We start from the raw sequence: 72089 nt of genomic DNA, 5'->3' as shown, positions 1-72089 counted from the left end.
TGCTGCTATTTACCTATTAACCCCTTGTGTGCACGCACTTACAGAGATCACTACATCTCCCCCTTTTTAATGTGTTACAGATTTTCTGTATGGTGTAACAAAAATTTAACAAACATAATGAATTAAGTCAACTGGGAACAGATAAAACAAGTAATGCTGTGTACAGTATGTGATGGTAATAATGACTGTACAAAGTCGGTCAATATTTAAAAAGTCCAATCCTAACGAAAAACGTTGTGAGTCCAGACTGTATGAGTTTGATCAGGTGGGTTGATCTCGTTGCCTGTCGTTGAGGTGGCAGTTGTTGTCATCGTGTCATCGTGACCACCATCCGTGTTGATGTGTGTACGTGACGATATCATGAGACATAGAAATGGCCGAATTACTTTGTTGTCTAATTTATACTTGAGGCACGATCAATTTGGCTGGAGGCGAAGTTGAATTCAAACTGAGGCTTTATTAGTATCTGAAGTGTGGCCTCCTACAGCAGCTGACAAAATGGCTGCGAGCTGAAGGTCACGCATATTTATAACCCGGCTCCTGGGTGGAGCTAGCATGCAGGGGCCCAGGTGAACCTGTAGTGCAGGTTCTACCGTACAACCCTTAATATAGGAACACGGTGGTTTACCACATGCACCCCCTATTAAAATTGAGTCCGGCGGGGGTGGTGGATAACTATATACAATTCGCAATCTTTAATATTTACAGAACAGTGAAAAAAAAATGTCTCTAGTCAACCGGTGGGCCGGTCAGAGGTTTAGCCGGTCCGGCGCCTTGATCGTCCTCTGGGATCGGCGAAGTGGAGCGGGCGATGTTGAACATAGAACATAGAACATAGAACATAGCACATACAGTGCAGAAGGAGGCCATTCGGCCCATCGAGTCTGCACCGACCCACTTAAGCCCTCACTTCCACCCTATCCCCATAACCCAATAACCCCTCCTAACCTTTTTGGTCACTAAGGGCAATTTATCATGGCCAATCCGCCTAACCTGCACGTCTTTGGACTGTGGGAGGAAACCGGAGCACCCGGAGGAAACCCACGCAGACACGGGGAGGATGTGCAGACTCCGCACAGACAGTGACCCAAGCCGGAATCGAACCTGGGACCCTGGCGCTGTGAAGCCACAGTGCTAACCACCGTGCTACCGTGCTGCCCTTGGTGCTGTTGTGGTTGAAGTTAACTCCGGGATGGGCAGGGGGAGGACAGACAGTCCTAGGGGGGCTGATGGGGGCGGCGGGGGAAGGGAGGGTGGCGCCGGGGGTGAAGGGGGTGGTGTGGGGGTGGAACCTGCTGGTGCCAGGTCCCTGAGGGAGACGGTATCCTGGCGGCCGCCGGGGAACATGGTTTTGCGTGGAGCAGGTGCACCCTTTCCACCAACGGATCCGCCTTGTGGAGCCGCACATGTTTACGGAGAAGCACATTTCCCGGAGCTGTGAGCCAAGTTGGGAGTGATACCCCGGAGTGGACTTCCTGGGGAAGGCAAAAAGGCGTTCATGCGGTGTACTGTTAGTAGCAGTGCAGAGTAATGAGCGAATGGAATGTAGTGCATCAGGGAGGACCTCCTGCCAGCGGGAAGCCGGGAGATTTCTGGACCGTAGGGCCAGCTGGACGGCCCTCCATGCCATCCCATTCTCCCTTTCTACCTGTCCGTTTCCCCGGGGGTTGTAGCTCGTCGTTCTGCTGGAGGCAATATCCCTGCTGAGCAGGAACTGACGTAGCTCATCACTCATGAATGAGGATCCCCTGTCACTGTGGATGTAGGTGGGGAAGCCGAACAGAGTGAAGATAGAATTAAGGGCTTTAATGACGGTGGCAGACGTCATGTCGGGGCCTGGGATGGCGAAGGGAAAACGGGAGTATTCATCGATCACACTGAGGAAATACGTGTGTTGGTCGGAGGAGGGGAGGGGGTCTTTGAAATCCACGCTGAAGCGTTCAAAGGGGCGGGAGGCCTTCACCAGGTGCGCACGGTCCGGCCGGTAGAAGTGCGGTTTGCATTCCGCACAGACCTGGCCGTCCTTGGTGATCATCCTTACTTCCTCGACGGAGCAGGGCAAATTTTGTGCCTGAATGAAGTGGAACAACCGAGTGACCCCTGGGTGACAAAGGCGGTCATGAAGGGTCCAGAGTCGGTCTACCTGTGCGCTGGCACATGTACCTCGGGATAGGGCATCTGGGGGCTCGTTGAGTTTGCCAGGGCGATACTTAATCTCGTAGTTATAGGTGGAGAGCTCGATTCTCCACTGCAAGATTTTGTCATTTTTGATCTTGCCCCGCTGTGTGTTGTTGAACATGAAGGCTACCGACCGTTGGTCAGTGAGGAGAGTGAATCTCCTGCCGGCCAGGTAATGCCTCCAATGTCGCACAGCCTCAACGATAGCCTCGGCCTCCTTTTCGACGGATGAATGCCGAATTCTGGAGGCATGGAGGGTGCGGGAAAAGAATGCCACGGGCCTACCTGCCTCGTTGAGGGTGGCGGCAAGGGCGACGTCCGATGCGTCGCTTTCTACTTGGAAAGGAAGTGTTTCGTCTACTGCGTGTGGTGTTGGGTGCTCTGGTGCACAGATGAGCCAACACAGTTGTATGTGGTACAACTCTATTTTATTTTAACTCTTATAATACAGTTCGTTCTGGATACTCTGCACGTGCTGTCTCCCTGAGTGTGTTTGGTAACAGATCTGTCCTGGTCCTCCTCTGCAGCTGATACTGACCACTGGGGGTCGTGTCTGTGCTTTTATATCTTTCTGTCATTGGTTGTGGTGTTGTGTGTTCTGATTTGTCTGTTGGTGTGTCTATCATGATGTGTGTGTTTGAATATCATGACATCCCCCCTTTTTTACAAAGATATGTGCCTACGTGGTTATAAATATAATTGTGTCGTGAGTGCATCTAAGAGTGTGTGTGTGTGTTGTGTACAGCGTGTGTATATGACGGAACTATTTACATGGGGCGATGTCGGGTGCGTCACACTAACAAGGTTGTACCATAACAAAACTTGGATGCGAGAGAAAAAAAAACTTGAACATTGGTCTGGTCAGACGATATCTGGAACAATAAACAACAACAGGTTATAATACAGAAGTGTTTGACTTTTTGAACGTATGAACAGCATTATAAGTCCAGTCTAATGGGTGACCGCCTCAAGAATGGGCTGGTCCTCAAGCCGGTTCAGCTGTGGAGATTTGGGGTCACACTGGTTCACCTTGGACTGTTGGAGGTGATGCTGTTGCCGAAGTCTCTACTTTACCATTTGTTGTACTTCGTGCAGTGCTTGGTTTTTTCATTCGTGCAAATATAACATTCAACATCTTTGTTAGTGGTGCCTTGGCTGTGGTTTGGTTCTGGTGGCGATGGAAGGGGCATGATCCGTGGCATCTCCACGAAGTCATCCTTGGGAACCAGTGGAGGATCCAGCGTGTGCGTACGGTTCAGTTGCGAGCGTGGAAGGCGGCGCAAAGCTCGCTGATTGCGCCTACGCACCAATCCATCCGCCCTGCATGCCAGGAACAAGGTGGAGTCTTTTTCTTTTTATGTTTGTGGTGGACGGCATCTTGTAGCCGATGGGTCGTTGCCATCGAAGTAGCACCATCACTAATATCATGCAAGGCGATGACTGTGCCAGATGTGGAAGTTGGCCGAGTCCGTGCACGCTGGTTCCGGCCACCTGCTGTGCCGGAAGGGCGACTCCGCAGAGAAACGTCGAAGCATGTCGCCTTGGAGAGAGAATTGTTGCTCGCATCAACGTCTGGCGATGGCGCGAATTGGTGTGTCCATCTTGGACCGCCGGTGCTGGTTGCCACTGCCGACCCAGTGGGACTGCCACGCGATCCATTCCCTGTCGCCGTGGCATCCGCCGTCACCCTGAGCATGCCATCACCGAGGCCGCGACACCGCCCGTCCGGAGCAAGGTCTGGCGTGCGCAAATCAGAGTCGGCGCTTGGCTGCTCCCCATCTGGAGTCCGGCCTGCCTTCCGTCGATGCCCCCCGTCCGGAGTCCCAACAGGTTCACTGGAGGCAGCCGAGATTCCCTGAAGCTGCACTTCTGGAGTCGGAACATGCAGGAATGCACCAACCAGTGGAGAGGGTCGAGCCATCGAGGGTGGAAGCGGTGCGCCGCCACCGCAGTCGTCAGTGGTCCCACCGTGATCGTCGAGTGCCTCGGTACGCACTAGGCGAGGTCTGTCACCTTGCACCTTTTGCATGGGAAGTGGGATGCTGTCGTCACTCGTCTCACATCCCGTGGATAGATCCTCATTAGCAGCTTGCTGTTCACTAGGGTTGGGTAAATTGTCAGAGTTTTCATCTGGTGGTGCACACCATGTCGGTGGACTGTCATTGTCTTGCCGTTGTCCTTCATTTGGGCTTTTCTTCTTTGGAATTTTAAATCTTCCCCCAGACATTGCAGAACCTTGTTTATTACCCCCAAATTCTCCCATATGTATGGTCTCGAATATAGGATCCAATGTTTCTATCGACATTGTACTATTTTCCAAAGAACATTCCGTTTCACTTTTCTTCTCAGGTACCTCATATGTATCTTTGTCTACTGTACATGCCTTCATGGTCTCTGGGTCTGATTTTGCTGGGACTGGCATGGTCACAGTCTCTCTTTTACTGTTCTCAATTGCCCACATTATACTCCCCATACATAACTGCTTAATCACTGGGGTTAGTGTGGTACAATGGATAATCGGGTCGACCTTACCTGCATCTTCACCATTAGTGGAAAGCACACTTGGTTCACTTGAAACTGCTGTGGGTTTTAAATTCGTTATCTGGCTACTCAATGTCGGTGTCCTCAGGATTCTTGCTCCAATGTTCTGCTCAATAATCAGTGGAGTGTGTGTAGGTTCAATGCAATTAATGTTCCCCTCAAGGTTTGAAGAGTCATTACTGACTAACTGCTGGTCTCCGAAGTTGGGATTTTGCGGCGTTGTGTTGAAGGGAGACATTTGTCCCTGCTGTAGATATGATTCAGGTTGTGTTATTTCCATTACCTGAGGATCAATGTCTTGTCCATTTTTTCGATCCGTACTAAAACACTGGCAATTCTCAGTCTGCTCCTTGCAAGTTAAACATTCAATTAATTTCGTTAGCAAATCCTCAGCATCCTTCTGTGGCCGTGCAGCATTATTAATCTCTGTTCGGCTATAATGATCCTGAAGGTCAGCGCATAAATCTTTTTTCTTCGGGCTTGGACGAGGCGATTCCTTTGGCTTGTCTTCAGTTGGGCTTGAACAGTCTTCAGCGCTGTGCCCTTCATTGTAGCATGAGAGACCGTCATGGTCATGCTGCTGTGTAGTGGAGCATGGTAGGCTGTTATAGCCTTCTTGCTGTTCACGTGAGCATGGCAGACTTGCATCGTCTGCCGCTGGTTGGTCAGGAGAGGTTGCTAGACCCTCATGGTCTTGTTCCTGCAAGGACTGCACATTGGAGTCTTGCGTTGCTTCTATCGTGGAGGCTGTCCACGAGCTCTCTGTGGAGGCTTGTGACACTGGAGTCACTTCTTGTTCGTGCAAGGACTGCGCTCTGGAGTCTTGCGTTGCTTCTATCGTGGAGGCTGTCCACGAGCTCTCTGTGGAGGCTTGTGACACTGGAGTCACTTCTTGTTCGTGCAAGGACTGCGCTCTGGAGTCTTGCGTTGCTTCTATCGTGGAGGCTGTCCACGAGCTCTCTGTGGAGGCTTGTGACACTGGAGTCACTTCTTGTCCGTGCAAGGACTGCGCTCTGGAGTCTTGCATTTCTGCAATTGTGGAGTCTGTCCACGAGCTTGCTGTGGAAGCTTGTGACACTGGAGTCACTTCTGGTTCATGCGAGGACTGCACTCTGGAGTCTTGCATGTCTTCTTTCATAGAGTCGGGAACGTTGAGCGGGACGTGGACCACGCTCTGTGTGGCAGCAGGGCGCTCTCCGTGTGCTTGCACCGCTCCCTGTCTGTTAATGTCAGGCTGCAGCATCATCCGGTACTGATAAGTTGGAACGTCATATCTGCTGGATTGAAGATCCTCAAATCCGAAAAATGAATCCGCATCTGCGTCGGATTCAATGTGGGGGCCGCCAATGTGCAACACGAAAGGTTCGTCCGAGTCATAGTCGTATAGGACCACGGAGCTATCATTGGGCTCGCGAGGTCCGGAAACACTGTAAAGATCGTCATCGAAGTATTCGAGGTCGGAATCATCGGCTTGTGCGTAGGTAACTGCTTGTCGGAGGGTTCTTCGGAGGTCAAATTCATCTCCTGGGTCAATTTGCGGCAATGTGCTGTCATTCCAGGTGAGGGAAGGTTGTTTTACAGCTTTAACAGATTTTTGTTTTTTTGATTTGGGACGTTTCCCTTTTAAATTGGATTTGAGACATTTCCCCTTTAAATTGGTGCAGTCTGGGGCCTCTGACATCCTGACGCTCGGTATGTAGCACGTAGGAAGCGACTGCGCATGCTCAGATCGCTGTTCCTTTACCGATGGCCGTTTTCTTGACTGCGCATGCGCAGCATCTCGCGCATGCGCAAACGAAACTTCCGGTTCTGCGCACTGCTCGTGCAACTGTGCTAGCGTGATACCTTTAGCAAGATGGCCGCCGACCTCGACCCAGCCCTCTCTCAGGCCCGGGATTTCGGCCTCTGGGAATTCGGGCTCCGGGATCCCAGCCACGTGGTGAGTACTGCAGCTTTTCTTACCTTTACTTGCCGATTGGATTGCGTTTTCTTCACAGTACTTGGAGAATTTGTCCAGGACTGCCTGGTAATCGTACCTTTGCTGCCTCCTGAAGAACCTGAACCTTGTGAATATTTCTCTTGCCCTTGCACCGGCGATGGTGAGGAGAAATTCAATTTTATCGCTATCATCCAGGTCTTGGAGTTCAGCTGCCACCAGGAACAATTCGAACACTTGCCGGAATCGCCGCCAGTTTTCGCGGAGGTCGCCGTGGCACTGGAGCGGCTGCGGAACCGGGAGCTCTATCATTTTGCCTGGGCACTGCTGGTTGTCTGTGTACACGGAGGTATGCCGGCAGGTATTGATCCACTCCTGTACCATGTGGTGTTGGGTGCTCTGGTGCACAGATGAGCCAACACAGTTGTATGTGGTACAACTCTATTTTATTTTAACTCTTATAATACAGTTCGTTCTGGATACTCTGCACGTGCTGTCTCCCTGAGTGTGTTTGGTAACAGATCTGTCCTGGTTCTCCTCTGCAGCTAATACTGACCACCGGGGGTCGTGTCTGTGCTTTTATATCTTTCTGTCATTGGTTGTGGTGTTGTGTGTTCTGATTTGTCTGTTGGTGTGTCTATCATGATGTGTGTGTTTGAATATCATGACACTGCGTGCATTCCAGCTTTGGCAATATCAGCTCTGATCCGGGCGAAGGCCTGTTGGGCCTCTGCCGTCAGGGGGAAATGAGTGGACTGTATGAGTGGGCGGGCCTTGTCCGCATAGTTTGGGATCCATTGAGCGTAATACGAGAAGAACCCCAAGCAGCGTTTGGGGGCCTTGGGGCAGTGGGGGAGGGGGAGCTCCATGAGGGAGCGCATGCGGTCGGGATCGGGCCCCAGAATTCCGTTCTGGACCACGTAGCCGAGGATGGCTAGGCTGTTTGTACGGAACACACAGTTCTCCTTGTTATACGTGAGGTTGAGAAGAGTAGCGGTGTGGAGAAATTTAGCGAGGTTGGCGTCGTGGTCCTGCTGATCATGGCCGCAGATGGTCACATTGTCTAGGTATGGAAACGTGGCCCGCAAGCCGTACCTGTCGACCATTCGGTCCATCTCCCTTTGGAAGACCAAAACCCCATTGGTGACGCCGAAGGGGACCCTAAGGAAGTGATATAGCCGGCCGTCTGCCTCGAAGGCGGTGTATGGCCGGTCCGATTTACGGATGGGGAACTGGTGGTAAGCGGATTTCAGGTCCACCGTTGAGAAGACCCGATACTGTGCAATCTGGCTAACCATGTCAGATATGCATGGGAGGGGGTACACATCGAGCTGCGTGTACCTGTTGATGGTCTGGCTGTAGTCCACAACCATTTGATTTTTCTCCACAGACTTAACCACTACCACTTGAGCTCTCCAGGGGCTGTTGCTGACCTCGATGACTCCCTCCTGAAGCAACCGCTGGACATCGGACCTGATGAAGGCCTTATCCTGGGTGCTGTACCGTCTGCTCCTGGTGGCGATGGGTTTGCAGTCTGGAGTTAGATTGGCAAAGAGGGAATGAGGATCGACCTTTAGGGTCGCGAGGCCGCACACAGTGAGGGGTGGTAAGGGTCTGTCTAATTTAAGGGTCAGGTTCTGGAGATTGCACTGAAAATCCAGACCAAGGATAAGTGCAGCGCAGAGGTTAGGGAGGACGTAGAGGCGAAAACTGTGGAACTCTGCGCCTTGGACTGTGAGCATGACTGTGCAGTACCCCCGGATCGCTACGCGATGGGATCCGGAGACCAGGGAGATACTTTGATTGGTAGGGTGTAGGGTGTACCTTAAGGGAGCAGCACCTTACCGTATTTGGATGTGCAAAGCTCTCGGTGCTCCCGGTGTCCAGTAGGCAGGAGGTCACGTGGCCGTTGACTTTCACGCTGGTGGATGCGTGTGTGGTCGGGACTGGCTGATTACCATGGATGCGAGTCGTGGTTGAACGTCGGATAGTGAGGCGGCCGCTGCGTCGGGGTCCGAAACGACGTTGGTCTCCATGTGCTCTGGGGCGGACAAGATGGCAGCGCCCAGAGGTCCTGGGGGTCACAAAAGGGCAGCGCCCATGGAACGCACGTTGCAGGGGTGGAGCAAGATGGCGGCACCCATGAAACGCACGTGTTGTGCGGGGGAGAAGATGGGGGCGGCCGCTGCCGCTGAGCGGGCCTGGCACACCACTGTGTATCATAGAATTTACAGCTTATCATAGAATTTACAGTGCAGAAGGAGGCCATTCGGCCCATCGAGTCTGCACCTGCTCTTGGAAAGAGCACCCTACCCAAGGACAACAGCTCCACCCTATCCCCATAACCCAGTAACCTCACCCAACACTAAGGGCAATTTTGGACACTAAGGGCAATTTAGCATGGCCAATCCACCTAACCTGCACATTTGTGGACTGTGGGAGGAAACCGGAGCACCCGGAGGAAAGCCACGCACACACGGGGAGGATGTGCAGACTCCGCACAGACAGTGAACCAAGCCGGGAATCGAACCTGGGACCCTGGAGCTGTGAAGCAATTGTGCTATCCACAATGCTACCGTGCTGCCCCATAGTGGCGTAGTGGCGCTTCTTCCCACAGGCCTTACAATGGGCAGCGCGGGCCGGGCAGCGTTGGCGGGGGTGTCTTTGTTGGCCGCAAAAATAGCATCGGGGCCCGCCGGAGATCACTGGCTGGCGCGTAGCGCAGGCGTATTGGGTGGGTAGTGCCCCCGCTGTGGCGGCTGCCTGTGAGGCCCATGAAGCGTAGGAGAAGTGGGCCGCGCGGTTGGAAGCGTAGGACTGTACATTGCGCAGGGCGACCGTCATGGAAAGCGCTAGTGTTTCAGTCTCTGGTGTTCTTTAGTTCTATGGAGCCGCTGCCTGATAACATTGGACCCAATCCCAGTTACAAAAACGTCCCTCATAAGGACATCTGAATGCTCCTTAGCAGTAACGTCCTGGCAGTCACAGTCCCGAACTAGTGGGATCAGGGCCCTTCAGAAGTCCTCGATTGACTCACCAGGTAGTTGAGTACGCGTTGAGAGCGCGTGTCTGGCGAAGAGCATGTTCATCTTCTGCTCATAATTCTCTTTGAGTCGAATCATAGCCTCAGCGTAATTGGATCAGCGGGAAGATTTTAGAGCTGAGCCTGGAGGTCAAGATTTGAATCTTCTGAGCCTCTGGAACAGGGGTTGGTGCCGCGTTGATAAACGCTTCAAAACAAGCGAGCCAGTGCTGGAAGTCCTTTCTGGCGTCGCTTGCCTGTGGATCCAGCTGCAGTCGATCTGGTTTAATCCGGAGGTCCATCTTCTGAATCAGATACGAATAAATTGAGGCACGATCAATTTGGCTGGAGATGAAGTTGAATTCAAACTGAGGTTTTATTAGTATCTGAAGTGTGGCCTCCTACAGCAGCTGACAAAATGGCTGCGAGCTGAAGGCCACGCATATTTATAACCCGGCTCCTGGGTGGAGCTAACATGCAGGGGCCCAGGTGAACCTGTAGTGCAGGTTCTACCGTACAACCCTTAATATAGGAACACAGTGGTTTACCACAATACTTTTTTTTATGCTTGTGGTTGCGATTGTGTGTTGCATCTTTCTTGAAAGCTGGTTTATTTGTTTGTTGTGGAGCAAATCTGACTTTGTGAGATTTGTTGCCATGCCATGACATGTTTGTACTCTTGTTGCGCTCAATGTGTGTTCCGTGTGGATAATTTGAGTAATTGTCACAGTTATTGGTGTCAGTTACATTGAGTGTTTCTTTTTGAGAACTGTGAGAATGATCTGATGTCGTATTGATGTTGGTGATATTAGTCATTTGTGGTGGATTTGTTGCTCTTCTTTGCTGCCTTGGTGCTCCTCTGCTGGAGACATTTCCGGTACATTTGGATCACCTGTGATCTCTTTATGCTCCTCTTCAGGAGTTAAAATCTTCAGGATTTCAATTGACGTCGTCTCACTGGACCCAAGAGTAGTCCTACTCTGTGCTTCTGTACAGACGAGCTGAGAACTGTCAGTCTCGCTGTGATCCTGCACAATCGGTATGTCAACTGTGATTGCTTTGTCACTTGTCTCACATACAGTGGGTAGATATTCAGTGTCTTCTTGCTGATTAAATGAGCTGGGTAGACTTTCTTAGTCTCCTTGGTTCACGGCTGTCGCTCCGGAGTCGTTGCTTGCGGCCATTCTGGAGCCTGTCAACGCGCTCGCTATGGAGGCCGGTATCACTCCCTCAGTGGAGTCAATTTGTGCTCTCTGCATGGCGTCACCTTCTGCTAGGATATGTGACATGTGGTTGTTATCCATTTTGTCGACGAGCTGCCATGTCATCATGGTACTGGATTCTCCCACCATGAGACTCGTATGTGACTTGGCACCCATGTTGCCGCCAATAAAAGGTCGGCTATTGTTTTAGAATCTGGCGCAGCGGTTATGTCCTTAATTTCCAGAAATAGATTGAAGTGTTGAAGGAAAATTTTCGAATTATACTGGAGATTACCAGAGGTTCTGAGGGGCTCTAGAGCTGGAAGTGAGTCCATCTTACCGTTTTTTTTAGATGTCCGACTGCTGCGATGCCTTCCCTGGTCGAATATCTATCCGAGTGTTTGTCTTTTTCTTGTCTGTTGTACCTAATCTAGCTAGTTTCTGTTTTTGTTGTTAAGGCCAACACTCCTTGGTACCATGTTGTGTTACCTGCGTGGTCGATAACACGTGTTACTCAATCCTTGGTTGATGGTGAGGTCCTCTGAATCTTGTTGAAGAAGACTCAAACTCGTCCAGTAACAACAAAGATTTATTGAGTAACTATAACTATTAATTCATGAGTGCTTTATCTTAACATGGAAACTAGGAATTGGTTAACAAGATTTAACAATAATAACTAAACGAAACTCCACTAACTATCTATGTGATTCTGATGTAACCCTGTTCACAGTGCAGCTACGAGAGAGAGAGAGGGAGCCAGAGACCCCGTGTGGCTGCTTTTTATACCCCTGTTGGTCCAGCCCTCTAGTGATCATGTGGTGCTGCTATTTACCCATTAACCCCTTGTGTGCACGCACTTACAGAGATCACTACAGATATCTTAACAATTGTAATGAATAGTAGGAGTAAGTACCTACACAACTGTACTCACCCAAACAGTTGTTTAGATTTCCTTAGGAGTTGTAAACTTTCACTCCGCTCTTTCTTGCAAAATTTTAACCACCTGCTTCTGCTCTTAGACTTTATCTTTACTCATTTATCCTCCCAGCTTTGTTCCCTAACTGTTATCCTATTTAGTTATTTAAGTTTCAGCTATTTAAAGACGTTCCCTAATATCAGTTGCTCACCAACCAATCAGCTTACCGCTTTACAGTAATGCCATTCTTGTATTTTGTAAACTAAGCGCACTGTCTGAACAGTGGCTGCAGGTCTGCAGCTCTCCGCTGCCTTTGGTGAGTGAGGGCCCCAAGCTTCGCGCTCTCTTTATCCTCCGCTCCCAGAAGAGTGTCCCTCGCAGGTCTATGCTCTCTGCAGTCTGAAGGTGAGTGAGGGCACCGAGACCTGCGCTCCATTTATCCTTGGTTCCCAGAAGATTATCCCTTGCAGGTCTGATGTTCTGCATTGTCTGAGATGAGTAGTAACTCTTAAAAAGTAGACTCTTATTCATGAGTGTGACAACATGGTCATTTCCTGAAAGTTTAATGTTCTTGCCCTCTCCTGGTCAAAGTTGAATAGCATTATGTACATTAAATAGTATTATATATGGTCTGATGCAACTTGGGTTAACTGTTCTTTGACTTTAACACATGCATTATTGGAAATTCTATACAGTTGTTGTCATTTTCAATGTAAACTACTGGTCTGCAAATATTAGTGTGGATAGACTCAAAGGAATAGAAATTGAAAATTGGGTAAATCCTCCATCCAATTCCTGGGTGCAAAATAATAATAATAATAATAATCTTTATTAGTGTCGCAAGAAGGCTTACATTAACATTGCAAGAAGTAACTGTGAAAAGTCCCTAGTCGCCACACTACGGCGCCTGTTCGGGTACACTAAAGGAGAATTCAGAATGTCCAATTCACCTCATAAGCACGTCTTTCGGGACTTGTGGGAGGAAACCAGAGCACCCGGAGGGAACCCACGCAGGCACAAGGAGAATGTGCAGACTCCGCACAGACAGTGACCCAAGCTAGGAATCGAACCCGGGTCCCTATGGTTGTAAAGTGCTTTGGCACATTCTGAGGACACAAAAGGAAGTGTATAATTGCACTGGGACTATTGTTGTCAGCTACAGCCAGCATGAATTTTTAGAATTTAGGCCCCATCTGAAAAAATAGAGGAGAGGGTTGATGAAGGTAGTTCAGCTGATAATGTCTATGGACTTTCAAATGGCACCTCATCATTCAGTGACATGTAATAGACATGTTCATAAGATCCAAGCCCAGGGGATTAATGAGACAATGGCAACCTGGGTACACAACTTGCTAAGGGCAGAAAACAGTGAGTAGTGATGAATATTTCAACTCAGCACTTGGCTCTCATGCCCACATTTCCATCCTTCACCTGCTGTAATGCACCAGTGAAGCCCAATGCAAACTGGAGGAGCTGCATCTTATCTTCCAACTGGGCACATTACAGCCCTCAGGACTCAACATTGAGTTCAACAACTCACCTGATGAAGAATCTTCGCTCCGAAAGCTAGTGATTCCAAACAAACCTGTTGAATTTTAACCTGGTGTTGTAAGACTTCTTACTGTTCCCACCCTATTCAAATGCCGGCATCTCCATATCATGTTCAACAACTTTAGATCTTAGTGATATTTCGCCTCCATCTTGACCATTTTTAAAATATCCAAAACATTTTTTGTCCCAATGTAAACCACCCCGCTACACCCTCCATCTGTCACTTGTTCTTAAGTTTTACTTTCACTGAGAATGGGCCTTTATTCTCCCCTTAACACCTTCTGATATTTTACCTTTGTGCAAATACTAGCACCTTGGTACTCTGTCTCGTTACCAGCATTTTTGTGGCAACTTCTCTGAGCTCACACAAATCACTGACCTTCTCCTCTGCTGCAGCTGCTCCACCCTTTCTGATACAGCATATACTTTTCTCCTTTTCCTCAACTCTGAAGAAGAATCATGCGGACTCAAAACACTAACTCGATTTTCTCTCTCCACAGCTGCAGAGTTTTTACAGCATTTTCTGGGGGGGTTTTGTGATAATGGTGAGTTGTTTTTCAGACTGGAGGAAAGTAGACAGAGGTACACATCAAAGAATAAAGAACAAAGAAAATTACAGCACAGGAACAGGCCCTTCGGCCCTCCCAGCCTGCGCCGATCCAGATTCTTTATCTAAATCTGTCACCTATTTTCCAAGGATCTACTTCCCTCTGTTCCCCGCCCATTCATATATCTGTCTAGATGCATCGTAAATGATGCTATTGTGCCCGCCTCTACCACCTCCGCTGGCAAAGCGTTCCAGGCACCCACCACCCTCTGCGTAAAAAACTTTCCACGCACATCTCCCTTAAACTTTCCCCCTCTCACCTTGAAATCGTGACCCCTTGTAATTGACACCCTCACTCTTGGAAAAAGCTTGTTGCTATCCACCCTGTCCATACCTCTCATAATTTTGTAGACCTCAATCAGGTCCCCCTTCAACCTTTGTCTTTCCAACGAAAACAATCCTAATCTACTCAACCTTTCTTCATAGCTAGCATCCTCCATACCAGGCAACATCCTGGTGAACCTCCTCTGTACCCTCTCTAAAACATCCACATCCTTCTGGTAATGTGGCGACCAGAACTGCACGCAGTATTCCAAATGTGGCCTAACCAAAGTCCCATACAACTGTAACATGACCTGCCGACTCTTGTACTCAATACCCCGTCCGAGGAAGGCAAGCATGCTGTATGACTTCTTGACCACTCTATCGACCTGCGTTGCCACCTTCAGGGTACAATGGACCTGAACTCCCACATCTCTCTGTACATCAATTTTCCCCAGCACTCTTCCATTGACTGTATAGTCCGCTCTTGAATTAGATCTTCTAAAATGCATCACATCGCATTTGCCTGGATTGAACTCCATTTGCCATTTCTCTGCCCAACTCTCCAATCTATTTATATTTTGCTGTATCCTCTAACAGCCCTCCTCGCTATCTGCAACTCCACCAATCTTAGTATCATCTGCAAACTTGCTAATCAGACCACCTATCCCTTCGTCCAGATCATTTATGTATATCACAAACAACAGTGGTCCGAGCACGGATCCCTGTGGAACACCACTAGTCACCTTTCTCCATTTTGTGAACACTCCCTTCCACCACTACTCTGTCTCCTGTTGCCCAGCCAGTTCTTTATCCATCTAGCTAGTACACCCTGAACCCCATACAACTTCACTTTTTCCATCAACCTGCCATGGGAAACTTTATCAAATGCCTTACTGAAGTCCATGTATATGACATCTACAGCCGTTCCCTCATCAATTAACGTTGTCACTTCCTCAAAGAATTCTATTAGGTTTGTAAGGCATGACCTTCCTTGCACAAAACCATGCTGCCTATCACTGATAAGTCTATTTAATTCCAAATGTGAATAGATCCTATCCCTCAGTATTTTCTCCAACAGTTTGCCTACCACTGGCATCAAGGTCACAGGTCTATAATTCCCTGGATTATCCCTGCTACCCTTCGAAAACAAAGGGACAACATTAGTAATTCTCCAGTCCTCCGGGACCTCAACCATGCTCAAGGATGCTGCAAAGATATCTGTTAAGGCCCCAGCTATTTCTTCCCTCGCTTCCCTCAGTAACCTGGGATAGATCCCATCCAGACCTGGGGACTTGTCCACCTTAATGCCTTTTAAAATACCCAAAACTTCCCCCTTCCTTATGCCAACTTGACCTAGAGTATTTAAACATCCATCCATAGCCTCAACATCCGTCATGTCCCTCTCCTTGGTGAAAACCGATGCAAAGTACTCATTAAGAATCTCACCCACTTCCTCTGACTCCACGCATAAATTCCCTCTTTTGTCTTTGAGTGGGCCAATCCTTTCCCTAGTTACCCTCTTGCTCCTTATATACGAATAAAAGGCTTTGGGATTTTCCTTAACCCTGTTAGCCAAAGATATTTCATGACCCCTTTTAGCCCTCTTTATTGCGCGTTTGAGATTTGTCCTACTTTCCCGATATTCCTCCAAAGCTTCATCAGATTTAAGTCGCCTCGATCTTATGTATGCTTCCTTTTTTATCTTAGCTAGTCTCACAATTCCACCCGTCATCCATGGTTCCCTAATCTTGCCATTTCTATCCCTCATTTTCACAGGGACATGTCTGTCCTGCACTCGAATCAACCTTTCCTTAAAAGACTCCCACATTTCAAATGTGGATTTACCCTTAAACAGCTGCTCCCAATCCACATTCCCGAGCTCCTGCCGAATTTTGTTATACTTGGCCTTTCCCCAATTGAGCACTCTTTCTTTAGGACCACTCTCGTCTTTGTCCATGAGTATTCTAAAACTTACGGAATTGTGATCACTATTCCCAATGTAATCACCGACTGAAACTTTAACCACCTGGCCGGGATCATTCCCCAATACCAGGTCCAGTATGGCCCCTTCCCGAGTTGGACTATTTACATACTGCTCTAAAAAACTCTCCTGGATGCTCCTTACAAATTCTGCTCCATCTACGCCTCCAACACTACATGAGTCCCATTCAATATTGGGGAAGTTAAAATCTCCCATCACGACCACCCTACTGCTCCTACATTTTTCTATAATCTGTCTACATATTTGTACCTCTACTTCACGCTCGCTTTTGGGAGACCTATAGTAAAGTCCCAACAATGTTAGTGCACCCTTCCTATTTCTTAGCTCTACCCATATTGCCTCAGTGCTCGAATCCTCCATCGTGCCCTCCTTAATCATAGCTGTGATATCATCTCTGACGAGTAATGCAACTCCTCCACCCCTTTTACCTCCCTCTCTATCCCTCCTGAAGCATCTATACCCTGGGATATTTAGTTGCCAGTCTTGCCCTTCCCTCAACCAAGTCGCCGTAATACCAATAACATCATATTCCCAGGTACTAATCCGAGCCCTAAATTCATCTGCCTTACCTGCTACACTTCTCGCATTGAAACAATTGTACCTCAGACCACCTGTCCCTTTGCGTTCATCATCTCTTCCCTGTCTACTCTTCCCCTTAATCACACTGAGTTTATAATCTAGTACCTTACTGGCTTTAGTTGCTGCCTCTTTACTGACCTCTAACTTCCTAATCTGGTTCCCATCCCCTGCCACATTAGTTTAAAACCTCCCCAACAAGGATTGGTAATAGGAGCATTTCTCTTTTCGATACAAATTCATGAGCTGATCTTGGGCATTGCACAATTTCACCTGGTGAAACAAGACTTAAGAATATAATAAATAATGGCAAGGACAGTAGAATATCCAGGGGGACAATGACGGGCTGGCAAAATGGTGGGCACATGAAATATGAAATGTATAGTGATGCACTTTGGAAGGAAGATTCAGTGTAAGTAATTTTAAAGTGGGTGCATGAACGCAGAGACCTTGGGCGCGATTCTCCACTCCCACGCCGGTTGGGAGAATCGCCTGGGCCGCCAAAATTTCCGGGGCCGCCGGTCCGATGCCCTCCCGCGATTCTCCCGAGCGGCGGGAACGGGCCAGCCAAGTTTCGCGGGCCACAGGCCAGAGAATCGCCGGAGATACCCAAAATGGCGATTCTCCGGCACCCCCGCGATTCTGAGGCCCGGATGGGCCGAGCGGCCAGGCCAAAACGGCGGGTTCCCCCCAGTGCCGTCCACACCTGGTCGCTACAGTCGTGGGCGGTGAATGCTGGGGGGGCGGCCTGTGGGGGGGCGAGGGGGGATCCTGCACCGGGGGGTACCTTTAATGTGGGGTGGCCCGCGATCGGTGCCCATCGATCGTCGGGCCGTCCTCTCTGAAGGAGGACCCCCTTCCTTCCGCCGCCCCGCAAGATCCGTCCCCCATCTTCTTGCGGGGCGGATGTGGACAGGACGGCAACCACGCATGCGCGTGGCCCTCAGAAAGAGCACCCCACCTCAGCTCACTCCTTCACCCTATCAATGTTATGCAGTAACCCTAACTTGTATTATTGTGTGTTCTGTGAACCTTTTGGACACTAAGGGTCAATCCATCTAACCTGCACATCTTTGGACTGTGAGAGGAAATTGGAACACCCAGAAGACACCCACGCAGATACGGAGAGAAAGTGAAAAATCCACACAGTCACCGAAGGCCGGAATTGAACCTGGATCCCTGGGGCTGTGAGGCAGCAGTGCTAAGCACTGTGCGACCATGCCACCATTTGAACTGGAATTTCCTAACAGAATGAGCAGTTGAATAGCATAGATGCATTTATGGCTCGTTCAGTACATTGTGGAGAAAGGCAAGGAAGGATTTGCTGAGAGACTGGGAGAAGACCCTGGTGAAGCATAAACGTTGGCAATTAGACTGAATGATTTGTTTCTTGTGTTTCTAGTGTTTTTAGTGCTGTGTCATTGCCATAGACCATTATAAATCACTGGTTAGTCCCCAGCTGGAATATCATGTCCAGATCTGGGCCGGAATTCACTGATTGCTGTGATTCACTTTTACTGCCGACAGTGCACCCCCGCCCACAGGTTTCCCGGTGGCATGGGGTGGTTACAATGGGAAACCCCATTGACAAGTGGCAGGAAGATGGAACCCCGCCACCAGTGAATGGGGACGGCCGAGAAATCCACTTCTGGACCAGAGAATCCTGCCCATGAGCAGCGTCCTTGAGGAAAGATACCAAGGCCTTCGAGAGGGGGCAATGGAGATGTATCAGAACGATACAAGGGAGGAGAGATTTCAGATTCATACAGAACCTGAGAAGTTTGGACTGTTTTCCTTCAAGCAGGGAAAGTTAAGGGATATTCGCGGAGGTGTTTAAAATAAGTTGGATTTTCATGAAGTAAATAAGAGAAGCTGTTCCCATTGCCAGGCAGATCAGTAACAGGCTGAGTAATGATAGCTGAACTGAAACTGCTCTTTGTCAGCATCATCGGACAGGCTGAGTGAATTGGCACTCCAGCTACACCCAGTGTTCCTTCTCATTGACTTCAGCACAAAAGTATTTGGTCTGGTGTAAAACAGGCTGCTGATTTCTGACAGCCCATTGAGTGCTGTCACCCAAGTTCACCCCCACCATGTCAGGTTGTAACAACTGTTAGTTGGGAATACCGGCAACCAGGAAAGTTTGATCACATACCAATCCTTTCAGTCTGACAATCCCAAAGGAGGATATTAATTGATTCTTTGCAATTGCACAAATTGAGTTTTCTGACTGAATCCTACACAAGGACCCATCATTTAGTTACAGGTGCCTCTTCACATCATCTGCAGGGTAAAGGAGGAGATAGAATGAATATATTCAAACACTCCCACAACTTGATGCCATTGTATTAAGTATTTTAAAATCAAAACTAAGCTGTAATTAATTAGTTGATTAAAACTACAAAATACGCAACAAGAGATGTGTATTTAATTCTCATCAAGACATCTTCAGAGTCAAAATCGAGAGTAAAAGAAATAAAATGGCTTACGTGCTTCATGGGCTCTAATATCAATTACTCAGCAGTCAAGATTTTAATTAAATATAGGCTGTTGAGATTAGTGAGCTGCATTCCTGATAGAATAATGAGTTATTTCCATGACCTGCAAACAGCAGGACATCTTGATGTTAAGATACTCATTCAGATATAATCATTACCATCAGAGATTGAAGTTGAAAATATGTATCTGTAATGTTTGTCAAAAAGGTTAAGGCAAGTAATTAGTAACTAGCTGCTGTCCTGGTTCGTAACCTGCCACTTGATCCATGGAGCAATTTGCAGTAGATTTATTGTATCCTTTCTCCAGATGCAGGAATATCAATGAAGAACTCCTACAAAACCACAACCCAGCACATGAATTAGGATTTTTCTGTTTTCGAAACAGCTCATGTTATTTTAAAATAAGTAGATGTTGTTTTTGCTTCCCACTGTCAGGTATGCAAAAAAGATGTTCTTTTTTGGAAAATAGGACAATTTGTCTGCTGCAAAAGGGAGGTTTCAAAAAGGAATATGCTCAAACAGTGCAAAGTATTTATTTATCAATCAGAATAAGCAGGGTTGAATGGTAATAGGCAGCTGTGAAATAAGATCATGCAGTAGGAACAAATGTCTTCCTAAGTCTAGTTCAGGTTTTTATTATTATTTTCAAGGTAACACTCAGTATACTGTGATGAATGTAAGAAATTAGTATTTATATATTGTACTATATGTATTTGTTGCAATACGTCGCTGATCGTGTTTTCAGGATCCTTAAGAACATAAGAACTAGGAGCAGGAGTAGGCCATCTGGCCCCTCGAGCCTGCTCCACCATTGAATGAGATCATGGCTGATCTTTTGTGGATTCAGCTCCACTTTCCAGCCCGAACACCATTACCCTTAATCCCTTTATTCTTCAAAAAACTATCTATCTTTATCTTAAAAGCATTTAATTAAGGAGCCGCTACTGCTTCACTGGGCAAGGAATTTCATAGATTCACAACCCTTTGGGTGAAGAAGTTCCTCCTAAACTCTGTCCTAAATCTACTTCCCCTTATTTTGAGGCTATGCCCCCTAGTTCTGTTTTCACCCGCCAGTGGAAACAACCTGCCCGCATCTATCCTATCTATTCCCTTCATAATTTTATATGTTTCTATAAGATCCCCCCTCATCCTTCTAAATTCCAACGAATACAGTCCCAGTCTACTCAACCTCTCCTCATAATCCAACCCCTTCAGCTCTGGGATTAACCTAGTGAATCTCCTCTGCACACCCTCCAGTGCCAGTACATCCTTTCTCAAGTAAGGAGACCAAAACGGAACACAATGCTCCAGGTGTGGCCTCACTAACACCTTATACTATTGCAGCATAACCTCCCTAGTCTTAAACTCCATCCCTCTAGCAATGAAGGACAAAATTCCATTTGCCTTCTTAATCACCTGTTGCACCTGTAAACCAACTTTTTGTGACTCATGCACTAGTACACCCAGGTTTTAATATTTTATCATTTAAATAATAATCGCTTTTGCTGTTATTCCTACCAAAATGGATAACCTCACATTTGTCAACATTGCATTCCATCTGCCAGACCTTAGCCCATTCACTTAGCCTATCCAAATCCCTCTGCAGACTTCCAGTATCCTCTGCACTTTTTGCTTTACCACTCATCTTCGTGTCATCTGCAAACTTGGACACATTGCCCTTGGTCCCCAACTCCAAATCATCTATGTAAATTGTGAACAATTGTGGGCCCAACACTGATCCCTGAGGGACACCACTAGCTACTGATTGCCAAACAGAGAAACACCCATTAATCCCCACTCTTTTCTTTGTATTAATTAACCAATCCTCTATCCATGCTACTACTTTCCCCTTAATGCCATGCATCTTTATCTTATGCAGCAACCTTTTGTGTGGCACCTTGTAAAAGACTTTCTGGAAATTCAGATATACCACATCCATTGGCTCCCCGTTATCTTGCGCACTGGTAATGTCCTCAAAAAATTCCACTAAATTAGTTAGGCACGACCTGCCCTTTATGAACCCATGCTGCGTCTGCCCAGTGGGACAATTTCCATCCAGATTCGTCGCTATTTCTTCCTTGAGGATAGATTCCAGCATCTTCCCTGCTACCGAAGTTAGTAATTACCCGCTTTCTCCCTACCTCCTTTTTTAAACAGTGGTGTCACAGTTGCTAATTTCCAATCCGTCAGGACCACCCCAGAGTCCAGTGAATTTTGGTAAATTATCACGAGTGCATTTGCAATTTCCCTAGCCACCTCTTTTAGCACTCTGGGATGCATTCCATCAGGGCCAGGAGACATATCTACCTTTAGCCCCATTAGCTTGCCCATCACTACATACTTAGTGATAACAATCCTCTCAAGGTCCTCACCTGTCATAGCCTCATTTCTATCAGTCACTGGCATGTTATTTGTGTCTTCCACTGTGAAGACCGACCCAAAAAACCTGTTCAGTTCCTCAGTCATTTCCTCATCTCCCATTAATAAATCTCCCTTCTCATCCTCTAAAGGACCAATATTTACCTTAGCCACTCTTTTTTGTTTTATATATTTGTAGAAACTTTTACTATCCGTTTTTATATTCTGAGCAAGTTTACTCTCATAATCTATCTTACTCTTTTTTATAGCTTTTTTAGTAGCTTTCTGTTGCCCCCTAAAGATTTCCCAGTCCTCTAGTCTCCCACTAATCTTTGCCACTTTGTATGCTTTTTCCTTCAATTTGATACTCTTCCTTATTTCCTTAGATATCCACGGTCCATTTTCCCTCTTTCTACCGTACTTCTTTTTTGTTGGTCTAAACCTTTGCTGAGTGCTGTGAAAAATCGCTTGGATGGTTCTCCACTGTTCCTCAACTGTTTCACCATAAAGTCTTTGCTCCCAGTCTACCTTAGCTAGTTCTTCTCTCATCCCATTGTAACCTCCTTTGTTTAAGCACAAAACACTAGTGTTTGATTTTACCTTCTCACCCTCCATCTGTATTTTAAATTCCACCATATTCTGATCGCTCCTTCTGAGAGGATCCCTAAGTATGAGATCATGAATCAATCCTGTCTCATTACACAGGATCAGATCTAGGACTGCTTGTTCCCTCGTAGGTTCCATTACATACTGTTCTAGGAAACTATCGCGGAACATTCTATAAACTCCTCCTCAAGTCTGCCTTGACCGACCTGGTTAAACCAATCGACAAGTGGATTAAAATCCCCCATGATAACTGCTGTACCATTTCTGCATGCATCCGTTATTTCTTTGTTTATTGCCTGCCGCACCATAATGTTACTATTTGGTGGCCTATAGACTACTCCTATCAGTGACTTACTATTCCTGATTTCCACCCAAATGGATTCAACCTTATCCTCCATAGCACCAATGTCATCCCTTACTATTGCCCGGATGTCATCCTTAAATAACAGAGCTACACCACCTCCCTTATCATCCACTCTGTCCTTCCGAATAGTTTGATACCCTTGGATATTTAACTCCCAGTCATGACCATCCTTTAACCATGTTTCAGTAATGGCCACTAAATCATAGTCATTCATGATGATTTGCGCCATCAACTCATTTACCTTATTCCGAATACTACAAGCATTCATGTAAAATACACTTACGTTGGCTTTTCTACCTCTGTTCTGAATCTTAACACCTCGATCAGGAACCTCTCCTAAGTTATATTTCCTCTTAACTTTTCTCCAAATTTTCCATGTCGTTGAACCCATATCTTCATGTAACAACCTGCCGCGTCGCTTTCCATTTCTGTTTTTACTTCTCGCTTTATTCCTTTTAGTATTCCTGGTCCTATTCACTGAGCTCCCCTCAGTCACTGTACCTCGTACTGTCGCACTTTTTGATTTTTGACTATGGCTTCTCTGCCTTACACTTTCCCCCTTACTGCCTTTTGTTTCTGTCCCTGTTTTACTACCTTCCAACTTCCTGCATCGGTTCCCATCCCCCTGCCACATTAGTTTAAACCCTCCCCAACAGCACGAGCAAACACCCCCCCCCCCCCCCCCCAAGACATTGGTTCCAGTCCTGCCCAGGTGCAGACCGTCTGGTTTGTGCTGGTCCCACCTCCCCCAGAACTGGATCCAATGCCCTAGGAATTTGATTCCCTCCCTCTTGCACCATCTCTCGAGCCACGCATTCACCCTATCTATCCTGACATTCCTACTCTGACTAGTTCGTGGCACTGGTAGCAATCCTGAGATTACTACCTTTGAGGTCCTACTTTTTAGTTTAACTCCTAACTCCCTGAATTCAGCTTGTAGGACCTCATCCCGTTTTTTACCTATATCATTGGTGCCTATGTGCACCATGACAACTGGCTGTTCACTCTCCCCCCCAGAATGTCCTGCAGCCGCTCCAAGACATCCTTGACCCTTGCACCAGGGAGGCAACATACCATCCTGGAGCCTTGATTGTGTCCGCAGAACCGCCTGTCCATTCCCCTTACGATTGAGTCCCCTATCACTATAGCCCTGCCATTCTTCTTCCTGCCCAGCTGCGCAGCAGAGCCAGCCACGGTGCCATGAACCTGGCTGCTGCTGCCTTCCCCTGGTGAGCCATCTCCCTCAACAGTATCCAAAGCGGTATATCAGTTTTGCAGGGAGATGACCGCAGGGGACACCTGCACTGCCTTCCTACTCTTGCTCTGTCTTTTGGTCACCCATTTTCTATCTCCCTCAGTACATTTCACCTGCGGTGTAACCAACTCGCTAAACGTGCTATCCACTGTTGTTGCTAACTTTAGCCTTAGTTTAATTGCTCTGTTCTATCACCTTTGCTCTTGAGTCGCCAGGTACCTTTCTGATACCGCCGTGGTTCAAGTCTGAGTAATGATCAATAATCCAATACACCGCTTAGTAAGAGTTAAATCAAAGCACATTTATTATATACAGTAATCAATACTCATGCATAAATTCTATGTCTAAGCTACTTCCTACAACTAACAGGCCAATACTTAACTTGGAAATGGCCCACCAGGTCAGGGAAACAAATGGCCTTTTGTTCGGGTTCTGAACCTGCAGGATTCGAAGCTGGTACAGATTGATAGCTAGGAGCGCCTATCTCATTGCGAGCGTTGAAGTAAGACTTACAGGATGTTTCGCGATGGCTGGACTGGTCACTGTCAAGGGTTGGTCTGCGTTGCTGAGTGACCCGGTCAGAAGAAGAAGCAGAAGGGTGCCGGAGGATGCAGAAGGGGGCAGAAGGGTTGATTTGAACTTGGACTCTATTCTTATAGTCCCCAGGGGCTTCCCGCCTTTCGGGGCGGACCCTGTACCTGGTTCCAAGTGATTGGACTTTGTCCCAATCACTTGGTTCGATATTCTCCAATGCTGGAGCGGTTCCCTGATCGATGGGCGGTCTTGAGGTGATTGTTCACCTCCCTTTGTGTAGGCTCCTGTTGGCGCCTAAAAGTCTGGGTTGGTTTTGTGTGTCTAAATTGTTGCACATTGTTCCGGGGGATTACTCATTAGTATGCAGATGGCTGGTGTTTTGTTGTGCTGATGGTTCCTGGTATTGATCTTGTCTGGCCTTCCCAGAGGTGAATACACAGTCTACCTGTAGCTGCTTGTTTTAGTCCTGTTGGCTGATTTTCCCATCAGCCTTTGCCATTCGCCATTTTAAATCGGGGTTAGCCATTCTAAATCGGGAGTTAGCCATTTTAACTGGCTACACCACGACGTCCTCAGCATCGCGGATGCTCCAAAGTGAGTCCATCCGCAGCTCCAGAGCCGTCAAGCGGTCTAACAGGAGCTGCAACTGGACACAATTCTTGCACGTGAAGGAGCTAGGGACAGTGGATGTGTCCCTGAGCTCCCACATCGCACACGAGGAGCATGACACGGGTCTGAGATCTCCTGCCATGTCTTAAACATTAGGTTAACTTATACAACTACAATTCCAAAAAAGAAAAGAAAAAATAAATAAATTAGACAATGAAAAGGAAAACTACTTACCAGTCACTTACCAGGGATGAAAAGCACCTCCTCCCCACCCAGCTTCGAATTCACACCTAGATTCAAGTTCCCAAACTCACTCTTTGCTGTCTCACTCTGGCTGTGTCTTCTCTGGCTCACTGGGAGAGGGGGAGCAGCCACAAGTCGTGGTACACATCGGTGCCAATGACATAGGTAGGAAAAGGGGCAGGGATGTAAAACAGGAATTCATGAAGCTAGGGTGGAAGCTGAGAGCCAGGACAGACCGTGTTGTCATCTCTGGTTTGCTGCCAGTGCCACGTGCTAGCGAGGTGAGGAACAGGCTGAGAGTGCAGTTAAACATGTGGCTCCAGGAGATAGCGTTGCTGGAGTTCAGGAGGTTGAGGGCAGTGCAGTACTGAGGAAGGTACCAAGGTCACAAGGGTGGACCTGCAGGCATGAAGGTGGTTTGAAGTGTATCTACTTCAATATGAGGAGCATCAGAAATAAGGTTGGTGAGCTTGAAACATGGATTGGTACCTGGGACTACCATGTTGTGGCCATTACGGAGATGTGGATAGAACAGGGGCACGAATGGTTGTTGGAGGTTCCGGGGTTTAGATGTTTCAGTAAGATTAGAGAAGGTGGTAAAAGAGGTGGAGGAGTAGCATTGTTAATCAAGGATAGTATAATGGCTGCAGAAAAGCAGTTTGAGGAGGATCGGTCTACTGAGGTTGTGTGAGCTGAAGTTAGAAATAGGAAAGGAGCGGTCACTTTGTAAGGAGTTTTCTATAGGCCCCAAACAGTAACAAAGATGTGGAGGAAAAGATTGCAATGCAGATTTTGGATAGGTGGGTTAGTCACAGGGTAGTTGTCATGGGTGACTTTAACTTTCCAAATATTGATTGGAACCCCTATAATTCGAATAGTTTGGATGGGACAGTTTTTATCCAGTGTGTGCAGGAGGGTTTCCTCACACAATATGTGGATAGATCGACAAGAGGCGGGACCACATTGGATTTGGTACTGGGTAATGAACCGGGCTAAGTGTTAGATTTGGTTGTGGGAGAGCACTTTGGAGATAGTGACCACAATTCGTTGACTTTCACTATTGCAATGGAGAGGGATAGGAACATATGGCAGGGCAAGGTTTATAACTGGGGGAACGGTAATTCCGATGCGATTAGGCAAGAATTGGGGAGCATAAGACGGAAACAGGAACTGTTAGGAATAGGCACAATTGAGATGTGGAGCTTGTTCAAGGAGCAAATACTGCGTGTCCTTGTATGTATGACCCTGTCAGGTAGGGAGGAAATGGTCGAGTGAGGGAACCATGGTTTACAAAAGAGGTTGAATGTCTTGTCAGGAGGAAGAAGGGAGCTTATGTAAGGATGAGAAAACAAGGTTCAGTTAGGGCACTTGAGGGATACAAGATAGCTAGGAAGGAGCTCAAGAAAGGGCTTAGGAGAGCTAGGAGGAGGCATGAGAAGTCCTTGGCAGGTAGGATCAAGAAAAACCCCAAGGCTTTTTACACTGATGTGAGGAATAAAAGAATGACCAAGGTGAAATTAGGGCCGGTCAAGAACAGTAGTGGGAACGTGTGCATGGAGTCTGAAGATATAGGAGAGGCCCTAAATGAATACTTTTCTTCAGTGTTCACATAGGAGAGGGGCCATGTTGTTGAGGAGGATAGTGCGAAACAGCTATTCGGAAGCAAGATGTGTTAGAATTTTTTTAAAGCCTGAAGATAGATAAGTCCCCTGGGCCTGATGGGATATATCGTAGGATTCTTTGGGAGGCGAGGGATGAGATTGCAGAGCCTTTGGCTTTGATCTTTATGTCCTAACTGGCTACAGGAATAGTGCCAGAAGACTGGAGAGAGGGGAATGTCGTCCCCTTGTTCAAGAAAGGGAATAGGTATAACCCTGAGAATTAAAGACCTGTTAGCCTCACTTCGGTCATAGGTAAATTATTGGAAAGGGTCCTGAGGGATAGGGTTTATGATCATTTGTAAAAACAGCTTAATCCAGGATAGTCAGCACGGATTTGTGAGGCGTAGTCTTGCCTCACAAGTTTGATTGTATTCTTTGAGGAGGTAAACAAGTACATAGATGAAAGTAGAGCAGTTGATATCGTATACATGGATTTTAGTAAGGTGTTTGATAAGGTGCCCCATGGTCGGCTCATGCAGAAAGTAAAGAGGCATGGCATAGAGGGAAATTTGGCCGATTGGATCAGTAACTGGCTATCATATAGAAGACAGAGAGTGGTGGTAGATGGTAAATCCTGCAGCCCAGTCACCAGCGGTGTGCCACAGGGACCAGTGCTGTGTCCTCTGCTATTTGTGATTTTTATCAATGACTTGGATGATGGATTTGAAGGTTGGATTAGTAAATTTGCTGATGACACCAAGATTGGTGGAGTAGTGGATAATAATGAGGGCTGTTGTAGGCGGCAAAGAGACATTGATAGGATGCAGAGCTGGGCTGAAAAGTGGCAAATGGAGTTTAACACTGATAAGTGTGAGGTGATTCATTTTGGTAGGACAAATTTGAATGCGGATTACAGGGTTAACGACAGGGTCCTGAAGAATGTGGAGGAGCAGAGAGATCTTGGAGTTCATGTCCATAGATCTCTGAAAGTTGCCACCCACGTAGATAGAGCCGTAAAAAAGCCTATAGTGTGTTAGCATTTATTAACAGGGGTATTGAGTTTAAGAGCAGTGTGGTTGTGCTGCAACTGTACAAGACCTTGGTTAGACTACATTTGGAGTAGTGTGTGCCGTTCCTTCATTATAGGAAGGATGTGGAAGCATTGGAAAGGGTGCAAAGGAGATTTATCAGGATGCTGCCTGGATTGGAGGGTAGGTCTTGTGAGGAAAGGTTGAGGGAGCTACGGCTTTTCTCATTGGAGTGAAGGAGGATGAGAGGTGACTTAATTGAGGTGTATAAGATGATGAGAGGGATAGATAGAGTGGACGTTCAGCGGCTTTTTCCTCGGGTGGATGTAGCTGTTACAAGGGGGCATAACTATAAGGTTCATGGTGGAAGATATAGGAGGGATGTCCGAGGTAGGTTCTTTACTCAGAGAGTGGTTGGGGCGTGGAATGCGCTCCCAGCTATGGTAGTGGAGTCGGACACTTTAGGAACTTTCAAGCGGTTATTGGATAGGCAAATGGAGTGCACTAGAATGATTGGGAATAGGTTGATTTGATCTTAGTTTCAGACTAGTTTGGTGCACATCGTGGGCCGAAGGGCCTGTACTGTGCTGTACAGTTCTATGTTCAATGTTTTAAAAGCCTGGACGAGGGTGTGTATATATCTGCTGCAGTCATATTTTTTAAAAATCCTGTTTTAAAAGACAGACAGACTTTGTGGCTGCAAAATGTACAATTAAGATGTTGTAAAAGTAAGATCAGCATTCTTTCAAGCCAGACTTATGTTTACAAGGAAAAGCCAAATAGGGTTTTGTTATGATATACGGGGAGTAGATAATTAGAAACATTTTGTTTCAACATAAGTAAGTAGGTCATATAATTTGAGTGGAATAAAAATGATGTAAATAACAAGAGGAGTCAGGTCTGTAGCAGGCAGCGCTTTAGTTAGTTTCTGGGATCTGTGAGATGACAATATCTTTTGCGGAAGATTGTCAGATTCAGCATTAATCTGACAAACAGTGTTCTGCAAGCTGTTCACTGAAAGGATCTCTCTCTCCTCAAGCAGTCTTTCAAAGCATTCTCTATCCAGATAACACAAGTAATCCAGTGTTTGCTAACTTTATTGAAAAGAGTTTTTTTGGCCTTGTTGGGTGTTGCTTGATTGGAGATAGAGAAGGTATCAGTTAGAAGTTAAAGTGTTTCCTTTTATTGTTAAGCATTGTTTAACTGGTAATTGTAAAATATGTTTCTGTGTTGTTAAGGTAGATTAGTACTGTGTGAATACAATGTTTGTTTTAATATAGCATATCCCTATTTGCGCATGGAATCACTCCTGGAGTGAAGTATCCTTTCCTCACAGTTATGCAAATAAAAGAAAAGTGATTGGGATTCCTGTCCGGTATCCTAGCAAACGTTGGGGTCTAGTCCGAGATCGTAACAATACCCGGCACAGTTCAACTCTGTCTGGAACAACATTTTTCCATTCCGCACCATACTGTATAATGAAAAAATATGACAATATGTGAATTAGAGGAGCATAGAGTGCTATACTACAGTCCACTGCAACATGATTAACTGGTAGGCAAAACAATCTAATCTCGGGAACCAAAATACATAATCAAGCTATATAGCAGTGAACAGATCAGAAGATTGCTCTAATGGAGGAGCAATGTCTTCCTCATACATAATATATCATGAAACTAAACCCAATGAAAATGTGGACAAAGATCAAAAAACTGACACTAAAGCCTCAATTTTAACTGGAGATGGGATTCAGGGATTTTGGACTAAAAATCAATTTGATCAAATCATGGTCCTGATATTAACGAGGAGCCAGGGAGTGTCCAGGAAGCTTGATAGAATAGTAAAACCCAGCAAGCAGAAGATGTGGTGGCCTTACTGACCTTAATGGCAGGGCTTATTGAAATCATTTTCTGCAGACATCAATCAGACAGCTGATTGCCTGGCCAATGAGCAGCAGGAGGTCTCCAGAGCCTGGCGGCTGCAGAGTTAATCCCCAGAAACCAGTTGGGGATGACTGCTCACAGGGAGGGTAAATAGAGGCAGTATTGGGCATCTGTCCCTCACTACCCTTCATTGGGCTAAAGCCCCATCACTGGCAGCTGCTGGAGAAACGGATTTACTGGGTGCTCCATCACTCCCACCAGCACCAATAGCACATTAGTGGATGCTGCCGGGACTGCAACCAGGAAGAAGAAGAAGGCCTAATGGATCCTGGGGACAAGTAAGTCCAGAATATTAGGCAGGGAGAGTTTGGGGGGGACGGGAAGTGCGGTGATTGGGTAGTGTGTTTAATGCAGCAGGCGGGTTGGAAGAAACGGGCTGTTCTATCTTAGCCGACCCAGCCCCCGATCTGCAAAGGACACCCCCAGAAAATAGCGGGCGGGACTGGACAGCCTGATCTTTGAAACATTTCTTTCAAACGGCCGGACGGACGGTGGTTTGAAAGAAATGTTTCAAAGATCAGGCTGTCCAGTCCCGCCCGCTTGTTCATACCAACCATTTTATGTCATGGGCAGCATATAATTGTGGTCATTGAGATTGGTAACAAGCCCAATTGACCTTTGATGATCTATTTTAATATGCCTGTCGTGCTGCCAATTTTGATGCCAACCGTCCTATTTAATGGGGGGGGGGGGGGGGGGGGGGCAGGAAGATGCTGGAGTCGTCACCCACCCTATTTTATGTGTCCCCACGTCATTGCTGGAAACAAGCGTAATATGCAGCCCCATGTTTTCAACATCTTCAGATCTGCAGTGCGAAATTCGCTCTTGATCTCCATCTTGTCTTTAAGATTCTTCTTAAAAGCTCATTTCTTTTGACCATGTTTCTAATCAGCTATTCTTTGGCTCAGCATCAATATTTTGCCACCTCTGTGAACCACTTTGGGATGTCTATTAATGTTCAAGGAACCACATAAATACACTTTGTCTTCTTTAGTTTTTATGCTTACTTGGAAATAGATCATAGGTGAGACAATAAATTACAATAAAATGCAAAAGCTTCACAGAATAATATTTAATATGTTTTTTTCCCTAATGACTATCAATTGAATTTTTAACTTAACTAAAAATATGAAATTAGAACCTCATGAATAACTGTTTCAAGTTTGTTACACAGTTTTGATAAATATTTTGAAGAAGCTGGCAACAAATATTCAGAACAATGGGCGAGATTCTCTGACCCCCCGCCGGCTGGGCCGAAGTCCCGCTGCTGGAATGCCTGTCCCGCCGGCGTGGGTTAAACCACCTCTCTTACTGGCGGGACAAGGCGGCGCGGGTGGGCTCCGGGGTCCTGGGGGGTGCCCCCCAGGGACGCGGGCGATCTGGCCCTGGGGGGTGCCCCCACGGTGGCCTGGCCTGCGATCGGGGCCCACCGATCCGCGGGTGGGCCTGTGCCGTGGGGGCACTCTTTTCCTTCCGCCTTCGCCATGATCTCCACCATGGCGGAGGCGGAAGAGACCCCCTCCACTGCGCATGCGCGGGGATGCCGTGATCGGCCGCTGACGCTCCCGCGCATGCGCTGCCCGGCAAAGTCAGTTTTGCGCCAGCTGGCGGGGCACCAAAGGCATTTCCTGCCAGCTGGCGGGGCGGAAATCAGTCCGGCGCGGGCCTAGCCCCTCAAGGTTAGGGCTCAGCCGCTCAAGATGGGGAGGATTCCGCACCTTTGGGGCGGCGCGATGCCGGACTGATTCGCGCCGTGTTTGGCGCCAGTCGGCGGACATCGCACCGATTGCGGAGAATTCCGCCCCAGATGTCTAACCTGAAGCAAGAAATGTATTGGACAATGCAGCTTAAAAGATAACAGGAGTAAACAGGTACAATACTTGCACAAGTAACTCAGATTATAATATACTGTGAAATGGAATTAACAAATTTATTCCACAATACAGTGCCAAGAATAAGGAAACAGACTAAGAGTGGATTACTATGTGTTAAAAAGACACGGTAAAGGGGCACTCACATATTTAAAAAGTGTTCTTCCAAATCTTTTATTATTTGGCAACATACTGTGTAATTGCATTCTCCACCGCACAAAGTCGCCAAATATGCTTCAGGCAAAACCAAAGTATTCTTTGAAAACTTGAGAAACTGCTAAAAAGATTATTTGCACCGAAGTTTGCTTAATGGTTCTGACGCAATATTAGAATTGCATTGCCTCATTAAAGTGTGAAGAAGACTTGATATAGGTAAAGGTGAATCGCAATAAAAACAAAAATTGGAAGTAAAGGTAAAACACTAGAATACCTGAAAGAAGATAACTGTTGTGTTCAACATCAATGTGGACCTCCGAAAGAAGAAAATGATACAACTAAAAATGTAATGCTGGGCTATTCGCCGACCATCGGTATTCTCTGTTCCCTCTGGCAGTCCACCCCAGCCCATGGGTTTCCCAGTGTTGTGGGGTGGCTTCAATGGGAAATCCCATTGACAAGTAGCGGGTAGAGAGAATCCCACCACAAACGAATGGTGCCCTGCCAGAAAACATGCAACTGAGGAACTGGAGGATTCTGTCAACTGTTATTCGATAAATTACATGAACTTGGGGAAAATGATTGTATTAAAAATGATACTCCACAATTTCCATGCTTAACACTGTGAATTTGAGTTTATACGTGAAAATCATTCTTGTACTATAAGGCTCCTTCCCGATGATTCTCTTATTTCCCTTTTCTTTATTTTTGCTAATATCATTTTGATCCATGGATGCTTAATGGGCATGTATCTTTAAGTCAAGCAGCAGAGAGGATGAGGAATTCAAGAAGGTGCAACATAGTATTTGATGGGAGTATTCAAACAGGAGAACTCAGACTTTTCGGCACCCGAGAGTTGGGGTGGAACTCGGTTCAATTGATTGGTTGGTGGCCAATGAATTGGCCAAAAGGCCATATTCTGCCTGGGAACTGGTGGCAATGATTTCCAGAAACCAAAGGAAAGCCGAGAAAAAGACCTGTTCGCTATCTCACTTGTTTTCTCCAGAAATGCTGTGAGCTGCTGTATTTGTGAAACTGCAGAGACTTGAATGCATCTATAGTAAAAACCATTACAGACTGGAAAGAAGTAATTGTGACCTGAAAGGCTGCTTTGAAGGACAGAGAGCTAGAAGCAACCATCTGAAACAAAGACTTTTATCACTTTAATTATTATTTTCATTCTCTCTTCCCCTCTGTGTCTGTTTGTTGTGTGTGTGTGTTTGTGCATAGAGGGTGGGGGCAAGCTAAAGTAGGGGGAGATTAGGTATTCGATGATAGTTAACCAGTTGTATTTGCTGCATATTTCATTATAGTTCTTGCTATTAATAAAAAGTAATTGTCTTTACATTTACAAACCTGGTGACTGTAATTTTGGGCAGTCAAGGGCCAAAGACTTCGGGTATTTTCTGAACAATTATTTTTTAATTCAATTGTGTTGTGGCTGTCGTAACAGTGCCAACTTACATAATATCAAAGTTTGTTCCAGTTTGACTAAGCTATTAAGACAATTCCATAGTCAAGTAAATGTGCTGAAAGTTTTGTTATTATACATAACGTCGCAAAGTAATAGTAGAATTGATGGTTTAATGACCTTTGACCCGGAAGCAGTACAGTCAGGAAAATGAGTGATTTCTGTCAAATGTTTGCGGAATCTCTACTTGGTTTTAAGAATGTTCAAAAGGTGCTTTTAAGAGTTTGCATCAGTTGTAAATTTTGTAATTTTGTTGAATATAAAAAATACTGGTCCATGTGACCTGGTGACCCTTAACCTGGAGGCAATACGAACAGGTAGGAATTTAACATATGAAAGTGGTGCGGCCAGACACAAAAGACACTGCTTGACCATTATCAGGTGCATGCAGTGGGTTGTCAAGGGGGTAATCTATCCCAACAATCTTAGCTTCTTTGGCGGCTATGTTCACTGCCAGGCGAACGCAGTGTCTGCCAATACAATTGAGGTATTCAGTGCCTGGTGGACATCACAAAGCCTGGAGTATTTTATCGACCCCTTTAAGCACATTTTGTTTTGATGTTTAATTTATCTTTGAGATTCTGTCTAATGATGCATTATCCCTTTAAGAGGCCACCTTTTAACTTATCACTAAATTTGTTGATTTAGTTTCTCTTATTATCCAAAACAGGCCCAAGGGAGAGTTGGAGGAAGAAGGGTGCTCATACAGAAGCAGGTGCTCTTGGAGGCACTCATCGAGAATTAAGACATGAAAGATTGTGCAAATAGCTCCAAAACTCTAAAGAGTTGGATGTTTTATCAGAAGAGCCAAACAATGAAGGAATTCTAGAACGCTATGCCATCAGGGCAGTTGTGACCTGAGGGAGAGAGAATTTATACATGTGTGCCTTACTGATGAGAATCATACTCATGAAACTTAGAAGGGAAATCTGCTTCCCATTGGAATCCTGACCCATCCCACATAAATAAAGAACAGAAATGTAGCTACACAGTGCCACATGTCTGTGGGGAGACATGCAGGTGCTTGTCATTGTGTAAGATATTTCCTGGTTGCATCTATTATTTAAACTGTGATTTACATTTTTCTTTGAAGCCTGGCTTGTCTGTTAATTTATAATTTACATTGGTTCTGATTCATGTTCAAGTAAAAGTTACAAAAAGTGAAACTTCGTTGGTAATTCATTCTTCATTTGGGGGTCATTCAGTTACTTTGTTTTAGGGTTTCCCCACGGGGATTATAACAATGGCAACATCTAAGTACAATGCACACCATGGAGTGAAGTGGCAATGAAGTGAGATGGGAACAATGTGGGGGATTTTCCATCCCGCCCAGCCGATATATTTCTTGGCGGTGGGAGGTGGCCCTCTGCTGGCCAGTGGTAGAATATTCTGGTCCTGCTGCTGTCAATGGTATTTCCCATTGAATCCACTCCCCAAACCGGGAAACTCAAGGCAGAACTCGAAGATCCTGCTGGTGAAAGCAGCCAGAAAATACCCCCCCCCCCCGCCCCCGGCAATATCGTAGCACAGTGGTTAGCACTGTTTCTTCACACGCCAGGGTCACAGGTTCGATTCCCGGCTTGGGTCACTGACTGTGCGGCGTCTGCACATTCTCCCTGTGTCTGCGTAGGTTTCCTCCGGGTGCTCCGGTTTCCTCCCACAAGTCCTGAAAGACGTGCTTGTTAGGTGAATTGGCCATTTTGAATTCTCCCCCTATGTATCCGAACAGGTGCCGGAGTGTGGCGACTAGTGGACTTTCACAGTATCTTCATTCCAGTGAAGTTACAGTGAAGAAATTAGCCTATTTGTGACAATAAAGTTTATTATAATTATTATTATATCTACAAAGTAGGAATTTCATTAGAATTGACATTACGAGTAGAGGGAAAAATTGTGCAAAGCAGTTTAATTGAAATTATAAGTTGATAAAGAAAATAATGGGTGTAATTCTCCCAAAACATCTCTTAGTGTGGTCGCCGTCGAAAAATGTGGCGTGATTCCTGCCGTTTGGGTAGGCGCGATCCAGATTGCAATCCACCCTCACTTTGAAATTTTTTTGGGAGGGTGTTTTGCACTGACAATGTGAGGCGTGGAGCCAAAACACACTGGCAAGCCTGGTTTCACAGAGATTGGGGCACCTCGATCTCAAAGTCTCAGTAAAGACCCTTCCCCCACTTCATCATTGCTGGCATTAGGGCTTCAGGGGCCCACCATCACCAATACCGTCATCAACTCCCTCTTGCCCCTCCCCTTCCCAAGGATCGCTGGCATCGGATTGGGGCATCGGGACCTTCCAAAAGGGTCTCCATTCTGGGAGCACCCTCCAATCGCTGGTACCAGCAACCCCCCATCCCAGATGAGTGACACCCTGCTATTCAGTTGCCAAATGCCCCCCTTCATGACCCCCCTTAATGTTTCACACCCACTGGCAATGCCAATATGGCACTCCCCCTCACACCCTGACAGTGAAAACCTGCCATGTCCTCGTCCACCCGGGGCTATAATGGCCTCAGAGTCCCCGGGCTATCCCTGTTGGTGGAGGCTAGTAGAGCTTCCTGCCAGCTTCACGTTGCACCAGCGAGCGGGTGAATGTTGGGTGCCGGGAGATTCTGGCTTCAAACCATCACAGCATATTTAAATGATGCGTACAGGAGCAAGGATATCTTACTGCAGCTGCACAGGGCCTTAGTGAGACCGCACCTAAAGTATTGTGTGCAGTATTGGTCTCCTTATCTAAGAAACAATATATTTGCCATAGAGGGAGTATAGCAATGGGGCGGGATTCCCCAGTTGCTGACGGCGAAATCGCGATCGGCGATTGTCCGGAGAATCAAATTCACGGCGAAATCGGGGGCGGCGCCGCTTCACAATGCTCTGCTCTCTCCAAATACTCTAGGAGTACGTCGCATGACGTATCGACGGCCTCAGGATTTGCCTGAGGCCCCCTGGAGTGCTCAGGCCCTGATGGGCCAAGTTCCCGACGCCGTGGGTATCTCATGCGATAATTTGTCAGGAATTTGGCATGGTGGCTGCGGACTCAGTCCAGCGTCACCACAGTCGGAGGGGGGGGAACCGATCCACGGGTAGAGGGGACCTTGGCAAAGACTGGGGCACTGTTAGGGGGTGGTCCGGGGGTCGCGAGCTGGCCAAACGGGGGACACTATTTGGCAGACTGGGTCCGCGCGCGGCCGCCGCCGTGTGCATGCGTGGCCACGGACCCGGAAATCCCTGGCCGTATCGGCAGCTAGAGCTGGGTGCTCTATGCTGCCTGCCTGCTAACCGCCCCACCAAATGGAGGATCGGTGGCCATTTTGCGTTGAATGTTCGGTCGTAAAATGCCACCGTTCGCATGCCGGCATCAGGACATAGCCTGAAAATCAGAGAATTTAGCTCATGGCTCACCAGACTGATTCCTGGGATGACAGGATTGTTGTATGAGGAGAGATTGGGTCAATTTGGCCTGTTTTCACTGGAATATAGACAAACGAGAGGGAATCTAATTGTGCTCTCTTCAGCCTCCACTTCATCTCCCTGTCATGCAACTACAAGTCCTATGCCTATTGCACCTTTACATGGACAGGTCGCCGAATCCTTTGTGAGGATGCAGAAATATCCCCTTCCAAATCCAACTACTCACCACAAAACCTCCCAAAGCTCTCCAGAGTGTACCTTGAAATGTTCCTGCAGCAGAAGTTATTCAAAATTATCTCACCTGCAAGTTGGGTAGTTGGCCCTGTCATAATATACACCAGTATATCATGGTGCAGACACACACACTGATGGACACACAGCAAGACCAATCAACTCACACAACACCGCAGCCAATCACCAGTTAGAGCACACTCACTATAAAGACAGGGGGCATCAGAGTTCCCGCTCATTCGGGTTGCAGCCTCCTAGAAGGACAGAGCTTACAGCTTACAGCACAGATCTTCACCATGTGCTGAGTGCATAGACTGGTTAGGACAGGCATAGGTCTTTAGTTTAATCTAACATCGTGTTAACCCACAGTGAAAGTATGTTCAACAGTTTCTAACTTAATAAAATAGTGTTGCACTATTTTAAGTGTTGGTGGCCTGTATGTGTTCCACGGATCCAGAGCACCCAACACATCAGGCCCTTTGAATAATGCTCTTCCTGGTAACTTCAGTCCACTGAATCGCACCCTTAACCTTTGTATAAATTTGCACATGAACAGCTTTAAACACAATCTGACACTTTCATGACCAATGGGACTGGAAGATGGTGGGTGGGAACCCGGCAGCAAAAACGGCGCGGATGACTCCGGTGTGGACCCCCCGGAACGTTGCAAATTCTCCGGCCGGGAATGGGCTAGCAATGGCGTGACGCCATTCGTGACGGCGTCACCCATCACGGGCACGCGCGGCGTCACTAACGGCGCGTGGCGTTGCATCACTAAATTTGGTCCCCCCCCCACCGGAGACCCGGCAAAATGGCCGCCCGCCGCGCAGCATCGCAGTTCCAGGAGCGGAACATTGAAGCGCTCCTGGACGCAGTGGAGCAGGGGAGGAAGGTCCTGTACCCCGGACACGGCCGCAGCGTTGCACCACGCCTCAGCTGGCACCTGTGGAGGGAGGTGGCAGAGGCCGTCAGTGCCGTGGCCATAACAGCAAGGACAGGCGACCAATGTCACAAGGTCAATGACCTTATCAGGGCAGCTAGGGTGAGTACCCCCCACCCCCCCATCCCCGATGGGCGGCACATCCCTAGGTGCAACCAACATGGCTGCACCCACCCATGCAGGCTGCATTGGCAGGATGGGTTGTGAACCTCTGCTAACATACACACAACCGCTGGTCCGCATGTATATGTCTGCCTAACACTGTTGCCCTTTATCCCTGCCACCCTCCTGCCCCCCACAGGAGAAGCGTGCTCCCAACAACCGGGAGCGTGAGAGGACTGGAGGGGGTCCACCCAAACTACGACCACTCACCATTCATGAGGAAAGGGCCCTGGACCTTGCAGGTGGACCCGAGGACCGAGAGGTTGCGGATGCAGAGGTCGGGGGCGCACCACCAAGTGAGACCCCCCACTACCTGCCCCCCTTTCCCCTTCCCCATATCCCCCCTTCCCCCATATACTCCCTTCCCCCATATCCCCCTTCCCCCATATCCCCCCATCCCTCATATCCTCCCTTCCCCCATCTCCCCTTCCCCCATACCCCCCTTCCCCATATCCCCCCTTCCCCCATATCCTCCCTTCCCCCTTCCCCCATATCCCCCCTTCCCCCATATCCCCCCTTCCCCCATATCCCCCCTTCCCCCTATCCCCCCAATCCCTCCTTCCCCCATATACCCTTTCCCCCATATCCCCCCTCCCCCATATCCCCCCTTCCCCTATCCCCATCTGTGTGTCTAACCATGCATGCTGTATTGTGTATTGCAGGACCAAACGTTGACCCACCCGTCCCCAAGGATGCCGACCGCCCCCAGGACGTTCCAGGACGCCCACGAGCCAGGGACAGACCCGGCCCATCAGGCATACAACGCCCCCCAGGACATTCCTGGACGGCCACGAGCCTGGGACAGACCCGGCCCATCAGTCATGCGACGCTGCCCCATCTACTCTGAGTGTGGTGACGCCGGCGGGCCACACCCAGAGACGAGGAGGGCAGCCACAGCAACAGGCCCCTGTCGCAGACGATTCAGGACACTGACACGCGGGATACAAGCACCCAGGAGACCCACATAGAGGACACACCCACCCAGGACACACCCACCCAGGACACTGTCGCCCAGGACACTGACGCCCAGGACACTGTCGCCCAGGACACTGACGCCCAGGACAATGACGCCCAGGACACCGATGCACAGGACCCTTACACACAGGACCCTAACACACAGGACACTGATGCCCAGGACACTGACGCACACGACACCCACACACAGGGGACGGATGGTCAAGAATCACCACTCCAGGGGACCCCGGACTTCGGGTCGGATGAGGACCTCGACACCACGTCACTGCTATCTCTTACACCCTCCACCATCGCAGAGACACTCACCTCGGTAGGGCACTGTAGCAATGAGGCATCTGGGACACTGACTGGTGCGCACAACACAGCCGTCCCGGTACAGCAGATGGAGGCAGGAGCAGCCGAGGGGCCGGGCGCTCGGAGAGCAGCCATGCGCAGGCAACCGTCTGCTGCCCAGACGGGTCCCGGGTTCCTGGAGTTACCACACCCACCCATAGATCCGATGCAGTCACGGACCAAGGGACCATCGAAGGGGCTGACGGCCGGCTTGAGGCAGCTGCAGACGCAGGTGGAGGAGTCGGCCCGCGTGCAGGAGCAGGGAGTGGTGCCGGTCATGCGTGCCACCCAGGCCGACACTGCATGAGTGGCATCCGCGGTGGAGGCAATGTGTGCGCCGGTGTCAGATATGGGTCGCAGTATGCAAGATTTGGGTCTTTCCATGCAGGCGGCGTCCGTGGCCCAGGACATGGCTGCCCTCTCACAGGCAGCCATGAGCCAGAGCCAGCAGCAGATCGCAGAGGTGCTCAACACCGTGGCCCAGTCCCAGCAGGCAATGGCCCAGTCTTTGCAGGCAGTGGCCCAGTCTCAGCAGGCAGTGGCCCAGTCTCAGCAGGCCATCGCTGAGAGCATTGGCGCCATTGCCCAGGTGCTGGCCGGCGTCGCCCAGACACAGACAGGGTTGGCCAACTTCCTGAGCTCCATGTCTGCAAACTTGCAGATCCTTGTTGATACCAGGGCGGGCCTCCAGGACTGGCAGCGCCAGGTGTCAGGGGGGGCATTGGGTGCTCGGTCCGTTCACATCTCCGACCCATGAAAAGGCCCGGTGGCCATCAGGCACCCCAAGGGAGGAGGAGGTGCCGGGGCCTGTTCCGTGTTCCCCTGTAGGGGAGGTCCCGGAACACCGCGACACCTCGGACTCTGCCCCTTCCGTCCCAGGTGCATCTGGTGGGCAACGGGCAGGACAGGCTGGCAGCTCGCCATCCCAGTCGCCCGAACCACGGCCTGGCCCATCTAGGCCGGGCCCCCCAAGAAATGGCCGCCAAAGGGGTCTAGTCACAGGGCAGGAATCACAGGAGTCCACCTCCAGCTCTGCTGTGCCGTCTGGGGAACCACCTAGACGTAGTCGTAAGGCCAAAAAATTAGACACTGAGTAAGTTGGCACGGGTGCAGGGCACGGATTATTTATGGGGGCCAGGGCACATGTATGAATTGATTGTTATTAAAATCACTTTCACACCTCCAGAAGCTGTGCTCTGTCCGATGCGGCTCTGTGCTCTGTCCGATGCATGCGGGGCTGTGGTGTGAGGTGAGCGCCAGTGGGTGTGTGAGGGGTTATAGAACGTTGGCCTTAGGTGAGTGTGCCCCCCCCTCCCCCGGAGTCGCCCTCGCCATCCCACCCCGGGCAGACGACGGGATTGTGTGCTGCAGTGTCACGGCCGCATGCAAGGACGGTCCGGGTGGAGGGTGGTACTGTGGCCATGGGTCAGGCATTGTCCAATCATGAAGAGCCCAGAGCTCATTGCAGGGTGGGTTGTCACCATCCTCGATGGCCTGCAATAGACACGTTTCCACTGGCGACCGTGTGAGCCCGGCCCAATGTGCCGTAGGTGGATGTGCAATGGAGGAGTGGTTTGCATGAGAGTGGGGTGAGGGTGGTTTGTGGTGGGTGGGTGGGTGGGGGTTGAGGGTGGTTGGTGGTAGGTGGGTGGGGGTGAGGGGGGGTTGGTGGTGGGTGGGGGGGGTGAGGGTGGTTGGTGGTGTGCATGCGGGTGGGGTGCGGGTGGTTGGTTTTGATTGGGTGGGGTGAGGGTGGTTGGTGTTGGGTGGGTGGGTTGAGGGTGGTAGGCCGGTGCCGTGGTGTGCAGTCTGTGCCCATATTTGGCGATTCCCACGCCCCCCCTAGTCCGTGAAGCGGGCGGCTATCAGCCTGTCTCGTGCCCGCTGGCCCAGCAGGGAATGGTGGGCAGCCTCCCGTCCATGCCCAGCCCGTCTGTCCTGACCATTGCCCCATCCTCCTCATCTGGGGAGGTCTGCGCCTCGTCTTGCTGTTCCTCCCCTTCCCCCTCCTCTGCCTGCAGCACATCGCTCCTCTGCTGGGCTATGTTATGCAGGACACAGCAGACCACAATGATGCGGCCGACCCTATATGAGGGGTACAGGAGGGCCCCTCCAGAGCGGTCCAGGCACCTGAAGCGCATCTTCATCAGGCCAAAGCACCTCTCTATCACACCCCTGGTCGCTGCATGTGCATCATTGTTGCGGTTCTCCGCGCCAGTCTGTGGCCTCCGTGTAGGCGTCATCAGCCACGACTGCAACGGGTAACCCCTGTCACCCAGCAACTAGCCCCTCAGCCGGGGGTGGTGGGGGGGTGGGTGGGTGGGGGGGTGGGTGGGGGGGGGGGGGGCATCCCTCGAACATGGTGGGGATGAAAGCTTGCACCAGTATGAATGAGTCATGTACACTGCCCGGGTACCGGGCGCAGACGTGCAGGTTCCTCATGCTGTGGTCACAGGCCACCTGCAGGTTCATGGAATAGGTCGCTGTCCTATTCGTGAACACGGCCCTGTTATCCGCAGGTGGCCGCACGGCGACGTGCACCCCCTGGACCATGGGCATCCTGGCCACGGCAGCGAAGCCCGCTGCTTGGGCATCCTGGCTGGCCCAGTGCACAGGGAACTGGATGTAGCAGTCCGCAATGGCATATAGAGCATCTGTCACTGCCCGGATGCACCGATGCACCGATGCCTGCGAGATGCCGGACAGGTCCCCACTCGGCGCCTGGAATGACCCCGTGGCATAGAAGTTCAGGGCCACCGTAACCTTGATGGCCACGGGGAGAGGGTGTCCTCCCCCAGTGCCACGCAGTGCAGGTGTGCCATCAGGTGGCAGATGTGTGCCACGGTTTCCTGGTTCATCCGGAGTCTCCTCCTGCGTGCCCTGTCCGTGAGGTCCTGGTACGACGAGCGGAGCCAGTACACACTGGCCTCATCGGGCATCTCCGTCGCCGTGGCACCACCACCACGTCCTCCTCCTCCTCGTCCTGCCATGCGGGCTGTGGTGAGCCACGTATGGCTATTGTATGTACTCACTGTTGTTCTATTATTACTATTGTCATCGACATCCACTATTGTATATACTTACTGTTGTTGCTGTTACTGTTGAATTATTGTGTTGATGCTGCTGTTGGCTCCGCCCCTCTGAGGAGGTATATAACCGGCCGATCTGAGACAGGCTCTCAGTGCGGGAGAAGCTACAAGTTGGCACACATCTAGTTGATTAAAGCCACTGTTCTTTGGTACAAACTGTCTTGACTGAATTGATGGTCATCACGGGCAGCCCTCCAGCCTGGGCGGCTGCCACCTGCCTCCCTGCGGCATGCACCACTGCAGCAGCCTCCGCCACCTCCCTGGCACGATCCTGCTCCAGCCCACCCTGGGCAATATGTAGAAGTGCGGCTCCAGCCATGGCAGCCAACATCGCTGTGTGATGACCAAACATAACGGCCTGCAGGGGGTGGGGGTGGGAGTAGGGGGATAGACGACATGTCACCATTACCGATACCCCCTCCCCCCTCCACAGCCAGGTGCCATGGGCTGCATGGTCGTGACTGTTGCCAGCTGGCACATGGCCAGGACGACACCCTCCACCCCCCTCCCCGGCACGCACCGTCCCCAAACCCCACCCCTCTCCTCTCCAGCACGCACCCTCCCCAAACCTCCCCCCCTCCTCCCCGGCATGCACCCTCTCCATCACTCGCCCAACCCGCCCCCCCTCCTCCCCGGCACGCACCCTCCCCAACCCCCCCCCCCTCGGCACGCACCTCCCCAAACCACACTCTCCCCCTCAGCCCCTCCCCACCCCCCAGCCCCTCCTCCCCCTTTCGCCCCAGCCACTCTCCCCCCTGCCCCTCCCCACGAGCCCCTCCCCCTACCTGGCACGCACACTCCAACGGCGCCTGCGACCCCCCCCCCCCACCACCTGCAGCTGTACTGTCACTTCCCCGACAGCCGCCCCACGCCGACCCCTACCTCCGCGCTGGCAGGCGTCAACCAGCACGACTGGTTGACGCCGTTAAATAGGTGGTTTGATTTAGGCCAGCGTGACCCATGGTCACGTCGGCCGGACTTCGGCCCATCCGGCCCGGAGAATTGGGGCGGCCCCGAGGCCCTTTGCGTTGCGCCGGTCCTCGACATTCTCCGAGGCGCGTGGCGTAATTCACGTCAACGGGATTTGGGGGGGGGCCGGAGAATATCGTGGGGCAGGTGGACGGGATTTACGCCGCCCCCCCCCCCCCCCCCCGACGATTCTCCGACACGCCGGGGGGGGTCGGAGAATCCTGTCCGGTTTTGCACTGAGTGCTGAATTTGGTGCTTTTTGAGTGCGATAGTGAGAGTTTGGTGACCGAGGGAGTTAGGTGAGGAGGGAGTAAGGTGCTCCTTTCATTTTGTTTCCGATATTTCCGCAAAGAGTGCGAAGAGAGCCAGGAGTTTACAGGAAGTGTAGCTGACTGGGAGCAGAGTCGGAGGGCGGAGATCTAGCTAGTCCACACAGCAGCTATATTCTGTCAGGTAAGAGGGGATGGAGGCTAGGCCAGTTACATGCTCCTCCTGTAGGATGTGGGTGGTGAGGGATACCACCGGTGTCCCCACTGACTATACCTGCGGGAAGTGCACCCAACTTCAGCTCCTCAAAGACCGTGTTAGGGAACTGGAGCTGAAGCTGGATGAACTTCGGATCATCCGGGAGGCAGAGGGGGTGATTGAGAAGAGTTACAGGGAGGTAACCACACCCAAGGTACAGGACAAGAATAGCTGGGTTACAGTCAGGGGGAAAAAAACAAACAGGCAGACAGTGCAGGGATCCCTCGTGGCCGTTCCCCTTCAAAACAAGTATACCGTTTTGGATGCTGTTGGGGGGGATGACCTACCGGGGGAAGGCCCTAGCGGTCAGGTCTCTGGCACGGAGTCTGGCTCTGGAGCTCAGAAGGGAAGGGGGGAGAATAGAAAAGCAATAGTTGTAGGAGATTCAATGGTTAGGGGAATAGATAGGAGATTCTGTGGTCGCGAGCGAGACTCCCGGAAGGTATGTTGCCTCCCGGGTGCCAGGGCCAGGGATGTCTCGGATCGTGTCTTCAGGATCCTTAAGGGGGAGGGGGAGCAGCCAGAAGTCGTGGTGCACATTGGTACCAACGACATAGGTAGGAAAAGGGGTGTGGAGGTAATAAACAAGTTTAGGGAGTTAGGCTGGAAGTTGAAAGCCAGGACAGACAGAGTTGTCATCTCTGGTTTGTTGCCGGTGCCACGTGATAGCGAGGCTAGGAATAGGGAGAGAGTGCAGTTGAACACGTGGCTGCAGGAATGGTGTAGGAGGGAGGGCTTCAGGTATTTGGATAATTGGAGCGCATTCTGGGGAAGGTGGGACCTGTACAAGCAGGACGGGTTGCATCTGAACCAGAGGGGCACCAATATCCTGGGAGGGAGGTTTGCTAGTACTCTTCGGGAGGGTTTAAACTAATTTGGCAGGGGAATGGGAACCGGATTTGTAGTCCAGCAACTAAGGTAGCCGATATTCAGGACGCCAAAGCATGTAATGAGGCAGTGGGGAAGGGAACACTGACAAAGGAGAGTATTTGCAGGCACGGAGATGGGTTGAAGTGTGTATACTTCAACGCAAGAAGCATCAGGAATAAGGTGGGTGAACTTAAGGCATGGATCGGTACTTGGGACTACGATGTGGTGGCCATCACGGAAACTTGGATAGTAGAGGGGCAGAAATGGTTGTTGGAGGTCCCTGGTTATAGATGTTTCAATAAGATTAGGGAGGGTGGTAAAAGAGGTGGGGGGGTGGCATTATTAATTAGAGATAGTATAACAGCTGCAGAAAGGCAGTTCGAGGAGTATCACCCTATTGAGGTAGTATGGGTTGAAGTCAGAAATAGGAAAGGAGCAGTCACCTTGTTAGGAGTTTTCTATAGGCCCCCCAATAGTAACAGAGATGTGGAGGAACAGATTGGGAAACAGATTTTGGAAAGGTGCAGAAGTCATAGGGTAGTAGTCATGGGTGACTTTAACTTCCCAAATATTGAGTGGAAACTCTTTAGATCAAATAGTTTGGATGGGGTGGTGTTTGTGCAGTGTGTCCAGGAAGCTTTTCTAACACAGTATGTAGATTGTCCGACCAGAGGAGGGGCAATATTGGATTTAGTACTGGGTAATGAACCAGGGCAAGTGATAGATTTGTTAGTGGGGGAGCATTTTGGAGATAGTGACCACAATTCTGTGACTTTCACTTTAGTAATGGAAAGGGATCGGTACGTGCAACAGGGCAAGGTTTACAATTGGGGGAAGGGTAAATACGATGTTGTCAGACAAGAATTGAAGTGCATAAGTTGGGAACATAGGCTGGCAGGGAAGGACACAAGTGAAATGTGGAACTTGTTCAAGGAACAGGTGCTACGTGTCCTTGATATGTATGTCCCTGTCAGGCAGGGAAGAGATGGTCGAGTGAGGGAACCATGGTTGACAAGAGAGGTTGAATGTCTTGTTAAGAGGAAAAAGGTGACTTATGTAAGGCTGAGGAAACAAGGTTCAGACAGGGCATTGGAGGGATACAAGATAGCCAGGAGGGAACTGAAGAAAGGAATTAGGAGAGCTAAGAGAGGACATGAACAAACTTTGGCGGGTAGGATCAAGGAAAACCCCAAGGCCTTTTACACATATGTGAGAAATATGAGAATGACTAGAGCGAGGGTAGGTCCGATCAAGGACAGTAGCGGGAGATTGTGTATTGAGTCTGAAGAGATAGGAGAGGTCTTGAATGAGTACTTTTCTTCTGTATTTACAAATGAGAGGGGCGATATTGTTGGAGAGGACAGTGTGAAACAGATTGGTAAGCTCGAGGAAATACTTGTTAGGAAGGAAGATGTGTTGGGCATTTTGAAAAACTTGAGGATAGACAAGTCCCCCGGGCCTGACGGGATATATCCAAGGATTCTATGGGAAGCAAGAGATGAAATTGCAGAGCCGTTGGCAATAATCTTTTCGTCCTCACTGTCAACAGGGGAGGTACCAGGGGATTGGAGAGTGGCGAATGTCGTGCCCCTGTTCAAAAAAGGAACTAGGGATAACCCTGGGAATTACAGGCCAGTTAGTCTTACTTCGGTGGTAGGCAAAGTAATGGAAAGGGTACTGAAGGATAGGATTTCTGAGCATCTGGAAAGACACTGCTTGATTAGGGATAGTCAGCACGGATTTGTGAGGGGTAGGTCTTGCCTTACAAATCTTATTGAATTCTTTGAGGAGGTGACCAAGCATGTGGATGAAGGTAAAGCAGTGGATGTAGTGTACATGGATTTTAGTAAGGCATTTGATAAAGTTTCCCATGGTAGGCTTATGCAGAAAGTAAGGAGGCATGGGATAGTGGGAAATTTGGCCAGTTGGATAACGAACTGGCTAACCGATAGAAGTCAGAGAGTGGTGGTGGATGGCAAATATTCAGCCTGGATCCCAGTTACCAGTGGCGTACCGCAGGGATCAGTTCTGGGTCCTCTGCTGTTTGTGATTTTCATTAATGACTTGGATGAGGGAGTTGAAGGGTGAGTCAGTAAATTTGCAGACGATACGAAGATTGGTGGAGTTGTGGATAGTAAGGAGGGCTGTTGTCGGCTGCAAAGAGACATAGATAGGATGCATAGCTGGGCTGAGAAGTGGCAGATGGAGTTTAACCCTGAAAAGTGTGAGGTTGTCCATTTTGGAAGGACAAATATGAATGCGGAATATAGGGTTAACGGTAGAGTTCTTGGCAATGTGGAGGAGCAGAGAGATCTTGGGGTCTATGTTCATACATCTTTGAAAGTTGCCACTCAAGTGGATAGAGCTGTGAAGAAGGCCTATGGTGTGCTCGCGTTCATTAACAGAGGGATTGAATTTAAGAGCCGTGAGGTGATGATGCAGCTGTACAAAACTTTGGTAAGGCCACATTTGGAGTACTGTGTACAGTTCTGGTCGCCTCATTTTAGGAAGGATGTGGAAGCTCTGGAAAAGGTGCAAAGAAGATTTACCAGGATGTTGCCTGGAATGGAGAGTAGGTCTTACGAGGAAAGGTTGAGGGTGCTAGGCCTTTTCTCATTAGAGCGGAGAAGGATGAGGGGCGACTTGATAGAGGTTTATAAGATGATCAGGGGAATAGATAGAGTAGACAGTCAGAGACTTTTTCCCCGGGTGGAACACACCATTACAAGGGGACATAAATTTAAGGTGAAAGGTGGAAGATATAGGAGGGATATCAGAGGTAGGTTCTTTACCCAGAGAGTAGTGGGGGCATGGAATGCACTGCCTGTGGAAGTAGTTGTGTCGGAAACATTAGGGACCTTCAAGCAGCTATTGGATAGGTACATGGATTACGGTAAAATGATATAGTGTAGATTTATTTGTTCTTAAGGGCAGCACGGTAGCATTGTGGATAGCACAATTGCTTCACAGCTCCATGGTCCCAGGTTCGATTCCGGCTTGGGCCATTGTCTGTGCGGAGTCTGCACGTCCTCCCCGTGTCTGCGTGGGTTTCCTCCGGGTGCTCCGGTTTCCTCCCACAGTCCAAAGATGTGCGTGTTAGGTGAATTGGCCAATGATAAATTGCCCTTAATGTCCAAATTGCCCTTGGTGTTGGGTGGAGGTGTTGAGTTTGGGTATGGTGCTCTTTCCAAGAGCCGGTGCAGACTCAAAGGGCCGAATGGCCTCCTTCTGCACTGTAAATTCAATGATAATCTATGATTAATCTAGGACAAAGGTTCGGCACAACATCGTGGGCCGAAGGGCCTGTTCTGTGCTGTATTTTCTATGTTCTCTATGTAAAGAAAGCATCATGCAACTCAGCACACTGTCTCAAAGGGTTCTGCAGCCTGTAGCATTGTTTCCTAACTGATTATTTGTTTATATTAAATATATGCAACATGGCTTATAAATCCCTGGAAGGAGTTTTGACCAGATTGTCAATATGTCCTTCGTGCTTCATGGTGGCATGTATAAATTATCCCATGTACATCTTTATAAATATTCCAGTTCAAAGAATCCTTTTTTATTTTTCCACAACTTGTTTGGATTGTGACTTTGATGCTGGTCATAATCTTTAATTCATAACTTTACAGACTTTGATGGCCAATGTTTGAGAAAAATATTAAAGAGTACAGGAATGGGAATAGACATTTCCAAATGTGGAGCTGGCATTGACCATAGTTATAATAGGAATTTCATGAATTTTGCTTTACAAATTATGTTTTGCAAACTTATTTTTACTTGAGTGGGCATGTCCTTAAGGAAGATATAACCAATTATAAAAATACTGCTAATATGCATCAATAGATCGACTATCACAAAATTTCAGGCTCTTAATTCAATGCCAAGGATAGTTATGTGTATAAGATGTATGTTAACTATTCTGAATCTACCAAATTTCAGAATACATGAATTCATATTGATGGTCATTTGTTGAAAGTAAAATATTTTAGACCCACAAACACCAATCTCTTAATTATGCAATGAAAATAATAAACTGGACTAAAACTAAATAATAGTAAATTATGAATAGCATATTCTCTCCTTGTTTGTTTATTTCCTTTAAGTTTTGCCTTTGTTTTTCTTGTTTCCTGATAAGGATTATTGTAGCCACCTGGGTTGGCCACTTCCCGACTTAAAATGGAGGTCCGCAAAGAATGAAGGGAAATTCAGCCAAGCCAGGAAAAACTAGCAAGTGCAAAGTATCTTGTGTATCAGAACTTGCGGAAACCCAGACAGCACTGAAACTCACAGCCATCTGCATACTAATGAGCGATCCCCGGGTACAATTGAAACATGTAAGGTGAATAAGGCCAAGCCAGACTCCTCGGCGCCAGCAGGAGCCAAGAGAAAGGAAGGCCAACGGACACTCAGGGACCGCCCAGCGATCAGTGAACGGCTCCAGTATTGGAGAAATCGATCCAAGTGATAGGAACGTAGTCCCGAATGGCGCGAATCCCCTGGGGACTATAAAGTAGATCCCCCAAGTTCAAATCGGTCTTCTTGGCAGGGTCACTCAGCAACTCGAATCAACCCTTGACAGTGAACTGCCTAGCTGCCGCAACAACCGACTAAGTCTCCAGTCAACGCACGCTATGAGATAGGCGCTCCTAGCTACCAGTCCAGACCAGCTTTTGAATCCTGCAGACCCAGAATCGAATGAAAGGCCATTTGTTCCCCTGACCTGGTGGGCCAGTTCCAAAGCTAAGTATAGGCCTTTTAACGATAGGGATAGTCTAGAAAGTAGAGTTATATGCATGAGTAGTGATTTACTAATATATGTGTTTTGATTTGAATCTCACTAATTGGTGTATTGAGTTATTGATCATTACTTGTACTTGAACCTCGTGGCAGTATCATAAAGATACCTGGCGACTCCAGAGCAAAGGTTATAGAAACAGAGCAAATTAAATAAAGACCCAACGGGCAACGAATTAAGAGCCAACCAAAGTTAGCAACATTTACTGGCGACCCCGATGGGATCCGATTTAGAAGTGGCTTAACCACTCCGGGAGAACCCAAAATTTGAATTGAGAATCCAATTGGGAACAGAAAAACCACAAGTGTTCAAACAGTTCTGATCAATCCTCATAATTTGGAAGTGTGTTAATGCATGTGTAACTAACAGGGCTATAAGGTAAAACCGATAGATTTTTGTTGCGAAAAACTGTCGGGAGTTTGTATTCCGGAAAATAGCGAGCGCCATACCCGTGTTTACAGCACCGCCTTAGTACCCCTCGTTCCAAATTTTAAAAGAGCATTCAGATAGGAAAAATGGCAATGAAGGCAATGGAACGCCTTATGAACCCCCAGGAATTCGAGGTCTCAGCGACCAGCAGCAGAGTAGGACAGTGTCCTGTTTGGGAACAAGAGATCAGAAAATATCTCAAAGGGAAAGGATGGCCCCTTTGGAGTGAATTCTGTGATAATGAGGAAACAGGACCCGGGAGTATAGGACATACTTGGTGGGAGAACCTGTCAGAGATCCATAAGAAAAGCTTTGGAAAAACTCGCAAGCCGATGGCAATCGTGTCCTGTCTGGCACAATTGCGAGGCACAGAGGAGGTCGTTCGGACGCTCCGCAAAGAGATAGAAGAGAGACATCGAATGAGCAAGGTCGATGTTAGTGAGATTGAGAGAGAGAATATAGAATTAAGAAGGAAGTTGGCAGCAAAGGACGGAGAGGTGGATGATGCCAAGACGGCACACCAGTCTTGTCTAGCGCATCTGAGCAGCTTCCAAACCCAGTACGATAAGGCCTATCAAGACACGCAACATGCAGTCCTGGTAAGAGAAGAGACAGAGAAACAGGTAGAGGCATTGCAAAGGCAGTGCAGCCATCTAAAGGCAGTGTTAAGAGCACTCCATGCTGCCACCACAGAGCACAGACAAAGCTCATTAGATCACGCAAAGTGCCGGAAGCAGATTGCGGAACTGCAGTCTTTGCTCTCAGTGCAAAATGGGTTTCAGAGCACCTTTGGATCCCAATTAGATGAAGAAGACGGCCCTGGTTGGCAAGAACAAAACAAAACAGCGCAGAGATATGTACAGGGAACATGTGCGCAGGAAAGCCCCAAAAGAGAAAAGCACCCCAACCCCCCACAGAGCAGATAGATCAGGCACCCATGAATCCAGTCACTACCCACCGCACAGTCACATCGGAAGGAGACGCAGAATTTCTTTACACCACCCCCTTAATCATGACCCAATTACGGGATGCGTGCAAAAATATCACACCGTTCCTCCCCACCTCAGACCCCCACCACTTCTTTGCTAGAGTAAAGCAGCAGGCGATCATGTATGGCCTGGATGAGCATGAGCAAGTGAAGATCACAGTTTTGAGCTTAGACCCTTCGGTCATAGTAGCCCTTCCCGACCCACAGAATGTAGGAGAAGACACACTTGCAGAGATGCACACGGCGGTCCTAGATGCGATTGGTTACAACAGAGGTGACCCAGTAGAAGACCTGAATAAGCGCAGGCAGAAGAAAACCGAGCACCCCACAGCGTTTGCTGGATGCCTGTGGATCCATTTTACAGCCGTTTTTGGAAACTTCGACCGCGCCCATTTGTCCCAAGACAACATGGCCAAATGGACCCGCACCCTTATCTCCCATGCCACAGAGGCAGGACAAAATGCCTGTACCACTTATGAGCCCCTCGGAAGAAGCGCACAATGAAAAATGGGTTTTAAAGAGGTTGTCCCGCACCTGGGAGCAGTCTGTCCAAAACAAACCCGCAATTAGGAAACCCGAAGAACAGCAGTCAGAGGCAGATATCCAAGCAGTTAAAGCACACCAGAACCCCGCATGGGTGAACAAAGGCATGAACAGCCCCCCACAGAAACCACAGGAGTATTACAACTGTAGACAATTAGGTCACTTTGCACGAGAATGCAATGCCCCACGAAAGCCACAGAGAGCCCAGCAGGCAGGCACTCTGAATGGAAACAGGACAAAGTCCATACATAGTGTAAGCACCCGTTCAGACCAGACAGACCTGAACGGAAATGACTGACGGTGTTCGGGCTCCCCCACCTGGGTCTGCGACACCCTTTGGGATAGGTCCGGCCGACCAGTCGTTGCAGCGAAAGTACAGGGTCAGCCATCGGGTTTCTCTGGGACACAGGAGGGTCCCGCACAACAATTAATTCCTCCACCATGTTCCAAAAAGACACGTGGCCCACTACAGCCACAATCACCCTCAGCGGCTTCACAGGCCACTCACAGCAGGGACACATCACAGCCCCTGTACCCATTCAAATTGGCAACATTACGACAAAACACCCCATAGTTTTGGTCGATCTGGACCACACAGCAGAACACATTTTGGGCATTGATTTCATGAACTCCCACAACCTTTCATTTGATTCAGTAAATCAATGTGTCTGGACAAAGTCAACAAGAGCACCGCAATGCTCATAGTAGGTGAGTATGCAAACAAGATTAGCGCAGTCGGCGATTTTTGGTTTGACCTGACCACGATTAGTGCAGACAAACAGGTTAGGGCAGTTCTTCAGAAAAACAGGACCGCATTTGCAAGTCATAAACATGACTGCGGCACGATGGCTGGTTCGGTTCAAATAATAGGACCTGACCCTAGACCCCAGAAGCAATACGGATTTCCCCAAGAGGCAGAGGGAGAAATCTCAAAGGTTACCGATAGCTTATTAGAACAAGGCGTACTGAGATCGGTAGCCTCTGCTAATAATGCCCCGATTTGGCCAGTGAGAAAGCCCGATGGATCATGGCGACTGACCATCGATTACCAGGAACTCAACAAAATCACCCCCGCAGCAGCCCCCACGGTAGCCACAAGTCCCGAGACCATGCTCAAGCAGGGGCTCAACTCACGATACTTTACGGTCTTGGACGTCAGTAACGGATTCTGGTCCATTCCATTGGCAAAAGCGTGCCAGTACACATTTGCCTTCACTTTTAAAGGTCAGCAGTACACGTGGACATGCCTTCCACAAGGATTCCACAACTCCCCCTCCATTTTCCACTGACAGCTGGCAAATGGATTATCAAAATTTTCTCGCCCCGAATGTCTGGTCCAGTATGTGGATGACCTATTACTGCAGACAGACACCAAGGCAAAGCACATCGAGCTTCTGGGCGAACCCCTGGAACTCCTACAGCAGATCGGATGCAAAGTAAACCCCAGGAAAGCCCAACTTTTGAAAGACAAAGTGGTATATTTGGGAACGATTATCACACATGGTAAACGCGAGATCGAGCATAAAAGAATTGACTCGATTGTCAAATTGTCCCTTCCCCAGAATGTTTCAGCCCTCCGGTCGTTTTTAGGACTGGTTGGCGACTGCCAAAACCACATTGACGGTTTCGCCAGCAAGGCAGCACCCCTCTCGGAACTCCTAAAGAAAGGAGCCCCTTGGGAATGGCTTCCGCAGCATACGGATGCTGTTGATGTTTTAAAGCGTGCACTCATAGCAGCCCCTGCACTATGGGTTCCAGACCCACTTTCCCCCTACGCTATAGAGATAGCTAGCACAGACTGCACCCTTTCGGCCGTGCTCCTCCAGGAACGGCACGAACAGTTAAGACCTGTGGCTTACGCCTCCAGACTTTTAGATCCTGTGAAGCAGGGATTTGCGGCCTGTGAAAGGCACCTGCTCGCAGTTTTCTGGGCAGTTCAGTATTTCTCATACATTACTGGACTAAACCCCATCACAATACTCACGGAACACACCCCCGCCCAACTTTTACTAGATGGACGACTTAAGGACGGTGCAGTAAGCCACATTAGAGCAGCCAGATGGACCCTTCTTTTGCAGGGACGGGACATCACTGTTAAAAGGACCAAAGCCCACACTTTCTTAGCCGACAACCTTCAGTACCCAGGCACCCCCCACGAATGTGAAATCATCTCACCGCACCACTATACAGGCCCCTTTATCGCAAAGACCCCCCCAGAAAGATAGGTAATTCACCCCAGAGCACCTTTACGAATATATGTGGATGGTTCTTCCACTGTATTAGATGGGAAGCGCATTACAGGATGCGGCATTTATGTTGAGGACGCACAGGGACGCGCCCTAGAAGAAATCTCCTTAAAACTGCCAGGACACTTAGGCGCACAGGCAGCAGAACTAGCAGCCATTGCGTACATCATAGATCACCCAGATTCCTTCCCCAGCCCAGCAGACATATACTCGGACAGCCTCTACGTCTGTAACAGCCTCACAGAATTCCTACCCCTGTGGAAAACAAGAGGATTTGTTTCTGCAGACGGAAAACCCCTCCCTTCAGCCCCATTGCTCCGGCTCATTTTAGACAAAGCACAGGACAGGATTTTTGGAATCATTAAAGTTCGAAGTCACCACCGTTCCTCCCCACCTGGAAATGTAAACGCCGACGCACTGGCTAAAGCAGGTTCCAGACATGGGCATTTTTGGAACCCCCCCCGAAAGCGCCCCAGTGAATGCAGTTCAGATCTTACAGGCTAATATCGAGGATTTAGTGCAGGCCCAGAAGCAAGGCAGTAATCTCAGGGAGATTTTAATAGGAAGCTTTCCAGCCCCATACAATCGGTTTAAAAATGCACTGACCACATATGACGGTGTGATCCTAAAAGACACCCTTTATGTGGTTTCTGAACAGGACAGGAATCAGGTCATTTGTTTGTTCCAGGACAGTCATGGGCATCAGGGAATTGACCCCACTACAGCCCACCTCAGGCAGCTCTGTTGGTGGCCGAATTTAAAGGACGACGTCACGCACTGCATTGAAAATTGGCTTATCTGTGCCCAAAACAATCTGGACAGATACGCAAAGAAAGCTCAGCTTAGCCACACCTGCCCCGTTAATGGCCCCTGGACTAATCTCCAGATTGATTTTATAGGACCTTTGCCCCCTTCCAGGAATGGTTACAAGTATGTCTTCGTCGTTATAGACACATTTACAAAATGGGTAGAAGCCGTCCCATCTAGAACTAACACAGCAAAGACTACTGCAAAGATTTTAACCTACCACATCTTTATGAGATGGGGACTCCCCCGCAGCATTGAATCCAACCAAGGTTCCCATTTTACGGGACGTGTCATGAAGAAAGTCCTCACGATTTTTGGCATTACCCAAAAATTCCACATCGCATACCACCCCCAGTCAAGTGGTATCGTGGAGCGAATGAATCGGACCCAAAAGGCAACCCTCAGAAAAATTGGGATTCAGTCCTCCCTTTCGCATTCATGTTTTTACGTGACACCGTTTCAATATCCACAGGATACACCCCACACACTCTCATGACCGGACGCCCCATGAAAGGCACAGAATTTTTATTAGGACTTGACTTGACCAGCCCCGAAGTGATGGCCCTCACACACGAGAACGCAGTAAAACAATTCGTTGATAATGTAAAAACGGCTCAACTAGCAGCCGCAGTAAGATTAGGCACAAGGAGGAAACAGAGCAAGGCCTGTTTCGACAAGACAGTGCACGCGACTGAGTTTGAAGTAGGACAGCAGGTCATGCTCTCCATTTACAACCCCAGCATGTTCCTGTCACCAAAGTATTCGGGTCCGTACTCCGTTGCGGACAAAGTAAACCCCTCTGTGTATAAAATTAAGTACCCCAACGGGAAGACCGCGTGGTTCCATATTAACCAGCTGAAGGCATATGGCTCGCAGTCCAACCACGCACACCACATCATGCTCGACGCAGCAGACCACACGCCGCCCACAGCCAACGCATCCCCACCCTCCCCCAACACGTCCACCCGATCCACAGACTCGACCTCTACTCCACCCCCGAACTCTAGACTCCGCCCTGGAATGCCCACAGACAGCAGCAGCAGAGACAGCGACTGTGACACAGACAATAGCCACAGCACGCCTCCCTACTATCCCCATGCAACAGGCCCCACACCCAGCGAATCTGAACACGATTCGAGTGATCCCTTCCTGATCACATTCCTCAACAAACCTCACCAAAGACCACCGCCCTACGATGACGACCCAGACTCCGTCCCCACAGAATTAAACACCACTTTTTGGCACCGGGCCAATTCATACAGGCTCGTCCGAAATGACGAGATCAACCTTCATCCATTCCAGAGTATGGCATCCGGGAGAAGATGAGGACTTTGAGTCTGACTCCCAAAACGAGAACCCTTTTGCGACCCTGTTCGCAACTGATAACTGAGGTGTCCAGATGATGTTTTAAAAAGGAACTGCTTGGGAGAAACGGTGTCCTTTCAGATGGAACCTGCAGCACGTTGTTCAATGTTTGTTTGTTAGTGTTATTGTTATGTGTTGTTTGTAAACTCGGAAGTTCCACAGCCACACGCCATATTTGTCGGCAGAAACCTGTGAAAACTTGCCAGCACGCTTATCGGCAGAAACCGCTGAGAGCTTGCCAGCCCCCGTTCATAACTGCTCTTCTGGTTCGATGGTAGAACCTTTACAGCAACCATCCACGATGACTACATTTTTTGCCCGTTCTTGCCGGTTGCTCAGGCAGTAGAGAAACGGCATTGGTCTCCGCCCTGCCTGAGGACCCCCCATCTGGTCAGCTACGCTCGGGTAGAGCACACACGGCATTGATCGCTATCCTACCCGGGGATTCCATCCAAATATTATCCGCCGCGGCCCATACGCATCCCATTTTTGGCTCATTATGTTCAACATTCATTTTTTTGCTTTTGGCAACCTATGGTTGCTTCCCTCTGCTGTTTACATCCTCAAACACTAGGATGGTAAATGACACAGGCTGCGAGACGGCTCGCAGTACGGCAGTATTTTCTTAGATGTCTTGTCCGAATATTCGGTTTTTTTTAAATGAGGGAGTCACACATGGTGACCAATTATAAAGGGAAATTGGCACTAAAAGACAGACATGCTAACATTCAAGATATTAAGCAAGATAGTAACAGAAACTATGCTTGATTTACAGAATTCCAGAAACTCCAGGCACTCCAGAGGAAGACAAAGAAGAAGACAGAAAGATGAAGACAACCTTCATGTTCACCTGGATCTTAGGTGTGGGGGGGGGGCGCTTTGGGAGAGAGTCCCCATCAGGAATTGAAAGGGGCCCCAGTTTCATTGTGGAACCTCTTGCCCCTCCTAGCCCCACACAGAAAATAAAACAAAGGAAAAGTAAACTTCACGGCACGGTGGTTAGCACTGCCACCTCACAGCGCCAGGTTCAATTCCGGCCTTGTGTCTGTATGGAGTTTGCACATTTTCCCCGTGTCTGCATGGGTTTCCTCTGGGTGCTCTGGTTTCATCATAAGATGTGCAGGTTAGGTAGATTGACCATGCTAAATTGCCGCATCGTGTCCAAAGATGTGCAAGTTAGGTGGGGTTACGAGATTATGGGGATTGGCCAGGGGAGTGGGGCTAGGTAGGGTTCTCTTTCAGAGGGTCAGTGCAGACTCAAAGAGAAGAATGGTTTCCTTCTGCATTATATGAATTCTCTGGATTATCTCTTTGGACCTCTTCTGGCTCCGACTGCTCCACCATCTGGCTCCACCAGGCTAGAAGCCTTGGATCTATGTGATGCAAGGAAATTTGGCAAATTGGATCCAAGATTGGCTGAGTGGCAGAAAGCAGAGGGAGATGGTCGAGGGTTGTTTTTCTGACTGGAAGCCTGTGTCCAGTGGGGTCCCGCATAGATCAGTGTTAAGGCCCTTGCTGTTTGTGGTTGATATAAATGATTTAGATATGAATGTAGGAGGGTTGATCAGTAAGTTTGCAGATGGGCTGACCAGTGGCAAATGGAATTCAATCCGGATAAGTGTGAGGTGATGTACTTGGGCAGGACAAACAAGACAAGGGAATACATGATAAACGGTAAGACCTTGGGATGCACCGACGATCAGCGGGACTTTGGTGTGCATGTACACTGGTCCCTTAACATGGCAGAGCAGGTGGATATAGTGTTTAAGAAGGCATATGGGGCGAGATTCTGTGATTCTGAGGCTAAGTGTTGATGCCATCGGAAACGCCGTCACGTTTCTCGACGGCGTCAACACGGCCTCAGGATCAGCAATTCTGGCACCTACAGGGAGCCAGCATGGCACTGGAGCCGTTCATGCCGCTCCAGCGGCAGATCTTGTCATGAACTGGGCGCCGCGGGATCCGCACATGTGCAGTGGCACCGGCGCCAACGCGCACATGCGCAGTGGCTTCCTTCAACGCACCGGCCTCGACACAACATGGCGCCGGGCTACAGGGGTCGGCGCGGAAGAAAGGAGGCCCCCAGCCAGAGAGGCCGGCCCGCCGATTGGTGGGCCCCGAACGCGGCCCAGGCCACATCGGAGGTGCCCCCCGGGGTCGGACCCCCCCCCTCCCTCCCCACAGGCCTCTCCGGACCCTTCAATGCCGAGGTCCCACCGGCTGAGAGCAGGTGTGAACGGTGCCGGCGAGACTTGGATTTTTTATGACGCCCGCTCGGCCCATCCCGGGCCGAGAATCGGCGGAGGGGGCCCCGTAGAGTGGCCCTCGACCGGCGCCGCGCCAACCACGCTGGCGCCAATGACGCCGATTCTCCTCTCTGCAGAGAATCGCGTCCCGGGGTCGGGCCCGTCCCGGGGATTCTCCGGCCAGGCCCCGGGCTGAGAGAATCCCGCCCATGGTGTTCCTTCCTTTATTAGCCGAGGCATAGAATTTAAGAGCAGGAAGGTTTTGCTGGAATTGTCTAAAACGTTGGTTAGGCCACAGCTGGAGTATTGTGTGCAGTTCTGGAAGCCCCATTATAGGGGTGTTGTAATCGCACTGGAAAGGGTGCAGAGGAGATTTACTTGGGAGGTTGCCTGGGCTGGAGATAGTTATGAAGAGAGATTGTATAGACTGGGGTTGTTTTCCTTGGAGCAGAGGAGACTGAAGGGAGACATGATTGAGATGTCTAAAATTATGAGGGGCACAGATAGAGTAGAATAGAACAAACATTTCCCCTTGGTGGAGGGCGCAATGATCAGGGGACATAGATTTAAGGTAAGGAGCAGGAGATTTAAAGGGGATGTGAGGGGAAACTCTTTTACCCAGAGGGTGGCGGGAGTTTGGAATTCGCTGCCAGAAAGGGTGGTGGAGACGCTCAGAACATTTAAGAAGTATTAGATCTGTACTTGTGATCCCAGCGTATACAAGGCTATGGGCCAAGTGCTGGAAAATGGGATTAGAATAGTTAGGTGCTTGTTTTTGATTGGCACAGACGCGATGGGCCAAAGGGCCTCTTCTGTGCTGTATGATTCTATCACTCTGTAACAGCTTCTCCACACAAACCATCAGCCACAATGACAGGCCAGGCCTGGTGATGTCACCAGAGTCCAATCTGCTTATGTAGGGAAGGCCCCTTTAATTTTGTGGGTGCCCTTCTAGCCTGTTCAGAAGCACAGGTTAAAAGTGTGACATGTGGGAAGTGAGCAAGTCTCAGCAGTTGATGGTGAATTGTAACTGCCCGCCTGCTTGCTTTCTGTTGGATGGGTGTATTTAAATTGCCCTTTGTGACTAACTACTTTCTTTTACATATGGCAGTCACAAAATGCTGCTGTGAGCGTATATGCCACTGTTGCGCCATATGGCGCTGTAACAGCCCCATCATTGTGGGGATTTATTGATTAGGGGCTACCAGCTATGATTGGTGGATATTTTAGAAACAATATCGTTTTAAAAGCTGAATAACGTCCATACGTTACAGAGCAAATGGAAGTATTGAGTGCGGGAGGGATGCCATGCTAACAGTTTGAACAGTCCAAGTACAAAGGAACAAAACATCTCTTCTTGATTCATAAATGAATGACTGAATTCCCTTGTGGACTGATGAGGGAATGTATGATTTCTCATGGTCTGTTGGATGTGCTTGAACTGGCCTTTAGGATTGAATCTGTCAGTTAATTGTCAGTTGTCAATACTTGAAGCTAAATCCAGATATTGATGAACAAAAGCAACAATAGATTAAGTCGAGCTCTGATCACAATGAAGCACAAATGTAGCAGAAGTTTCCTAAATTTCAACTTTAATCAGTTCAAGAAAATACTGAGCATACCCGTGGTGAAATGCAGTCACATTTTCCACAGATGATCTAAGCAACTGAGTGCAAGATCATTGCCTTTGTCCCTGGTGGAATTGTCACATTTGTTTCATATTTATTACTTCATCATAGCTCTATTTCAATTCCAGTTACCATTATCAAATAACAAACAACATGTTCAGTTGGAAAGAAATGGAAACTTCAGGACTGATTCAGTAGGAAGAAACGTCCTTGCATTTTGGATCACTGAGCTTTGTAAATGATCTCTCAAGTATTTGCATTCTCTACCAATTTTCTCCCTACCCTTGTCACTTGGTATCCTCTCGTGCCTTGCTCAAGTGACCATTAGTCTCAGAAATTGTACTCAGAAGTGTCAATTGAATACATGACCATAGAGGAATTTAGAATCATTCTAGTCAAGACCTTGGGCGGGATTCTCCGTTGGCCGACAGCGGAATTGGGAAATGCGGTTGGCCGGAGAATAGGTTCCAACGGCGAAATCGTGGCGGGTGCTGATTTGATGGCCAATTGCAATTCTCCATCACCAATGCAGTCCGGAATGTGCGTACAGTAAACAACGTTTGCATATCATTAGCGGGCCTGACAAGGTATTCACCGGGGCCTCCGCGATTCTCCGCCTCCGATGAACGAATTTCCCGACTACGCGGTTCACTTGTGCCTCTAAAAATTGTGAAACTGGCTTTGTGGCTGATGAGGGAGAGAGACGAGGTAGGACAAAGGGAGGCGTGACTGAGGGCTGCCAAGCTGGACACTAGCCATGCTGGCTGGGTTGGGGGGGGGTGACGGGGGACTGGGCCGGGTGGCCGGAGTGACCCCTACAGGACTGGGGCTATGTCCAGACATGACCACCATGTCGCGGCCTGCAAGGCAGCCATCTTGCTGCACAACCCACTGACCACGCATCTTGGCCCCTGGTTCTGCAGAGTGACACTGGCCATATGGGTGCCCCCAATCTCCCACTCCAGCATTCCACCCTCTGCCATACAGCACCCCCCTACCTGGCTGCCACCCGCCGGAAGGGTATCAAGCGGCCCACCCAAAGGTGACTCCCACTGTAGGCCCTTCAGGATGCCGGGCGGGGCCCATGGAGCACACCGCTGGTAGCGGCAGCACTAGCCGATGTACCCCTGGCATCAGGGACGGGCGTCAGGCACCAAGGGGCCAGAGGTGTGGGGCTGGTGGGAGGGACATGCAGGGGCAGAGTCCGCAGCCCATTGGACCTGGTTGGCACGGCGGTAGGCACCATGCTGACATGTCGGCCTTTCACCCCCAGCAGACAATGGATATTGGAATCCTACCAGCAATGGGGGCCTTACTACTAGTTGCCACAGCTGTGGGGGATGCCCTGTGGCTGTACGAGCTGGCACTGCTCGAAGAGGAGGAAACTGCAGCAGCGGAGCATGCAGCAGCGGAACCTGCCCCAGAGGAACAGGAAGCAGCCCCACAGGATGATGTGCTAGATGCCCAACAGGCGAAGAGGCAGAGGTACAAATGAGGTGCCACATAATCATAGAATTTACAGTGATGAAGGAGGCCATTCGGCCCATCAAGAAGGCAATAAGGCCTTGTGTGTACCGGCAGCGCCTGTTGTTTGAGGACCACAGTTAAAACAAGATAATCATAGCAAATTCCAATTTGACTTGCTATTGCAAACTCAGGAATATGATCATAAAGTCAAAATGTTTTATTTATGTATTCGGTCTTTCAAGGGCTGCTGCCTGCATGTGCAATTATACTGAGAAGAATCAATTTTCAGTAAGAGTGGTGTCTTGCACAAGAATCCTTGGTGAGGTACACCGAGCGCAGGGAATATCATGTAAAATAAATGAGCTCTGTCAGAGCCCAGACAGTACACCACATTCTTGCATAGAAAATTGCTGTCTGCTTGGGGCTGGGCTATTAAAGGCAATCGTGTACAAAGGCTGAAGTGAATAAGTGACAAGACAACTTACTCAGTGTCTGATCACCGTGGAGTTAAATTGGCCTTTGTTTTTAATTTGCTTTTGTGCTTAGCTCAAGTGACCTTGTTGATGTGATATAATTACTCAAAGCTGTGCCTGTAGACTATTAGCCTTGTTGGCGAAAGAACGCTCGAACATCGGAAAGCAGAACTGGCCAAGAGTTTGAGGTATATTTTTCCGACTGGTGCTATGCCAATGCAGATGCTTAATGTGCTCATACAAAATTCTTCTTTGTGCTTTCTTTATTGCAGGTGTTGACCTGGTGTAAGGATCAATGCCAATTGGAAAATACAGACCTTGCCTTCTCAGATTTTTTTATGTATCGTTTCACAACCAGCAGGGCATTCATCCAATCCTGTGATATTCTTTACAAAAATTAGATCAAACTCTGGCTCATCATTTTCTTTCAATACAATATTGTCAATCATTATTTTTCTCTGTTAGCCAGCTATAGGTTTTCGTGCCGTATGAATTACAGACTTGTTTTTTAAAAAAATATTTTTATTAAGGTTTTTGAAAATTTTAATAAAAATTACATTAACAATGACATAAACATGGTATAATAAACATTTCCCCCCCATCCTAATCTTCACAACAATCCGCCCCCCCCCCCCCCCCCCCCCGGAACGCTGCATCTGCTGACATTTTAATTTTCCCCGAGAAAGTCGACGAATGGCTGCCACCTCCGGGTGAACCCGACCATTGCCCCTCTTAAGGCGAACTTTATCTTCTCGAGACTGAGAAACCCAGCCACGTCACTAACCCAGGTCTCTACACACAGGTGCTTCGAGTCCCTCCACATTAACAAGATCCGTCTCCGGGCTACCAGGGAGGTACAGGCCAAGACGTCAGCCTCTTTCGCCCCCTGAACACCCAGCTCTTCCGACACTCCAAAAATCGCTACCTCCGGACTTGGCACCACCCGTGTTTTTAGCACAGTGGAACTTGCCTCAGCAAAACCCTGCCAAAACCCTCTAAGCTTCGGGCATGCCCGAAACACGTGGACATGATTTGCTCGGCTTCCCACGCATCTCGCACACCTATCCTCTACCCCAAAAAACTTACTCATCCTAGCCGCTGTCATGTGTGCCCGGTGAACTACCTTAAATTGTATCAGGCTAAGCCTGGCGCACGATGAGGAGGTGTTAACCCTGCTTAGGGCATCCGCCCATCGACCCACCTCTATCTCTCCTCCTAGCTCGTCCTCCCACTTGTCCTTAAGCGCCTCCACCGGAGTTTCCTCCGCCTCCGGAAGCTCCTGGTAAATATCTGAAACCTTCCCCTCTCCCAGCCAGGTACTGGAGACTACTCTATCCTGTATCCCCCGTGGCGGCAGCAGCGGAACGGTCGGAACCTGCTTTCTCAGGAAGTCTCGCACCTGCAAATACCTAAACCCGTTCCCTGCTGGCAATTCAAATTTATCCTCCAAGGCTTTCAAGCTGGGGAAGCTCCCGTCTATAAATAGATCCCCCATCCTTCTAATTCCTGCCCTTTGCCGTCTCTGGAACCCACCATTTTGCCTACCCAGTACAAACCGATGATTATGATAAATCGGGGTCCAAACCGATGCTCCCTCCACTCTCTTATATCTCCTCCATCGCCTCCAGATTCTCAGAGCCGCCACAACCACCGGACTTGTGGAGTATCGGGCCAACGAGAACGGAAGAGGTGCCGTTATCAGAGCTCCCAAATTGGTGTCTTTGCATGACGCCGCCTCCATCCGCTCCCATGCTGACCCCTCCCACTTCCTAATCATTGCTATATTAGCCATTAGTAGTAATTGCAGAAGTTCGGCAGCGCCAACCCACCCTCTCCCCGACTGAACTCCAGCAATACTTTTTTAACTCGCGGGGTTTTACCCGCCCACACAAAGCCCAAAATAACCTTATTCACCCACTTGAAAAAGGCCTTTGGGATGAAGATGGGGAGGCACTGAAAAACAACCAGAAATCTGGGGAGGACCGTCATTTTCCCGGTCTGTACCCTCCCCGCCAGTGATAGAGGAAGCATGTCCCATCTCTTAACATCCCCTTTCATTTGTTCTACCAGCCGGGATAGGTTTAACTTGTGCAGTGCCTCCCATTCCCGGATCACCTGGATTCCCAGATACTGATAGCTCTTTCCTACCATTCTAAGCGGCAGCTCTCCCAGTCTCTTCTCCTGTCCTCTTGCCTCCACTCCACCCGATCAAAAGCCTTCTCCACATCCATCGCTACCACCACCTCCCCATCCCCTCCTCATTGTTGTAATGCAAAATCTGTGATTAGACAAAGCAAAACTTTTCACAACTTTGATTTTTTTTAAAGAGAGAATGTTGCATTAAGTACAATGCAAAAGGGGGTATCAGAATAGTTTTAGGATATATATGTTAATGCCTTAATAAAACAAATATGTGTCATTTGCACTTCCTTGAAATTTGTGCAAATTCAACAGTAACACAAAGTACTGGATAATGTGTATGTCACAGTAATGCCTGTTTTCAATAAATTATAAAGAGAATCAGCTCCTCCTTTTATTCACATCCTCACTAGGAATTGCTACACAATTCCTACACATTCTCACCGGAGCACAGAAGCAGAACTGCTATGGTGGGAGTGTCAATTCGTAAAACTGAGTGCAAGGTGTGAAACATTGGGGCCAGACCTCCAGCCCCCGCTAAATTCAGGAAACCCGATCAGGCTGATACTCCAACATCATCCCAAAAGTGGGATCGGCGCTGGGCAGCATACCCCTCCCGAGTCTCTGGTCATATCCTGAATCTCCGGACCCATCCCGAGTCTCCGGTCCCACGTCTCCAGTCCCGTCCCGAGTCTCCAGACCCGTCCCGTGTCTCCAGTCCTGAATCTCCAGTCCCAGGTCTCTGGTCTCGTCCCGAGTCTCCAGTCCCGTCCCGAGTCTCCGGTCCTGTCTCGAGTCTCCGGTCCTGTTCTGCTGGCCATAATGGGCTTCCCACCTGTAACAATATGTATATTGTAAAGAAGACAATGGGTTAACAATTTGATGGAGATAAGAAGCAGTCATACAAATATCATGTGACTCCAGGGATTCTGGGAGAAGGTGTTTAGACATGAGAGAGATTAGTTGACAGAGCTGTAGTTAGAGATATCGTATAGTTTAATAACCTTTTACCTTGGAACTTTTTCGAATCTTATTTAAGTAGTGTAAATAAGTCAGCTTTGTTCATTTACTTAGCTTGATGTTCTTTGTTCAATACTATGTACTCAAGGCATCCTGATTAACAAACCAGAGAACATCACATGCTACCAGGAGGGGAAATATTAAGGGACCAGGTTCTCACATGGTACCAGAAGTGGTTCCTCAGGCAGTATTGTTAGATTCAGAGAGAGATAGAAAACAACTCCTCCAAAAAACTTGCGAAGACTGGAAAAAAATCTCATGCAGACTCCGATCGCAACTACCTCGTGGAAGCTAGTCACATCGAACACAAGAGCCCATTTGAAGCTTCATGGGGGGTTTGTGGACTCCAAAGCAGTTCAAGACATCGGGTAAAGTAGATGTAAATTGGATGAATTTCAAGCAACAGTTTGAACTATACCTCTCAGCCTCAGACCTTGATATGGTCAGTGATCAGCAAAAGATTGCGCTGTTCTTCACAATGCTGGACCAGAAACGTTTGAATTGTATAACTCATTCCACTTCGAGAATGAAGTTGATAAAAAGAAACATAATACGGTCATTGACAAGTTCGACAGACACTGTGAGTTGCAGATTAATGAAACAAAGAACAAAGAAATGTACAGCACAGGAACAGGCCCTTCGGCCCTCCAAGCCCGTGCCGACCATACTGCCCGACTAAACTACAATCTTCTACACTTCCTGGGTCCGTATCCTTCTATTCCCATCCTATTCATATATTTATCAAGATGCCCCTTAAATGTCCCTATCGTCCCTGCTTCCACTACCTCCTCCGGTAGTGAGTTCCAGGCACCCACTACCCTCTGCGTAAAAAACTTGCCTCGTACATCTACTCTAAACCTTGCCCCTCTCACCTTAAACCTATGCCCCCTAGTAATTGACCCCTCTACCCTGGGGAAAAGCCTCTGACTATCCACTCTGTCTATGCCCCTCATAATTTTGTATACCTCTATCAGGTCGCCCCTCAACCTCCTTCGTTCCAGTGAGAACAAACCGAGTTTATTCAACCTCTCCTCAGAGCTAATGCCCTCCATACCAGGCAACATTCTGGTAAATCTCTTCTGCACCCTCTCTAAAGCCTCCACATCCTTCTGGTAGTGTGGCGACCAGAATTGAACACTATACTCCAAGTGTGGCCTAACTAAGGTTCTAGACAGCTGCAACATGACTTGCCAATTCTTATACTCAATGCCCCGGCCAATGAAGGCAAGCATGCCGTATGCCTTCTTGACTACCTACTCCACCTGTGTTGCCCCTTTCAATGACCTGTGGACCTGTACTCCTAGATCTCTTTGACTTTCAATACTCTTGAGGGTTCTACCATTCACTGTATATTCCCTACCTGCATTAGACCTTCCAAAATGCATTACCTCACATTTGTCCGGATTAAACTCCATCTGCCATCTCTCCGCCCAAGTCTCCAGACAATCTAAATCCTGCTGTATCCTCAGACAGTCCTCATCGCTATCCGCAATTCCACCAACCTTTGTGTCGTCTGCAAACTTACTAATCAGACCAGTTACATTTTCCTCCAAATCATTTATATATACTACAAAGAGCAAAGGTCCCAGCACTGATCCCTGTGGAACATCACTGGTCACAGCCCTCCAATTAGAAAAGCATCCCTCCATTGCTACCCTCTGCCTTCTATGGCCTAGCCAGTTCTGTATCCACCTTGCCAGTTCACCCCTGATCCCATGTGACTTCACCTTTTGTACTAGTCTACCATGAGGGACCTTGTCAAAGGCCTTACTGAAGTCCATATAGACAACATCTACTGCCCTACCTGCATCAATCATCTTAGTGACCTCCTCGAAAAACTCTAGCAAGTTAGTGAGACACGACCTCCCCTTCACAAAACCGTGCTGCCTCTCACTAATACGTCCATTTGCTTCCAAATGGGAGTTGATCCTGTCTCGAAGAATTCTCTCCAGTAATTTCCCTACCACTGAAGTAAGGCTCACTGGCCTGTATTTCCCGGGATTATCCTTGCTACCCTTCTTAAACAGAGGAACAACATTGGCTATTCTCCAGTCCTCCGGGACATCCCCTGAAGACAGCGAGGATCCAAAGATTTCTGTCAAGGCCTCAGCAATTTCCTCTCCAGCCTCCTTCAGTATTCTGGGGTAGATCCCATCAGGTCCTGGGGACTTATCTACCTTAATATTTTTACACCCAACACCTCGTCTTTTTGGATCACAATGTGACCCAGGCTATCTACACCCCCTTCTCCAGACTCAACATCTACCAATTCCTTCTCTTTGGTGAATACTGATGCAAAGTATTCATTTAGTACCTCGCCCATGTTAACGTTCCAATGTTATATATTCTGAAAAAGAGTCCAAAAGGCAGGTGAAACAATTGGCTGTTTCATAACAGATCTCAGGCTCAAAGCGCAGACCTGTAATTTTTTGCTATTATCAAACTTCCTTCTGCGTGATCAGATTGTATTCAGTATAAAAAATCTGCGCGAAAGATTGCTCAGGCAACAGAAATTAACGCTAAAAGAAGCTATCAGTATGTGTCGTGCGAGTGAACTTGCTGAGAATCAGTACTCCAAAATGTTGGTTTGTGAAAGTGGCATGAAAATTAAGAACGTGGCTGACTCCTTTGATGCTGTGGCACACTTGATAAAACAGCGCACTACAGATGGTGGCCATTTTGCGCATGATGCAACCAGTGTCGTGACATGCAAATATTGTGGCCACACCCAAGCCGTGAAAAAATGCCCAGCCTTCGGGAAAGTATGCGCAAAGTGTCACAGACAGAGTCATTTCGCTGTGCAGTGCCGAACGGGAACTAAATCGCCAGTCGAAGAAAAGAAGTTCAGTTCATAAAGACAGAACTGTATAAATAGTAAATGCAAATAAATGTGCAATGAAAGCCATCAAACCCGACACTGTTCCAGATGTGTACAACTTGGAAGACACTTTCTTGTTGGCATTGTAGAAAAAATTAATGTTATTCCAAAGGTTAATTCTACAAAGGAAAACTTAAAGTCAATATCAATTGTCAATACTAAATATGACTGGACAATCCCATTGAAGATTAATGGAACAGATATTGTATTCAAGTTGGAGACAGGTGCTCATGCAAATTTAATCAATAAATTGGACTTAGCCAAATTAAACCAACAGACTCCAATACATGACAATGTTTGTCAGTTACGAGACTATAGAGGCAATGTCATTAATACGATGATGTGGAGATGCCCGCATTGGACTGGGGTGGGCACAGTAAGAAGTCTTGCAACACCAGGTTAAAGTCCAACAGGTTAGTTTCAAATCATTAGCTTTCGGAGCACTGCCCCTTCCTCAGGTGAATGATACTGTAGGTTCCAGAAACATATATATAGGCAGAGTCAAAGATGCAATACAATGCTTTGAATGCGAGTATTTGCAGGTAATTAAGTCTTTACAGATCCAGAGAGGGGTAATCCCAGGTTAAAGAGGTGTGAATTGTCTCAAACCAGGACAGTTGGTAGGATTTCGCAAGCCCAGGCCAGATGGTGGGGGGTGAATGTAATGCGATATGAATCCAAGGTCCTGGTTGAGGCCGCACTCACGTGTGTGGAACCTGGCTATAAATTTCTATTCTGCGTTGTCGCAGAATCATTCTGCACGGTAGCACGGTAGAATAGTGGTTAGCACAATTGCTTCACAGCTCCAGGGTCCCAGGTTCGATTCCCGGCTTGGGTCACTGTCTGTGCGGAGTCTGCACGTTCTCCCCATGTGTGTGTGGGTTTCCTCCGGGTGCTCCGGTTTCCTCCCACAGTCCAAAGATGTGCAGGTTAGGTGGATTGGCCATGCTAAGTTTCCCTTAGTGTCCAAAATTGCCCTTAGTGTTGGGTGGGGATAGGGTGGGGGGGTGGGCTTGGGTAGGGTGCTCTTTCCAAGAGCCAGTGCAGGCTCGATGGGCCGAATGACCTCCTTCTGCACTGTAAATTCTATAATTAATACGATGGGAACATGTAATCTCACTGTACAAGTTAGAGTCACAGAGATGCCTTTAAAATTCAAAATAATAAGACCAAAGCGTTCATCACTACTAGGAGTACAGGCATGTGAGCTACTGCTGCTGGTGTGGCGAATTCACAGCACAGACAAAATCTCAGTCCATGCCAAGATCAAATAGATACTACAATTGAAAAATTTCCAAATGTGTGTCAAGAAATGAGTAGTTTACCATTCAAGTACAAAATACAGCTCAAGGAGAATGCCAAGTTGGTTATTCACCCACCGAGGAGGGTACCTGCTCCCGTACCGGCCTCCCCGAACAGGCGCCGGAATGTGGCGACTAGGGGCTTTTCACAGGAACTTCATTGAGGCCTACTTGTGACAATAAGTGATTATTATTAAGAGAACACCCGAAACAGGAACTCAACCGCATGCAGCAGCTGGGAATCATCACGAAAGTGATAGATCCCACTGACTGGGTTAGTTCAATGATATGCGTCAAAAAAACGAATGGAGATCTCAGAATCTGCATTGATCCGAAAGATCTCAATCAAAATATAAAAATGGAACATTTTCCTATCCCAAAATGTGAAGGAATCACTAGTGAAATGTCACATGCTAAGATTTTTTCCAAACTGGATGCCTCTAAAAGATTTTGGCAACTGAAACTGGATGAAACCAGTAGAAAGTTATGTACATTCAATACTCCCTATGGTGAATATTGCTTTAACAGAATGCCTTTTGGCATAATATCAGCCTCAGAGATATTCCATCATGCAATGGAGCAAATGACTGAAGGAATTGAAGGTGTCAGAGTCTACATTGATGATATAATTATATGGTCAGAAACCCGTGAAAAACATAATGCAAGACTTCTGCAAGTAATGCAACGAATAGACAAGTTTGGTTTGGAGCTCAATTGGACCAAATGCCAATTTGGTATATCCAAACTCACAGTTTTGGGTGAGCAAATCTCCGCTCAAGGTGTGCCGCCAGAAAACGAGAAAGTTGCAGCAATTAACAAGATGTCTTTGCCCAAGGACAAGAAAGCGGTTCTCAGACTGCAAGGTGTTGGAATCTTCCTTGGAACGTTTAGTCCAAACTTATCCTCAAGAACAACAGCTTTGAGACAGTTGGTCAAAAAGAATGTTCTGTTCACTTGGACGGAAGAACATGCAAAGGAGTGGTCTGATTTGAAGACAGCACTCTTAACCGCACCAGTACTGTCATTCTTTGACCCAGTGAGTGAGACAAACATCTCACCCAATGCAAGTAAGGATGGCATAGGAGCTGTGCTACTTCAGAAAACTTCTGACGGGCAATGGTGACCCATAGCCTTCGCGCCAAGAGCAATGACTCCAACTGAACAGCGCTACGATCCGATAGAAAAAGAGTGTCTAGGTCTTCTCACAGGAATTGAGAAGTTCCATGACTATGTATACGGATTACCGACCTTTACCATTGAGATGTATCATCGTCCACATGTAACAATCATCAAAAAGAATTTGAATGATATGTCACCAAGACTACAATGCATAATAATGAAACTTCAATGTTATGACTTTGAACTTGTCTACATACCCGGCAAAGACCTTGTGGTAGTAGATGCACTGTCATGCGCAACTGAAGAAGATACTGGAATGAATGACATAGTTCAGGGTAGTAGAAGCTCAAGCTAATTTCTTGGAAGAAAATCCACCTGTCTCGGATGAAAAACTGAAGTTAATAAAAGAAGAAACCACCAAGGATGACACACAACAGCATGTGATGCGTTATATGAGAGATCGTTGGCCTAAAGGAAGCTGTTCTTGTTGTAGGAACATTCATGCTGATCTAAGCAGCATCAACAAATTCCAGCCTAGGCAAGATCACATAGTGATTCCAACTACGCTAAGGCAAATGATCCTAACCAAGGTTCATGAAGAACACTTAGGAATCGAAAAGAGCTTGACAGCCAGTCTATTGGCCAAGCATAAATGCAGACATCACTAACCTCATGTCAGACTGTGAAATATGTCAACGCTACCAGTCACAGCAACAAAAAGAAACATTGACGATACATGATCTCGTAAAGACTCATGGTTAAAGGTTGGCATCGATCTATTCTACTTCCATGGTAAAGATTATTGACTAACCATCGATTACTATTCAAGCTACCCTGAGGTGATAAGATTACCCAACTCTACTTCGCAAGCTAATCAAAGCCAGCAAAGAAGTGTTTGTTCGACATGGAATCCCAATCATTTTCATGACAGACAATGATCCATGCTTCGACAGCTGATATTGGACAGAATTTTCACAGCAATATGATTTTAAACATATTACATCAAGCCCATTAAATTCTCAATCGAATGGAAAAGCGGACAAAGGTGTTCACATTGTGAAGAAACTCCTACAGAAATCATTGGATTCAGGAAGCGATCCATCATTAGCTCTACTCAGCTACAGAGCTATACCACTAGCTACAGGTTTGTCACCAGCTCAATTGCTGATGAATCGACAGCTACGTACAACATTACCGTACTTCGAAATAGCAGATCCTGATACTGAAGATGTTGTGAAAAAGCTGAAGCAGAAAAAGCAAATGCAGTAACAGTATTACGACAGGACAGCTAAAGAACTAGCAAAGCTAGAACCAGGTGATAACATCAGGGTACAGATTCCTACTGGAGGATGGTCCTGCATGGCACATGTGATTCGCCAGGCAGCTCCACACTCATATGAAGGTTCTATTCTGAGAAGTAACAGGAGAGCGCTTCGAAAAGTGAAAGCAACTTAGCTGATCTTTCTGAATATTGAGTTTAGCACAGAACTACTCAAATCAACTGCTACAACTTCAACATCACAAAAGTGAGATGAAGTCACAATGGAAAAGATATAAACATCTGCTGCTGAACAACCAAGATTGAGAAGGTCGACTCGAATCAAAAGAAAGCCGGACAGACTCAATCTATAAACTGTAAAAAGTTTAAAAATTGTTAACACGTAATAATATTCATTTACATGTATAGAGCATACATTGTTTACCATGTATATATGTTTGCAGTAATATCCAAACATCTTCCAAGAAAGTGGAATGCAACAATTTGTATATTGGAAAAAAGACAAAGGATTAACAATTTGATGTTA

Source organism: Scyliorhinus torazame, chromosome 3, assembly GCF_047496885.1.
Source record: "Scyliorhinus torazame isolate Kashiwa2021f chromosome 3, sScyTor2.1, whole genome shotgun sequence".
NCBI classification, from domain to species: domain Eukaryota; kingdom Metazoa; phylum Chordata; class Chondrichthyes; order Carcharhiniformes; family Scyliorhinidae; genus Scyliorhinus; species Scyliorhinus torazame.
Note: the sequence above shows the minus strand (reverse complement) of the source record.